At 35.2% G+C, this 72,089-nt stretch overlaps 1 pseudogene; it reads right to left on the reverse strand.

Moving 5' to 3' along the window:
* Positions 1–16,247: 16,247 nt before the first annotated feature.
* On the reverse strand, positions 16,248–19,594 carry LOC107941354 (5' exonuclease Apollo-like; annotated as a pseudogene).
* Positions 19,595–72,089: the final 52,495 nt, after the last annotated feature.

A 72,089-nucleotide genomic window follows, 5' to 3' on the forward strand; every position in this document is an offset into this window, starting at 1 on the left:
CATCCATCACATAGAATCCTAAATCAAAATATAGATTTTCATGTATTCACATCACAATTATCCAAATATACTTCACATACCACATATACTTTCACGTGTACACACTATCTTGGCTGAATCTACATCTATCATTTTCCAATATCACAATTTAGAATTCACGTATGGGTTTAATCAATAGCTTATGAGCAACTAAAACAAGTTTATCAAGGTTTACAACACAATCTCAAATTCAGCACAAGCTGTTTTTCCTGAGCAATAGTCACTAAATTATTTATAACTGGAGCTACAAAACTCCAAATCACTTTCCGTTAATTTTTCCTGAATATAGACTCGTATATCTTCCATCCATAAAATTTCCAGAATTTTAGGTTTGGCCAATCAATACCAGATTTTTCTTAAAGTTTCCCCTGTTTCACTGTTTGACTAATCTGACCACTCTTTACTACGAATCAAATTTCTCATTTTACAGAATTCAAAATATGTTTTATTTGATTTCATTTGAAACTAGACTCATTAAGGAGTCTAAGCATATAAATTTTATCTTATAACCATTTTTGTACAATTTATAATGATTTTCTAAAAACAGAACAGAGGATTACAGTGTCATTCTGCGCTGTCTCACACAACTTTAAGTATCTCATTATCGGAAATTCCTTTGCTTACACGGTTTCTTTTATAAGAAACTAGACTCATTAAGCTTTAATTTAATGTCTCATTCAGCCTCTAATTCAAATCCATAAATTTATGGTGATTTTCTAAAGTCACATTACTGCTGCTGTCCTAAGCAGACTATTTCAAATTACCCTTAAATTCCCAAGCTCAAACACTTAAGAACTTACCATTTGAGCTTAGACCATATCATGGCCACATCATATCTTATTAAATCGACTCATTATGTCCTATTATGATTGAATTTACTCAACGTTTAATCACTTAAAACTTACCTCGGATGTTGTTGAACGATTTCGGCGGCTATTCGATCACTTTTTCCTTTCCTTTATCCAACTTTGGTCCTCTAAGCTCTTGAGCTAATTCAAACAAATTTAACTTATTAAAGTCTCATTATGCTAGCTTATGGCTGAATATGAAAATTAATTTGATAGGTCATATGGCCACCTTTAGCTCAAATACAAAATGGTCATACGCATTTTTAATCACATTAAGCAATTTAGTACAATTAATCAAACATTTCCTCATTTGCACCTTTATGACCAAATACACACATCATTAACCTAATATCAATTAACTAAGCACTTAACAAATTCTCCTTGAGCCGATTGTCTAAGTCAAGATAGGATCATCATTATGCTTTCCTATAGCCGAATGTACAACATCAATCTATGCATTCATTCGTGTGGCCGAACATGCATGTCTATGTTGAGGCCGATTGCATACTTAATACATTCTACAAGTATGGTCACTTGTATTGACCAAATACCATTTTGTTTCAAGTTCAAAACTTGGCTAATACACATATATGCACTATTAAAACATCCTATCCATTCCATCAATTCAACACATGCATCACTCATTAATATACAAAATTATATTCGGCCTTAGCACACCTCTTGCTGGCCGAATTTTTTTCTCCATCTAGCAACATTTTATGTACTATGCCGAACCAAAAAGATCAAACACCTAGCTTAATCATTTCCAAAACACTTAACCGGCCTTTGACCAAGACTTTAAACAAAGTCTATGTTCGGCTATCACACATATGGGCATTATTAGTTCAAAGTTTTAACAAGATTAATTTCTTTGATCTTAACCTAAATGACAACCCCCATTGTTCATCTAGATTTAGCATGAAACAAACACCAACCAAGAAAACAACACCCATGGCCGAGTATCATCTTCATCACATAGCAAGATTTAAACCATAGGCTAGGTAGAACTCAAACTAACATCAAAAATATGCATGAATCTCATGGAACAACATCAAACTTACCTTAACCTAGCTACAAGCATGGCCGAATCTCTTCAACATTTCCTCCTCCTAAACACCAACCAACCGAACATGAAGCAAGAAAATCCTCTTCTTCTTCCTTCCTCCTTAGAATTTTCGGCCAAAAGAAATGTTAAAGGATGGACACTTTTTTTTCTTTGTTTTCATCACGGCAATGGGGGGGACAATCACACACATCCTTTCTTTTCTTTTTTTGTTTCTCATCCTACTAACACTAATATTTTATTGCCCATGCCCTTTATTTTATTAATCCTTACATAATGCACTACCCCAACATGTTTATGACATGTTTTTAACCATAACATCTTGTCCACCCATGCTCTTTATTTTATTAATCCTTACATAATGCACTACCCCAACATGTTTATGACATGTTTTTAGCCATAACATCTTGTCCACCCATGCTCATGGCCGACCACTACATATTAGGGGGGAAAATTGACATGCAAGTCCTCCCTTTTGATTACATGCACTATTAGGTCCTTGTAGATTAGCCTATCACATTTCAAAAATGTCACCCATAAGTCCTTTTGACTAAATTCACATGCAAATTTACTAAATCGAAGCCTAAAACTTTCACACCTTCATAATCACATATTTTAGACAATAAATATCACATTCAAATAATTTGGTGACTCGGTTTAGCGGTCCTGAAACCGCTTTCCGACTAGGGTCACTTTAGGGGTGTCACACATTGGGTCATCCTAGTCCTAAGTAAGGTAAGAAGTTTTGGTTAATTTTTGAAATATTAGTTAAATCCTAGTAAATTTCTAAGTTCCTTATTGGACCCATGTTAAATTTTTGATATTTGGTGAATGAATATGGGTTTCGGTCATGGTAGATAACAAGGAATGTGGTTGTTGTTCTTGTTAATTTGGATGAATTTTTGGTGGATAGGTGTTTAAATCAAACAAATGATCATGTGTGTACACTAGGTGCTAGTTGAGAAGAATCGGTCACTATATTGGAGGCCATTGCCGAATATGAATTTAGTTATTGTGAGTGATGAATGTGTTTTGAGTTGATGGAATAAAAGAATGCTTAAAGATGTGTTACAACAAATTATATGTTAAGCTAAGGTTGTTAAATTATCAATCTTTCTTCCTAGCCGAATATGTGTTTATAAGGTTGAGTTGTGTTGAATGTTTTAAATAATTTAAATGCAAACTAATGGAAGAATGGAATTTAGCTTTGCCGTACCTGTGTTAAAATGATGGAATTAGTAGGAAATGGGTATGAGCTTGTCAAATTTTTTGAAATTAGGACCTTGTGAACTAAATGATATTCGGCAATGGTACTTTTTACATGAGGAATTCGGTGTTAATTGTATTAAATAAGGTTGAGGTAGTTGCCGAATGTGTTTATAATTAAGTAAGGTTAATAATAGAGCAATGAGTGGCTAGTAGAATCTAGTTAGTCTACTTGTTGTATTCGGCCATGAGTTTGTATAATTGGTTTGTAATAGATTAAATTTGTTTATTCAAGCTCAAGAGCTTAGGGAGTTTAATTCGGATAAGAGAAAAAGCTACCTAACCGAATAGTCGATCTGTAATCGTTCGACAACTTCCGAGGTAAGTTCTTAAGCATTTGAGTTTGATTCCTTTGTAAGTTTTAAGTTTTTAAATGGGATGAATATGAATTAAGTATATACGTTAAGGTCAATAACTTTTCTAAATGATGGCATATATGATATTATGTTTTAAATATGTGAATGAGAACTTTACAGAGTAAATTTGTATAAATCTGCTCGGGACAGCAGCAGTAGCGTGTTTTGGAAAAATTACCATAAATTGTGGGAATTGAGTTAAAGGCTGAATAGATTATGTAATTAAAGCTTGATGCGTCTAGTTTCGTATAAAAGAAATCGTTAAGTAAAGGGGTTGCCGATAATGAGATTTTTTTTGTTGTGTGAGACAGAGTCAGAATGGTTCCGAAATCTCCTGTTCAGTATTTGGAAAATCATTATAAATCGTACAAAAATGATTATAAGATAAGATTTATATGCTTAGACTCCTTATTGAGTCTAGTTTCAAACAAAATAAATGAAAACATATTTTGAATTCTGTACAATGAGAAATTCAGTTCTTAGTGAAGAGTAGTCAGAATAGTCAAGCAGTAAAATAGGGGAAACTTCAAGAAAAATCTGGTATTGATTACCCAAACCAAAAATTCTGAAAATTTTTTGGATAGAAGATATACGAGTCTATTTTCATTGAAAATTAATGGAACATCATTTGGAGTTTCGTAGCTCTAGTTACAAATAATTTAACGACTGTTGCTCAGGAAAACAGCTTGTAGAGAATTTGTGATTATGTTGTAAACATTGATAAAACTTGTTTTAGTTGCTCATAAGCTATTGATTAAACCCATACGTGAATTCTAATTTGTGACATTATAAAATGATATATGAGTGTTAGATGGATCTTTGATATTAAAAATTGTGAAATTGTAAGTTTATAAATATTGGAATATGAAATGATAGTATGGCTTGAAATTGAATTATTCATTGGAAAATGATAGATGTAGATTCAGCCAAGACAAAGTGTATACATGAAAGTATATGTGGGATATGAAGTATATTTGGATAATTGTGATGTGAATATATGAAAATTTATATATTGATTCAGGATTTTATGTGATGAATGTGAATGTGTATATATGAGATAAGGCCGAATGGCCAATGTGATGAACGTGAAAGTGTATATATATATATTGTGGCCAAATGACAAATTGTGGAAGGTGTGTTTTATTAGATATTTGATGAGGCAAATGAATTACAAATATGATGGTCGATGTGAATGCTGTAACATGTGAATTAAATATGTATGAAACTCTGTGATGTAAATCCGGGATTTAAGACCCGATGACTATATGTGGTGACTATGTTCGGGTTAAGACCCGCTGATTTCGTGTGGAGATTTCATCTGAGCTAAAGGTCTCGCCGATAATCCGAGTAGAGTTTAAAGCTATAAGACTTCGCAATAAGAATTGCTTATAAATATATTCAATGCGAAAGGTTAAACAGGTATGTACTCCGAGTCTATATGTGAGCTTGATTTGATCTAAATCATAAGGTAGTTATGTGACGCATACGTGAGCAATCTATGAGACTATTCCTATGATTATGTGGCATCGGATCAGTGTGAAAGGTTATGTGAAATTATACAATATATCTATGTTACACGAGCTCACTTTTAGGTGAAAGTTTGTCTGCCTATTGTATATGATGAGATGTGCATATTCGGTAAAGGGATGATATACCCAAAGGAAGAGTGAAAAAAAAATACGAACAACCATATATAATTTGATTGTTATCTGTTGACGCTACTTAAAACTTACTAAGCATTGTAATGCTTACTCCGTTTACTTTGTTTCCTTTGTTTTATAGATCTCATTTGGAAGCTACAGACTCAGGAATCGTCAGCAACTTGTTACACTATCACTATCCACTGCTTGGTACTGTTATGTTTTGGGTTATTTTATGGCATGTGTATAATAGACTAGTGGCAGAAGAATATTTTGGTTAATGTATATAAGCAATGCGAAAATGGCATCTTTTGGATGTGTACTTATAGAAGTTTAAATTGTATCCCAGGCTGTCTTTAGTATTTATCTAAAGGAAGTTTAAATTCACAATTTTTAATATCAAAGATCCATCTAACACTCATATATCATTTTATAATGTCACAAATTAGAATTCACGTATGGGTTTAATCAATAGCTTATGAGCAACTAAAACAAGTTTTATCAATGTTTACAACATAATCACAAATTCTCTACAAGTTGTTTTCCTGAGCAACAGTCGTTAAATTATTTGTAACTGGAGCTATGAAACTCCAAATGATGTGCCGTTAATTTTCCATGAAAATAGACTCGTATATCTTCCATCCAAAAAATTTTCAGAATTTTTGGTTTGGCTAATTAATACCAGATTTTTCTTGAAGTTTCCCCTATTTTACTGCTTGACTATTCTGACTACTCTTCACTAAGAACTGAATTTCACATTGTACAGAATTCAAAATATGTTTTCGTTTATTTTTTTTGAAACTAGACTCATTAAAGAGTCTAAGCATATAAATCTTATCTTATAATCATTTTTGTACGATTTATAATGATTTCCAAATACTAAACAGGGGATTTCGGAACCATTCTGACTCTGTCTCACACAACAAAAAAATCTCATTATCGGCAACCCCTTTACTTACACGATTTCTTTTATACGAAACTAGACGCATCAAGCTTTAATTACATAATCTATTCAGCCTTTAACTCAATTCCCACAATTTATGGTAATTTTTCTAAAACACGCTACTGCTGCTGTCCCGAGCAGATTTATACAAATTTACTCTGTAAAGTTCTCATTCACATATTTAAAACATAATATCATATATGTCATCATTTAGAAAAGTTATTGACCTTAACGTATATACTTAATTCATATTCATCCCATTTAAAAACTTAAAACTTACAAAGGAATCAAACTCAAATGCTTAAGAACTTACCTCGGAAGTTGTCGAACGATTACAGATCGATTATTCGGTTAGGTAGCTTTTTCTCTTATCCGAATTAAACTCCCTAAGCTCTTGAGCTTGAATAAACAAATTTAATCTATTACAAACCAATTATACAAACTCATGGCCGAATACAACAAGAAGACTAACTAGATTCTACTAGCCACTCATTGCTCTATTATTAACCTTACTTAATTATAAACACATTCGGCAACTACCTCAACCTTATTTAATACAATTAACACCGAATTCCTCATGTAAAAAGTACCATTGCCGAATATCATTTAGTTCACAAGGTCCTAATTTCAAAAAATTTGACAAGCTCATACCCATTTCCTACTAATTCCATCATTTTAACACAGGTACTTCAAAGCTAAATTCCATTCTTCCATTAGTTTGCATTTAAATTATTTAAAACATTCAACACAACTCAACCTTATAAACACATATTCGGCTAGGAAGAAAGATTGATAATTTAACAACCTTAGCTTAACATATAATTTGTTGTAACACATCTTTAAGCATTCTTTTATTCCATCAACTCAAAACACATTCATCACTCACAATAACTAAATTCATATTCGGCAATGGCCTCCAATATAGTGACCGATTCTTCTCAACTAGCACCTAGTGTACACACATGATCATTTGTTTGATTCAAACACCTATCCACCAAAAATTCATCCAAATTAACAAGAACAACAACCACATTCCTTGTTATCTACCATGACCGAAACCCATATTCATTCACCAAATATCAAACATTTAACATGGGTCCAATAAGGAACTTAGAAATTTACTAGGATTTAACTAATATTTCAAAAATTAACCAAAACTTCTTACCTTAATTAGGACTAGGATGACCGAATGATGTTCTCCCCTAAACTTCTTTCACATTCGGTTCTTCAAGAAACAAAGATGAATACTTTGTTTTTATCACCCATGTTCTCTTTATTATATTATTACTATTAAATAAATAAAAGCCATTTAGTTAACATATTGATAATATAAAATTTATATGTTATTTATTAACTAGCAACATGGCCGGCCACCAATAATAAAGTGGGCAATTTGACATGCAAGCCCCATATTTTAGCCATGTTAACAATTGGCCACTTTAAGAAAAAGACTTCTAAAATTTTCCTTTATACAATCAAATCCCAACTAAATAATTTAGCATCCAATTAACTAAATTAGACCACCCAACTTTCACAATAGGTAATTCACATAACAAAAACACTGAAATTAATATTTTACAAAATTTTTGACTAGGTTTTGTGGTCCCGAAACCACTTCCCGACTAGGGTCAATTTAGGACTGTCACAGAAATTATAAGAATGGTAGTTAATAGGACATGTTTAAGTCATCTAGCACCCAAGTGGAGGTAACGACCAGTAATTAGAACACCTAAAGAACATTGTAGAATGTGATTAATTAGGGGAAGCATGTGAAAATGATTACTGATTAGAGTTAACCCTGTGTAGGATTTGGATGTGAGTTATCTATAAATAGGATAACCTAGTAATAGAAGAAAGACTTTTTTTTTATCTTCTCTACTAGTCTTTGTTATCATCGAAGAAAATATGAGAGTTCTTCATCGTTAATGAAGGTGCTATTTGTTAAGCTTAAGAGAGCTTCTGTCCTAAGTTCTCTGCTGGTAAACTCTCAAATCTTCCTTTAAGCTTTACCAAATAGAAATTAGTTACTATAAGAGAAGCTTAGTATGATTTTCATTTAAATACTGGATAGGAAGGAAACTTCTATCCAAAAATAGTTTGAATGTCTACAAATTCATGTTATTTTATAAATTTTTGGTTGTTTTTTATGTTTAAAGAAGACATTTTATTGTTTTAGCCAAAGAAATAGGAGAAGGTCCCAGTGCCAAAAGGAAAAAACCTATAAAGTAGATAACTCTCTAAGGAAAGAATTATAGTGAGTTCTTTTGTACATTAAGTCTGATATCTACGTTATTCGTTTAAACTTTATCACTGTAAAGCCAGGTAAGTAGTTTTGTCCTTTGGTTCTGATGCTCGTGTCTAAGGAAACGAGTTTAAGAGGTCAGTGCATGCAAGGGTATAAACTATTAACAGACCTAAAAATCTAGTATATGCATGGTGTGAATACTCATTCCTTAGTGCACAAGCTCCATATTCAGACTGGTATAAAGAGGCAACAGAGGGATGTTGCGTATGACGATGAAAAAAAGACGCAAGATAATATGTTTAGCCTCCAATATGGCATTCTGGTGCAAACCGTGACTAGTGAAAATTCGGCCTTAAGGAAGAACACATGTGTGTTTAAAAACAAGGAAGCATGTTAACGGGCATGTAATAGCCCGTTTTTAGTCAAATCGAAATTGGTTTTGAAACCACAAATTCAAGGTCAAAATATTTATTTTATAATTGTTTTAATGTTTACAGCATGATTGAGTGATTGTGTGAAAATTTTGTTAAGAAATTTTATCGTTTGAATGATCAATTTGATAAAAAGGACTAAATCGCGTAAAGCGTAAAACTTGAATTCTAATGGCTAAAGGTGTCTAATAGCTATAGAACCTTAAAGTTAAAGTCCTTATGTTGTAATTATACCATTAATGGTATGAGTGGACTTATATGGACACATTATTGGGTGTTGAAATGGTTTATTAATAAAGTTATTTAGGTAATTTGGAAATTTAAAGGTTAATTATAATAAAACAAAATTTTGTATCATCTTTTGTTATCCTTCAACCACCGAAATTTAACATAAGGAAGCCATTAATAAAGCTTCAAGCTTTCGGCCTTGTCTTATTGAGCATGTAAGTCCATTTTTGTTCGGTTTTTAATGATTTCTATGTTTTTGAAATCGCTGCAACTAGTACTAGCTAGCCCAAGAACTATTTTGCAAAACTGTTAAAGATTTTGAGTGATACCATTGATGAATACATGTGTATTTTGAAGTTTCTTGATAGATTATAAATGCTTATTGATATATATATACAAGTCTTGTTAAGTGATTTTTAGTGAAAATGAAAAATTGAGAAAACTTTGTGGCTGAAATGTGAAATAAATGAAAAATATGGGCTGCTAGGGGTATAATGGTAATTCGATTAAGCATAGGTGTTTTGAAATTTGCATGAATTTGTGATTTTGTGATTTTGTGTAATAAGGACTAAATTGTAAAAAATGTGAAATGTGGGACAAATGTTTAAATGTGTTTTAAAGTGTGATTTGGACTAAATTGAATGAATAGATGATTGAATAAGTCAATTTTGAATATATTTAGATCAAGAAAAGAGAAATACGGACTTAGATCGAGGAAAGAATAAAGTTATGGAATAGTTGACTCGATTCGCTGTTTTAGCATCCTAGATAAGTTTGTATATTATAATTTCATTTCAAATGCATTTTATATGCTTTGATATAACATAAATTGTGATTATGTGACTTCGGACAAGTTTGGGAATGATTCGGTAGTTGGAAGCCTGGTTGAACCTTAGGAATAGTTTAGGATGCTAGTGACATGTCATTAGGGATACTTTAAGTTGGCTTTGAGCCATGATATGGTACTTCGGGTGTGTGATAAACCGATTTGGCTTCGGGCCATGCATATCGGCTAATTTGGCTTTAGGCCATGATATCAGTATTTCAGAAATAAGTTACCTTGATTTGGCTACAGGTCATGGTATAGGTGCTTATCGTGTGAGACCCTTGAGTATCCGACTTCTATTCTGAATGGTTCAACATGTAAATGAGAAACGAGAATTACATGAGGTTGGTACAAGATGTTACAAGTATGTGTATAAACTATTTTAATGTTGAATCAAAGAAATGAGAATGGAAGTATATAGTTTTGTGAATGAGCTTTTGAAAGGTTTGATAGCTAAGGAAAGTAACATATTGATGTATTCAAACTATTGATTTATGTTATGTGATTGCATTAAGTTTATTTCATACGAGCTTACTAAGTTTTATAGCTTACATTGTTTAATTTTCTATATTTTATAGCGACGACAAAGCTAGCTCAAATTCGAGAATCGTTAGAGATTGCTTCATACTATCCACCTATCTTTCAGTATCTATGAACTTGATATTTTAAGTATATGGCATGTATAGAGATTTTGTGTCATTTTGGTTATGTTTTGTTAATGAATTTGGCCATATGAATTGGCATTGTAAATGTTTATGTTTGGTTTGTAAATATAGCCATGAGATTTGCTTAATTTGGTGTATTTTGGTTATGTGCATATATGTGTATATATGGTTGTTATGGTGAGCTCATGAATGGAGATGTGAATAGATTATATTATGAGTCTTATGAATATTGATTTGGTAAATGTTAAATGGATGATATTATATATGAATTGTGTGCATGAATTGGTGCAAAATGATATATGTTTGAGAAAGGTTTAGCTAGTTGAATTGTATATGTAATTTTAGTACAAATGGTATAATGTATTTGGAGAATTTGTGTTTTAGATAATGGTTTAAATCATGCATGAACTAGGCTTGAATTAAATGTTTTAAAATGTCTATTAATGCTATATATTGATGTAATTGAATTGACGTAAGTGAACATAAATTTTGGTGGCAAATTGGCTTAGTAAATAGCCTACTTTTGTCCACACGGGCAGAGACACGGGCGTGTGTCTCAACTGTGTGTGACACACGATCAAGTACACATCCGTGTGTCCATGGTGTTAATTTTAAAATTAAGTCAGTATGCTTCACACGGCCTCACACACGGGCGTGTGTCTTGGCCGTGTGGCATAAGTCAGTATACCCTACAGGTTTGGCACGATCTAGCACACGGCCTAATACACGGGCTTATAGGGCCATTTTTAGGGCACACGGGCATGTGTGTTGGCCGTGTGACTCAAGTCAGAGAGTTACACGAGTTAGGGCACGAGCTGGGACATGCCATGTGCTCCTATTTCGAATGTCCACACGGCTTGTGACACAAGCGTGTTTGGTGGCAGTGTGAGACACACGACCTGGTCACACGGGCTTGTGTCCCCTGTTTTGAGAAAAAAAATTCAAAGTTTCGTGAAAGTTTCTTAAGTTATCAGTTTAGTCCCAAATCACTCCCAAAGCATGTTTATGGCCTAGTAGGCTCATATTAGAGACAAATTGATTGAGATTGAATGATGATTGTATGAATTGATTAAATGTATGTGAATAGTATGTATAAATGTATTGTAAGTCCGATAATACTCCGAACCCTATTCCGGCATTAAATACGAGTGAGGGGTGTTACAAGGTACAAAAGTGATGGCTGGTAAATAGCTCTAATGAAGGGTATGAAGATACAAGAAAAATAGTTTTTCGAAACTAGAATCAGAAGCTAGCACAAAGAAAAGAGTATGTGAGAAAAATAAGATGCATATATGTAAAGTAAGGAGTACGCGTTGCATGAAATGTTTAAACAATAAGTCTGACAATTATAACAGGATGGTTCGCGAAAGTGACGTACATATAGAGCAGTTGTGTCGTGTTTGTCATATGCAAGTTTCCAAAAATAGTTAGTGTCCACTAGTAGGCTGAGTCTGATCGTGGTAGTATCCAGCAATGGACATTTCGAATCAGACAGAGTTTAACCTCTTAATGTTTGATGATAAATATTGTGGGATTTGTCCCAAGAAATCATTAAGTTCTCATGAACTTACCTAGTTCTTATTTTTAGGTTGTTAGATTGAACATCGTTATAGCAAGGGATCTGCCAAATTAACGTCCCATTTGTGAGCCTTCCTTGTTTTTCTTTGTATGGCATGTATTTGTTAAGGGTATTAAGATGATTGTTAGATGGTGTCATTTAAAAATGATGAAACTATACTTTGAAAACAATATTTTATACTTCTGAATGTTTATTGTTAGCCTTGTTGGCTTATTATTAAACATGGTTTATGGTGTTATCAGATTAAATTGAGTTTTAAATTATAGCTCGAGTAGTAACTTGAAAGGAGAATTTCATTCGAACTTTTGAATATTTTCTAAGCTTCCGTCAAAGGCTATTTATTTGTATATTTAACTTTTAAAGTAGTGTGGTACCATTTTAATTTTGCTTTCAATTATATACATATTTTCAAATTAACAAAACAACACTTTGGTAAGTGGGTACCTGTCAAATCGAAAAGTTGAATTTTAAAAAAAGTTTAGTGCTTTTAACAATTTTGACTCATGACGCTCCATACACGGATCTAACAACCAGGTCAAGTGTGAGGTGTTACAAACCCACTCTCATCTAAAGGGGACACAAAAAATACTAACACTCAATTTTTCATTCAATTCAATCTAACGCTCTAACATTTTCTATACTATAAACATTTCTATCTCCTTCCGGCCCTAGAGGGAAACATTTAATATTTAACATCTAACACTAACCAAAATGGCCAAGGGAAACATAAATGTTCAACAGTTAAGGCTTATTCTATATACTTTTACCTATTTTGAGCAGCACAGCAATGTTTATGTACGTGGCTGAAGGCATCTCCACTAGACCATCACCTGAAAAACCAAGAAAGTCAAAAGACATTTAACACCTAAGAAGGTATTCATTGATTCAGTCAGTATATGTGTAACACCCCGAACTCATGGCCGTTACCGGAAATCGAACACGAGGTGTTACCGGCTTACTTCATTTATTTCCCCCTATATTTTTTTTTTGTTCCAGGCAAGCTGGCTACTGTATCGTGGTCGGTTTAAAAATCATATTTTGAGTTCTGAAACTCGAAATCCAATTCCGTAAATTTTCCCCGAAACTAGACTCATATATCTATTAGTACAATTCATTAGTTAAAGTTTTCCCTGTTTCAAGGTTCGACTACACTGACCTCTGTACCTTACGATTTAAATATCTCCCTGTAAAGGGCTTCAATGCCTATGTCGTTTGTCTCTAATGAAACTAGACTCGATAACGAATCTGTACATATAAGGCACGACCTCTAATTATCTCGATAAAATTTACGGTGAATTTTCTAAGTCATAAGAGGGGATCTAGAAATCGCTCTGGCACTATTTCACAAGAATTTAATTATCTCCTAACATAAAGTTCATATGGTCGTTTCGTTTCTTCCATATGAAAATAGACTCATCAAGCTTCGATTACCTAATTTATTCATTATTTAATTCTATTTCTACTATTTTTAGTGATTTTTCAATCTCGCAACACTGCTGCTGTCAGCATCTGTTACTAAAGCAGACTATGCCTATTTCGTGATTTTTCCTTGATCTAACTAATAATTCATCATACATGTCACAATTTATGACCATGACTAGCCATGCCAAAGACGAATCATCACCGAGCATCTCCCCACTACACTATTACCAAATCATGAATTTAACACCGAAAATAAATTAGCCATGACATATGATGTAATAATCGAGTAGACCTCAACCAATACTCAACCACAACCGAATTACCAAGACTTGTGACCAAGCATCATAGAACCAAATCCAAACGAACATTTATGCCATTTTCGCATGGCTAAAAGTTTACATACCAAATTTCAAACAAAACATAATAGCTTATACATGCCGAAATGTTCTCCTAGACCAACTAAGAAGAAAGTACCAAAAGTTGCTAGCCGGTGTGATGACTTCGATGACGGTCCCGAGCACGACAAAAAGACGAGTCCAAGAAACCTAAAATAGGTGACAAGCAAACACCGAATGAGTATATAACTCAGTAAGCCATAAGCATTCCACAACCATCCATTAATAAAATTATCACAACAGGAAACAATGAAATGAGGCTAAGTACTCCATCCATACCGAACTATACCATAGTTCCTTAAACCTTACGGTTCAATCTCATACCAAGTCCTACATTGACATTTCATACATCATTTTATTTTCATTACAATCATACGATTAAACGACCTTTCACCTATTCCACGATGAACCTTATGTACGTGACTTCAACTATAATCATCACATAGGTTCAAAACTTACCAAGCTCAACTCCAAATATAAACATAGCGCCTATTAGCCATGAACTCAAGGTACTTACCTTTTCCGCTGTCCAAAATTGACTCGGTAAAGTCGCACCCTTAATGTAAATAATTTATAGAAAATATATAGTGGGTTCGCACACATAGTGCTTAATAATCAATTGCGCACACTTAGTGCCATGTACTTTAAACTCGCACACTTAGTGCCATGCATTTCAAGTTCGCACACCTAGTGCCAATCTCACAACCATAAACACTTATTGCCCGCACACTTAGTGCCGAAAACCAGCCACTCTATATGCTTCACTTCCTTTTTACATTCGACAATTTCATCTCTACATACATATACATTTATATACATTTCATCTCATTAAACACAATTGCATAGGTATTACGATCATTTAAATCAATACCAAAGATATGCTTAATGACTTACCTTGTGTTAGGTAAAATAGTTCCAAGTCGGCTACTCGATGACCTTCGATTTCCCTTGTTGGATGCCTCTCCTTTAGGATCTTGAGCTTAAACAAATAAATTAACTCATTTAACCGCTTTGCTACATATATTGGTATCCACATTTTAATGATTTTATGACATACGAAACGACATGGTAAAATTTCATCTTGCTACCTTATGTTCTTAGCTATTCGGCTAATAACCTTATGCAATTACCATACTATCAATAATCTAATCACGCATGCATATGCATACTTGGACATTCAGTAATCACCTTTGCTAATTTTAAACTCAACATCACATAAGCTCCCAAGTGATGGCCGAATATGTATATCTATACTATCACTTATAATTCATCTAATCACAAAATTTCATCTCATGAACACTTGACCCATTTTTTTTACCCCATATGGCCGAATGCTTCATTTGTTACCCAACTAACCATTCAACAACTTCAACCTCATTACCACCCTTTTATGCCTAATTATCTAAGTCAAGATAAAATCATCAACATGCCTAACTATAGCCGAATGTGCAACATTAATCTATCATTTCCATTTCATTTAACACTTAACATTTACCACATATCGATTCACCAAACTCTTCATCTATTCATGCTCTCATATTCGGTCACCCATACCTATACTAACCATATAACTAATTAATCCTAGGGTTAAACACAAGTACAATATTTAAGCACCATGGCCGAACCTTCATGAAGTTGCTAAGACCCATCATTTCTACTCTTCACACACTCTCACATCCAATCCTTTTTATTAAACACTCAAGCTCAATCATCTTCATGCCTCATCACCACAACATCAACACCAACCAAGAAAGACAACACCCATGGCCGAATATCATCTCCATCAATAGCAAAAATTTAAACCATGAGCTAAGTAGAACTTAAACTAACAATTAAAAACATGCATGAATTTCAAAAAAAATAACATCAAACATACCTCAACCTAGGTACAAGTATGGCCGAACTTCTTTACCTTTCTTTCCCTCACTCACAGCAATTGTAACAAGGAAAAGGATGAACACTCCTTCTTCCTCCCTTATTTTATTCATCTTTTTCCTTTTTAATTCCTTTCTTTAATTTATTTATCTCCAATAACCCAATTTCTTATTATAATATCTAATTCAAACAAATATATTGCCCATCATCAATCTATCTTGGCCGGCCACTATAAGGGAATTGGGCAATTTGACATGCAAGTCCACCCTTGTGTTGACATGCACTAATAAGCCCTTTAAAATTAGCCTATCATATTTCACCATGTCTCATGTTGATCCCTATTTAATAATTCCTCATGCAATTGGCAAAATTAGGGAATGAAACTTCCACATATGCATGTACACACATAATAAGCATAGAATATAACAATTAATTATTTTTATGACTCGATTTTGTGGTCCCGAAACCACTTTCCGACTAGGGTCACATTAGGGCTGTCACAATATGATTTCTATATTACGTATAAACACTAGGATGACTAATCCATTAGATATTTCATAATGTATCTAAAGTACCTACTATAGTTTTCAATCAACATACAGCCACGTATCTAGAGTTCTATTTACCAAAACCCACAAATTTAGACAGCCAATAAAGAGAATAACCAGGCTTACATTTCTCAGTTAGTAGTAACAAGTCCCACATCATTTACAACATTGCCAACTTAGTAGATGCCGAAGTCAACTCTCGCCTTTAGTCAATCAAAACACTAATTTTCATCAAGCTTTATACCTTTCCGACCTTGTCTCATCACAGTCACCCTGCTCAAATAAAATCCTAAACGACCAACCCTTTTTCTTTTCTTTTCTATCCCAGTATAACCACCTCTTCCAAACGTTTGATGTTCATTGTCCAACTTTGGGGAAGGTTGGTTTATTCCACAAATGCGACCAAAGTAATAAAAAGGATCAACATTACAAGATGATGAAGATACGATGCCTTTCATGCTAGTTGGCTGCACAAGTTTTATAAACTCTTCTATCTCCAGATAGCTTGAGTGACCAGAATATTGGACTGAATATACGTACTTGTGAAATCTTTTTACAGATTCTAAATTACCATTGCTTTTATCATTCTGCTTCCCACCTTCTTAACTCACTTTGCTTCTGTTGTAACCAGAAGTTAAAAGAGAATCAAAAAGCTTGCCATTTCCTTCAAAGGGCTTAACCACCCACGGAAGACCAAACGGTATGATTCCTATAGTTGGGTGCATCCTATTTAATCCTTCTGAAGTGTTGATGCTAAAACTGTAATGAGGGATAGCTCGCACCCTTGTAAGAGATGTGTCGGTTGTGAAAATGTCATGGAACCCAAGGATATGCATGGTTTGGAGGCGCTCTGGTCAGACCCAAATCTACAGGATTGCAAACAAGAAATGAATTGCTGATAGAAAATGCTAAAATGTTACAAATAAATCATCATTAATCTTCAAATATAACACTCTATGGAGTGACAATGAAGAAAACCTGAAAAAGTACTTTAACCAATCATCTCTTGCTAGTAAGATCTTTTCATCAAACAGTGATACATTTGAGAGAAAAGCCAATGCAAACACACTTAATACATGAGGTCAAATAGTGAGACTGATTTGTCATAAAGCATTGCAAAAATACTTGTAGATTTGAAGCAGTTAATTAAGATACTTCCCCCGTCGTAAAGTGTAAAACTGATATGTTACGGATCAAAGAAAATAAATTAAAAAAAGAATAACCTCTCAAGTACCTGCCACAGTGATTTCTCAAGACAGAATAAATCTCATTCAACCTAACACTTCCAACTACTGGAGTAGGTTATGTGGTTTTTTGCTCATTTACTGGAGTAGGTTATACTATGAAGAGAAACCAATTATAAAATCAACGCCCACAAGTAGAAAGGCGAAACCTTTTTTACCTTTACATTAAGTGCATTTGAGATGTGAAGCAAAAGATCTTCCTTGCCCAAGGTGTCAATCCCAACGACAATGTCATGGTCTGGATGGGAAGAAATGATGTCAGCATCCTGCTATCAGCAAAACTAAAGCAGTAAGAAAATCAAATCTGATCTTCAGCTCCGAAGTTACTCCGATAAATAAATAACCCATCTCTACAAACCCATACTTCGATTGTCTTCAACAGAAAGACTCAAAATTGAACTTTTTCAAAGACTCAAAATTGAACTTTTTCAAAGACTCAAAATTTAACTTTTTCTGCAAATATTGAAGAAGACATTGTAACCAGTGTTGTGCATTAAGAAGAAACAATTAAGCAATATTTCAGACTACTGTTGGTAATTGTAGTTTAAATTTTCCCTCCTTGTCATCCACATAAATGCTTTATGTATGCTTAATGATGATAAATTTCCTAGCACGAAAAATCAATAGCATCTTAATGTCTGAAGTGAAGTTTTCACATAACTCAAAATAGAGACTAACAATCAATTAATAATCTACAACTGATCTCCATTACAAGATTACAAACAAGCCAAGTTGATAAACCAAACGCAACCCCTGGTTGAGCTTGGTTGCCGAGATTCTACATAGTCGAGCTTGATTAAACATTCATTTTCAAACCCAAACTTGATCTCAAGTAAAAATCATCATGATTAAATCCCAACTTTCTACGAGTAAACTTTGAAAATAATTTCTCTCCTATTTAATAAATTAATAATCGTCCAAAAACCAAAAGTGTAAGCGCAATCTAACAATTGCCAGAACATTTCACTGAGAAACTGTATATTAAACGAAAAATCCCGATTGGGAATTTTGAAAAGCACCTGCTTGGCGGCAACTTCCCTGGTAGGAAATTGAAAAGTAGGATTACAATACGTGTTGTCCAAGTAAAGAACATCAACCGCATCGTCCTTAAGAGCATTCAGCAGCATTTCCTTTGCTAACTTCGCTCTCTCACAGTTTTTCTCCCATCGGAAATCTCCAGTGTTGAGCATGCATCCAAACTCTCCACGAAACAAGAACATAACCGCACCTACCACCACATAATTAAACAATTAGGAAAAAAAAAGGTTGGAAATTGATTTTTTTTTTGTGAAATGCTAAACGCTTTGCGAACCGGGGCAATGGTAAGCGTCAATGGCCATGACTTGGACTGTAACTTTTGAACCAGTTGAAGGCGAAATGAGGGAGAGAGAGTGCCAGGATCCAAGATCAAGGACGCGAAGAAGAGAGAGATTGAAATTAGGGAATTTGAAAGGGAAGAGCTTGGCGGTGACGCGGGAGCAGAAGATGGGAGCCATAGCCCAGGTGGAAGACAGACCTTGGGTGTGATCGGTGTGCAGGTTTGTTAAGAAGTAAGCTTGGCTGCCCTCTGCCCATCGATCTACCGAGATTAACCCTTTCTCCATATCAATTCTTTCTTCTAAAAACACTTTCGCAGCTATAAATGACGCACGCCGCTATGACTCAGAAATTAATTTATACTTGATATATTCAAGGTTTTGCAGAGTCGTTTGGCGGGAAACTGAAATTCCACTTCCGAAATTTTGAAGAGATTTGGTGACACAAAAATCACTTGGAAAAGGAATTAGGGGAGAGGCGAAAAGAAAAATAATAGTGGAGGGCTTTTAGATAAATGGTAAATTTATGAATCATTTAACCAAATAGTAGGAAATAAACCATGTCAGTTCAGTCTGAAGGGTAAACCGCCCCATTTTTAACCTTATAACTTTTTCGCCGATCAGTGGCAAGAGTCTCGTTAGTGGCGGACTCTTTGTCTACGCTATAACAAGATTTAAATTTATTAATAAATGGATATTTATGTAATTCTCATAGGAAATAAACCAGGTCAGTTCAGTCTGAAGGGTAAACCGCCCCATTTTTAACCTTACAACTTTTTCGCCGATCAGTGGCAAGAGTCTCGTTAGTGGCGGACTCTTGGTCTACGTTATAACAAGGTTTAAATTTATTAATAAATGGATGTTTATGTAATTCTTATAATTCTAAAAAAAAATTATAATTATTGTAACATTTAAAAATTTATAAGGTATCTTAATTATTTTTGTTATATTGTTATAATTTATAGCGATAGAGACCCTCTCAATAAAAGATTTGTAAAATTTTTTAACATTTAAGTGAGAGTTGAATCATTCTTTCATTTATCTATTATTCATTCTATAATTCTTTTAATTTATAATACAACACAAATTTATTTAAATTTCTTAATTAGACTTTTAATTCAATATAGTCTTAGATTATATATCACAAATTATTTTATTCTATTTTCTATGTTCATTCTCAAAGGAATAATTATAATTAGAACATGCATTGGTAAATTTCCAATCTTATTTTTCCTTCCTTTATTTTCAGTCTTGTTATAATCTTTTATGTTTTAGTAATTGTTTAAAAAGGCGTCATTTTGATTAAATTGAATTTAGTTAAGGTGTAATATATTTATTTTAAAGTTATCAATATTGCGTTATATATGTTCTTGAATGCGTATATTGATTTCTTAATTTTGTATTTACGTATTAGATGAAATTAAAATAACAATCCACACATATTGATTCTTTTATAATAAGTATGATACATATATTTTTAATCTTTGTACATAAAATCTCTTAAAAGGTGTTTGGTTCGTCGAATATTAAATTACGGTCTATAATAGGATTATATGTGGAATATGAGGTTACCTTATTTGATTCATTTGACTGGAATGTAAAGTGTTTAGTTGATTGAATATAGGATTACTTAAATGCAATTTTTTTCTATGTTATTCTTGTTATAAAATATGGATCCATTAATCAAATAATTAAGTCAGCTATTAAGAGAATGCTAAAGAGCAAGTTAGTCCATCAAATTGCCAATCATTCTATAATCTTAATAATTGGAAGGAAAAAAAATCCAAAATTCTATAAAGAAAAAAATTTGATTGAGAGTTATGAACTCAGTGAATTTTTTTATCGAAATGACAATTTAAATCACAAATAATAAAGAAAATAAGCTTCAAACTTCAATCTATAATAATAATATTGATTAATCGAATAAGTGATAGCAATTATTCTTGATAAAATAAATTAAAATCATAAAAAAAAGAAATTTGGGATTTTAAAATTGAAAGTTAATTAAAACTTAAAAACAATAAAACACATAAGAATAGATAACAAGGTGGCAATTGTACAAGGTCTCTTCTTTCTAATTAATTAATTAATTAATTAATTAATTAATTAATTAAGGACTCATATTAATTGAGAGAAACTTTTGTAAAAAGCCAAATGAGAGAATCTGTAATAGTAAAAAAACACAAGAACTCAACAAACATGAAGCTTAAAACATAAATTGAAAAAATCTACAACAATAGACAAACACAAAGCTTACAACAGATGTTGAAAAAAATTAAAAAAAATCTCCCATAACAATCAACAACATAAGAACTCAACAAACATGAAGCCTACAACATAAACTGAAAAAAAAATACTACAACCAACAAACATGAAGCTTGGAACAGATATTGAAAAAAAGAAAATAAAAAAAATATCGCAATGCAATAAACCACAAAGCAATATGAAGACACAACTCAAAATTAAAAATATTAAACTTAACTAATCCCGGAGAGTGTGGAGTTAAAGTTGGGAGGAAAATGCTAGGGATTTTCGTATTCAAACTTACAAGAGAAAAAGAGACGAAAAAAAATATTTAGTTTTGTCTATGTACACTTGTATTTTTTGAACAAATTGATTTAATAATAATATTCATTAATTACATTAATGGTGTTTTCAAAGGTTTTTGCATGCAAATAAAATGGAAGCAAATATTGACTCAAAGGTTATCTAATGTTTAACTAATACTAAGCAGTATTACGTCGTCGGATCGTAATAAAAAAGACAACTTGTATTAGTAGATGAATCTAAACATGTCCTTAGTTTAATCGAAAATGAACAAACCAATCAAAAGACTAATATATGGTCTACATAACCCGATCGTTGGGCCTAAGTTACTAAGTGCCCAACAATTACCAGAACAATTACAATCAAAATATTGACATGATTCATTTAAACATTTACATGTCTCATAAATACAACCATTATATACTAAAATAAACTTTTTCCGAAACTCAATTGAGCTTACGAAAGCTCACACGTTAAATCGAACATGAAATAGGACCAAATTGTAAAGTTCTCAAATTTTCCAAAATAAGTATTGAGACCCCCTAAAAAGGTACTGATACCATTTTTAGTTTTGGTGTTTAGAAAAGAATGTTATTCGTTGGTACACCCCGTGGCGCAATAGAAAAAAAAATATCCCAACAATCACTAGCCATGGATCTAAGTACGAGAAACGAATCGAGTTAAAACATGGTTAAAAATATACCTTTTTTGTAACACCCTATACCCGTAACCCACGCCGAGGTGAAGTACAAGGCATTACCTAACTTGATCTCATGCATACAACCAATCTCAAGTCACCGAGACTTGATCCAAACTTAAAAATTTTTCAATATCTACTTTAAACTTCTTATTATGGGCCTACGAGCCCCAAATCGATCATTGAAAACTATTCGGAACCATTCCGGGTCCTTAAACCAACCTTATGAAATTTTCGTTTAAAATAAGGCACACGCTCGTGTGGAAGAGTAACACGCTCGTGTGACCATTTCGACATGGTTGTGTTGATGGCCCATGTGACTCACACGGCCTAAGCACCCTAGGGCACGCCCGTGTAGAATTAAATTCTAATTTACACCTACAGGGGTTTTCACACGGCCAGACACACGCCTGTGTCAATGGCCCGTGTCGCTCACACGGCCATGACACGCCCGTGTCCTAGCCCTTGTGTAAAAACATGGACATTCTGTTTCTGACGTTAGCATGCTCATGATGTCACATGGCCAAGGTACATGCCTGTGTGCGAGATCGTGCCTGCCCTCCACACGTCTGAGACACATGGCTGTGTCTCTGCCCGTGTGTTTATTACCATGCATACTGACTTGAAATTTTTATGCAAGGGACACACGACAGAACTACACGCCCATGAGGCAGACCGTGTGTCACACACGTCCTAGACATACGCCCGTGTGGTGTGGACAATATAAGGCTATTTACCAAGCCTCATTGCCACCCTTACTTGCCTATTTCCATACAAATTCCAACCAATACTAAAACAAGCACAATTTCTAAAATCAAATCAGCCACAATAGACATTCATTACACCATGATAATGCATCTTTTATAAATTCAAAATGAATGTTAACCATCATTCAAGGCATAATACAAATTGAAGGGCTTCTAACCCAAGCCAACATATTTGGCCCATTCTCAAAACACAAAATAATAAAGTCTAAGTCCTATACATGCCATAATAAAAAATATAAATCCAACTATACCGAATGCTTCGGTTGATAGTGTGATCGATGTCTCTGACTTCCGGTGATCCTTGAGCTAGATAGGCGGCACTGTAAGGAAATGGAAAGGAAAGGGAGTAAACATAAAAGCTTAGTAAGTTGCATATAAGTAAGTGTACAGCAACAATTTATCAATAATCAACATGCTCATAATACCAAAGTAGGCGTAAACATAACTTACTCATTACCATACCAGTCACATATTATACAATGAGCTTATATCTCATACATACCAATTAGGTGCCTGTACCACTCACAACATAGTTATACTTTCCTCATTAGCTTAAGAACATAACGTTCACCGTTGAACCATTTGGAACACTACTGGATATTCATTAAGCCTCAAACGTGGGTAAGGTGCCGATGCCATGTCCCAAACATGGTCTTACACTGGCTCACATCTCAAGTCGATGCCATGTCCCAGACATGGTCTTACACTGGCTCACATCTCAAGTCGATGCCATCTCCCAGACATGGTCTTACACTGACTATCATCTCGTAGCCTATGCATGTCCCAAACATGTCTTACACTGGCTTTCGTCTCGAGGCCGATGCATGTCCTAGACATGTCTTACACTAGCTCTCGTCTCAATGCCGATGCCATTTCCCAAACATGGTCTTACACTGGCTCTCATAATGTGGCCGATGCATGTCCCAGACATGTCTTACACTAGCCAAAAATAACCCGTATGTCATGGCATGAATATTCGATTTATTTCCTAGGTTCAAACGGGAACTCTACTATCTCTATTATCATCATACCTTCTCAATTCCACAATCAAGCAATTCATGCTATATTATTTCAAATACAATTCAACACATACATTAACAATGTAGTTGTACTATTTTACATGCAACTTACTTCTAATTATAAAATGTGGCAACTAGTTGGTTTAGTCAATTTGCTTGGCTTTCCCCCGATCTAGGTTTGGATTTGGAAATTCTTGCTCCAAAATAGAAAAATGCATTCATTTAATCACTAAATAAAATTAAGCAATTAAAAATTCAAATCTTTGGTAAAATGACCGTTTTGCCCCTAAACTTTGGCAAAATGACCATTTTACCACTATGCTCAAAAATTGATTTTTATCGAATTTCTTCGCATCTTAAGCTTAGTTGAACTCTTTTTACTCTTATAGAAACCCCAAATTCTCTCTATTTCACACATTTATCAATTATATTACAACTTGTGCAAAATAGTCCCTTTAGGTGTTTTTATGGTAACACCTTTCACAAAAGTTGTCTATTACACAACTAAGACTCATATTCTTCCATAAAATTTCAGAAAACACCCTAAATGCTCTCATGGAAAAACTCTAGACCTTCAACCATTTTGCAAGATAGTACCCTCATTTGAAAGCTCATGCTTTAAGGGTCTCAAAAATGCAAAAATCATCAACAAAGGGTATGGAAATCACTTACTTGTGAGTGCTTCAAGTTACTAAAAATTTTTAAGCTCTCAAACCCCCTTCCATGGCTAATTTTCGATGGAGAAAAGAGATGAGTAAGGGATGATATCATCCTTCTTTTATTTATTTCTATTTTAGTCAAACTTGGTCACCTAACCCAACAAATTTCAAAAATTTTGACCACATATGTCTCCAATGGCCGGCCACTCTATTTCTAGGGATCTAATTGCCCTTTAAAATCCCCCAGCTTTTGCTTCTCTAATAAAATAACACCTTTAGCTATCAAAATAGAACTTTTGCACTTTATGCAATTTAGTCTTTTTTTTGCAGTTGGGCTTACAAACATCAAAATTAACTCACCAAATTTTTCATGTACTAATATAAACATACTATGACTCCAAAATAATAATAAAATAATTTCTCTGACTTCGAATTTGTGGTCCTGAGACCACTATTCTGACTAGCACCAAAATTGGGCATTACATTTCTCTCACCTTAGGGATTTTCGTCCTCGAAAATCTTATCGATGAATAAGTTCGGGTACTGATCTCTCATAGTCTCCTCAGGTTCCTATGTGGCTTCCTCGACTCCTTGTCTATGCCACAAAACTTTCACAAATGTTATACTCTTATTTCTCAATTGTTTGACTTCCCGACCTAAAATATTGACTGGCTCTTCACCATAAGTCATGTCCGAATGAATCTCAACCTCTGACGGTGTAATCACATGCGAAGGGTCTAATCTGTAACACCCCTTACCCGTATCCAAGGCCAGAACAGGGTACGAGGCATTACCAGACTTAACCATACACATAGACGAAAACTGGGCCATAAAATTTCATTTCATTCAAAACTTTTCGAACACATGCATAGACTCATATTTAAAGACATATAACGTGGCATAAATAAGCACATACACATCCATAATCATGCAATAACAAACAAAGCTAACTATATCATCACATCAAAACATAGGACATGGCATGATTAATTAAACTTACAAACCATAATGGATAAGGACCACATCTCATGATCATATACGATAACTCAATGCAGACCGATACGTATGGTCAAAGTCATAATAATACATATCACAAACCAACTTCCTATACATGCCACTCACTTGATATTTCTAATATTTGAATTAATTTTCCCAAAAATCATAGCTTAATAGTGTGATTTTGCCTCCGATGGTCTCCAACCCCGAGCCGACTTGCCAAAACTGAAGAAGTAGAGAGGAGGGGTAAGCTTTACTCTTAGTAAGTCCATATGAAGTTAATAAGCAATTACCCACATGTTTTTTGTTTTTTTAAGGTAAAACATCATAATTGTACAATTTACTCTTGCTCAGGTTAAGTTGTTTTACCGAGTTACGGTTACTAATTCATTTATATATGGAGCTACGAGACTCCAAATTAAGTTTCGTTAATTTTCCTTAAAACTAGACTTATATACCTTTCTCCTATAAAATTTCTAGAATTTTGGGTTTAGCCAATTAGTACAGTTTATTCATTAAAGTTTCCCTTGTTTTGCTGTCCAACAGTTTTAACCTCTCTTCACTAAAAATTATTCTTCTCATAATACAGAATTCGGATAGTGCTCTCATCTATATTTCTAGAGAATAGACTCATTAAGGATTTTAATAATATAAATTACAACCCATAATTAATTTTATACAATTTTTAATGATTTTCTCACATCGAAACAGGGGATTATGAATTCATTCAGACCTTGTCTCTATAACACCCCTCACCCGTATCCAACACCGAGACAGGGCTCGAGGCATTACCGAAACTTTATCATTCATAAAGATACAAAACCAAGTCACCAAATTTCACCCAAATTTAAAAATTCTAGAACATAAGCATATCGTCCCTTATACAGGCCATCGAGGCCTATAACCTACATTAAGGCGGTTCGGTACAAAACCGAAATCATTCGGTAAACTTTGGGCGACTTAATAAATTTCTAGCTTTGGAGTGTTACACGTCCGTGTAGGTGGGCCGTGTGGACTCACACGCTCATGTGGCCTAGGGCATGTCCATGCCTTTAACCCGTGGGCAACACTGACTTTTGGGCACGGCCAAGACACACGCCCGTGGACTCACCCCGTGTCCAAAACTTGAGCATTCTGTTAAAATAACACGGCTCAGATACACGCTCGTGTGTCCTACCCGTGTGCTAATTTGACTTAAAATTTTAGGTGCAGGGGACACACGGCCATACCACACGCCCATGGGGATGGACCATGTGTCACACACGGCCTAGACACACGCCCGTGTGTCTAACCATGTGGACCTTAATAGTCTATTTTCCAAGCCTTTAGTCATCCCTTTCTGCTACTTGTGCCTAATGGTTACCAAGTTTAAGAGACAGCATGATTATACACTTGTAAATAATCTTAATGAAAATAGTTGTATGGAAACCTCATATCATTGGTTTCATACATAAATGGTTATTTCCTATTTAGTGTCATGGGTTCCCATATTACATTAATCCATCTGAAATTGGCTCATTCATGTGATTCATTTCCAATTGATAGCAACCCATCATTTGTAATTAAAACCATGCATAAAATCGTAGGTTATAGCCTACTTAAATTAAGCCAATTTTCATGGCCATATGCAAAGAGATAAACATATTTTTACATGCCTTTACTGGGCAAATCAAATGACACATATAACAAAATACTCAAAAATACTATACATGTTATTGAACAAAATAAATAGAGTCTTTATACCAAAGCTTGTTTAGTTAATAGTGTGTTGCTTCTCCAACCGTCTTCCAATCCTTATGAGTCCTCGAGCTCTGTAAAACAGGGAAAAGAGAGGGGTAAGCATTTTCATGCTTAGTAAGCTCGAATAATTGAAGAGTAAACTTACCGAGTAATTAGCATACATCTATACTTAAATCATGAAATCATCCAATATGAAATGATTTCCAATCACATGCACTCAATCAATGAGTTAGCCACATAATCATGTATCATGTAATTTAACTATATGAGCTCATCATTCAACATTTCATTTATACATGTATCCTATGTTAATCTCGCTGATTTTCTAGGAAATCTTGATGGAATACCCATTATCCGTCAATTCATTCAAATGATCTTTCCATATATGCACTCCTGCGAACCTCTCACTTCATATGGCGGGATTACCAGTCCAGGCTAAATCCCCCATTATATGAACTCATAAGGTGATGTCGGGATTGCCAGTCCAGGCTAAATCCCTTATAATGACAAACACCCTTAATGAGCTAGGATCTGAGTTACCAGTCCAGGCTAAATTCAGATCCTAATCGGATTACCCGTCCGGGCTAAATCCACAATGGACTTATATTCTTCGGAAGGCTTGATCATTCAAGGAACACCCGTCCAGGTTAGATTCCTTTACATACTCGAGATCACGGATTACCCGTCCAAGCTAAATCCTTACTGCAACACATGCATGATCTCTTTTCACATGTAAAACATGGTTTATCCATCGAATTCCCTTTTTAACCTCAACCGAGACGGTTATCAACAAGTCATTATCAAAGATGCATTTCATGCATTTCCATTCCATTAATAATACAATCATCATGCATTCCTCAATCATACAATCATGCATATTAGGGGTTTACTTTAAGTTATCTGAACTTACCTGGTAACAGTTTTAGAGTTATGTTTCGGTTATTCCGAAACCTTGCGTTTACCTCGATCGGCCTCCGGAATTTGTTCCTCGGGGTCTATAACAACAAAATTAGCTCATTAATACCCCACGTTATACATTTCAAGTTTAATATCTACCCCTGGTCCAAATGACCGTTTTGCCCCTAACCTTTGACATTTTTACAATTTAGTCCTTAGGCTCGTATACTGAAACACATGCAATTTCTATCTTACCCAAGCCTAACCGAACATTTTTATCTCTTATGGCAACCCACATTTTTCATTATTTACCTCATTTCTACCACACATTTACATCTTTTGCAAAATAGTCCCTTTAAGGGTTTCTCATGAAAACCAACTTGGAAAGATGTTTAACACACATGTATTTTTAATATTCCTCCATAATCCATCAAAATACCAATATTCCTCCATAATCCATCAAAATACCAATAACTCATGCATGGGTAAATTTTTGAACATGAACCCTAACATGAAATATGGGTAGAAATGGAAAGAGTAAGCTATCGGGATTTCAAAAATACCAAGAACATGAAAAACGGGGCTTGGGAGCACTTACTATTGAGCTTGAAAATTGAAGAAACCCTAGTTATGGTGTCCTCCAAATTTCGGCAGCTATGGGAAGAAGATGAGCATATTTTTCTCCATTTTTCACTTTTTATTTCATTAAAATAACAAATGACCAAAATGCCCTTATGCCATTTCTTTAAAATTTCATCCATGCAAGCCCATTTTTGTCCAAAAATTTAGAGTTTAGGAAAATTGATCTCCAAGACCTTCTAATTCATTATCTAAAGCAATTTCATACAAATTGCTTCTAGAATCCAAGTTTTGCAATTTATTCAATTTAGTCCCTAATTTCCAATTGGACACCTTATACTTAGAATTTCTTTATAAAACTTTAACACATGCATATAGTCATATTCTAGGCCTCATAATAATCATAAAATAAATATTTTTGATGTTGAATTTGTGGTCCCGAAACCACTATTCCGAGTAGGCCCTATTTTGGGATGTTACAGTCTCACAACAATTTAAATATCTCATAATATAAATTTCGATTGCATATACCATTTCTTCTATGTGAAACTAGACTCACTGGGCTTTAACCTCATATTTTATTCTGCCCCTAATTCAATTTCCACAATCTATGGTGAATTTCCAAAGTTGCACCACTACAGTAACCCAAAACTGCTAAGGGTAAATTTACTCATTCAGTACTATTTTCACAAAATCCATACAATATCATTTCATTCATAATGGTAAGAACACATATTTATGCTTTATAAACATAAATCCATAATCTAAATGTCATCAAGTATTAAGGACTTATTCCAAATCATGTCATTTTCATAATATGCACCAAATACTATATACATCATAGATCATCACATGTCAAGGCATCACGCATAAGTTTAGTGTACATACCTGTACAACTTGTAATATAACTCAAAGACATACTCACCAAAGGCTTATCTTATTGGGATCATCAATGAATACTTTGCCAAATTACCCATTGAACACTCGGAATATAATCGGATACACGGAATGAATGCACATAAGTGCCATGCCCACACCTAGACAAACTCAATAGCCTGCGGAATATATGTATAGCCAAGCTACCATGTAACCCACCCATAAGTGAACTCAGACTCAACGCAATGAGCTCGGGTGTGCGCATCCATAAGTGAACTCGGACTCAACTCAAGGAGTTTGGATGCCTAGTTACATCTCACGAACTCGGACTCAACTCAATGAGTTCGGATGCCTAGTTACATCTCACGAACTCGGACTCAACTCAAGGAGTTCGGATGCTTAGTTACATCTCACAAACTTAGACTCATCTCAATGAGTTCGGAACTCAAATATCCTAGTGACATGTCACTTGTATCCTAATCTATTCCCAAGGTTCAAACGAGATTTTCCTCAATCACACATCTTTGCTGTCTTCCACGAAAAGTCGAAAGTGATACTTGATAGCATTTCATATTTATCAAATAGCTCACATAATTTGCATATTAGTAAATAATAATCCACAAAGCATAATATTTCATGATAATAATCATCATATCATATAAATAACATTAAATTACTTAAAATGACAATTATGTTACCATATTTACACATGAACTTACATCTCATTCAATATCAGGGTAATAACATTAAATTACACATTGCATTATTAAAAATCATATGAACTTACCTCGTATACGAAAATGGCCATTTTTACCATTTTGTCCACAACCTGATATTTTCTGATTTTAGCCCGAATTTTGATTTTTCCTTGATCTATCATTTCAAATATAGCCTAATTAGGACTCAAATTATTCAAATTAACCAAAAATCATATTTTGGAAAAATTACAATTTTTCCTTTAAACTTTGTCAAAATTACATTTTTTACCCCTAGGCTCGTAAATTAAACTGCATCCTATTTCCTTATGTTTTATGACATGCTGATCATTTTTCCCTTCTATAGCAACCTCAAATTCGCACTCTAACATGTACTTATGAACATTAGGTATTTTTACCGATTATGTCGTTTTACTCGTTTTCACGTAAAATTGATTATGTAACATCCTGATTTTCGAGTTTTTTGCGATTCTGAATATTTTAGTGAAGTTTTTTAAAAAAATTTGGTATGTGGTTGTGAAATTCATAATTTGGGTAGGTAAATGGGCTTATGGAAGGCCCATGTGTTGCCCAAAACCCAGTACAATTTTTGAATTTAGGACTTAAGAGTTAGGGGTACTGGCTAGATGACCTTCTGTCAAGTTGTGAGTAAAATGTATGACAAAAAGAGCTTTGGTAAAGTGGCAAGGGTGATGCCACTAAGCTCCTAAAAAGGTGGCGTGTGGAGCATAGAGGAAGACTTGGGTTCGATTCCCTATGTTGGCAAATAAGGTTATTTATTTTTATGTGCAGGAAGGGTAGGCGTTGGAACCCAAGTGGACTCTGTTGGAGGATTTTGAATTAATCAAGTGCATGGATTAAGGAGTGATAAGGAGAGAGAATTTAGGAATGATGGAGAGATAAGGGGGAGTGTGTCTAGGAGAGATTTTAGGAGATTTGAAATGGGAGAAGTGGTGGCCGGTTAAGGGGAAGGTTTAGAGCAAATTCGGCTATTGGGGTTTTAGGGTGGCATTTTTCTCTTTTTTCTTTCTTTTCACTTGTGCCGATTGTTCTTAAGCAAATCCCTCTCATTTCTCTTGCATTATTTCTTCCACAAACTCTTTTCCTCTCATTCTTCCTCTCTTTCATTCATAGTAAAAGCCGGTTCTTGTTCTTTTTCTTTTTAGCCGATTCTTGTTATTTCAAAAGCCTTTCAACTCTTTTGTCAACACCCTTTTTTTTTGGTCCATAACCACTTTTTCTTCAGTGACCCAAAAGCCGAAAGCACAGCACCCTTGGGTGATTTGGTGGCCGATTCTTAGGATCCTTGTGGTGCGATTTCTGCTAGTGTTTTGGAGCTGGGACTGCATTAAATCAGAGTTAGCACAGGATTGGAATCGTTTGGGTAGGTGAACCTTGGTAAGTGCTCGTGGCCTTAATCAATTCGATATTATGGAGGTTAAGAAAAGCCAAAACCCCTATAGTTTAGGGAGGTGGCCGAATGTGGGTATAGGCCTTATTGGCTTCTTCTTTTAATCTTTTTATGGTTTGTATAGTGGAGGAGCAGCAAGGCATAGTGTCGACTTGGATTAGCTCGACTCATCGAAGTGACTAGATCTAGTCATCAACTTCGGCAAAGGTATGGATTCTAAGGCCATTATGGAGGGTGGCCGAATGTGTAAGTATTGTTAATAGATAGTTCTCGATTTGTTCTATTATTGTGAGCTGATCTATTAATGGTTGATTATAGGAGAAATCGTGTAGGAGATCTCGTCGAGGAATATCGCAAAACATGTGTGTAACGAACCCTTTTTCATAGCTTGAAACGATAAATGCCGAAAAGCCGAAATGCCAAAATTCTGGCATTTCGAGGACTTGTGAACAAGCGAATGCTCATTGGTTAGTTAGATTCACTAGGTTGATGATCGGGAACATTGGAAAAGGTAAGGGCATGATTTTTGCCATTACGGTAAGTTGGGCCTCGAGGGGCTGAAGTTGGGCCCAATGGGCTTTCGGGCCCATTTGGGTAAAATTGGTAGAAAATGAAAACCTGTTAAATTGTGCATTAAGACTAGTAACACCATTATGGAAAATAGGCTAAATGGGCCTAGATGACTAAATCGGCTATGTAGGGCCCATTAGGGGTTTCTGGCCCAATAACTCAGTATCACGAAAAATGGGCCAGGATCGCTGTTTAAAAGATAAGAATGGTTAGTAACTAATAATGAACATGGAAAACCCTAATATTTGGTAAATTTATGAAATTACCTTTATAATATGAAAATGACTGTTTTGTCCCTAGGTAAAAATGGCCATTATACCCCTAGGATTTAATTATAAATTTGATATGTGGGATATGATATACATGAATGATATGATATGCACATGATATGTATGATATGCACATGATATGTATTAAATGCACATGATGTAATCATAAATGCATTGGGTTGGGTTTTTATATGGATGGAGGAAGTGCAAAAGGGCTATGCCCCAGTTTATTGAAAAGGGCTTATGCCCTAGTTTACCGAAAAGGGCTTTGCCCCAGTTATTAAAAGAGGCTAGGCCTCCAGATATATGAAAAAGCAGCGACGCTGCCAGTGGTGTGTTGGTTGGGTGGGTTGAGTTATTCCCCACATAGTGTGTTGGTTGGTACGGGTGGAGTGTAGCGGATGGTGGGTCAAGTAGTCTCCCCAATTGGGCTTGCATTCATTCTTTCATTGGCATTACTCGTGATAATGAAATGGGCCTACGGGCCATTAACTGTTAAACGAAAGGCTTCGGCCCAGTGATATGAGATATGAAAAGGCTTCAGCCCAGTATATGTTGAGATTGGATTTGGGCTTAGGCCCAGCAAGCTGATATTGTTTTGGTCTCTGAAAAGGGCTTGTTGCACACTGAGTTTCCAAACTCACCCCCTTTCCTTAACCTTGCAGGTGAGCCTTGATTTGGGGACTTGGAGCCGGAGAGGATTTAGAGTGGCCATGGTGATCGCCTTTGGGCTTTTGAATAAGGTTTGGTTTTCATAAAGTTTGCTTTATTTATTATTTATTTTTGGGTTGTAATAAGGCCATTTTGACTTGATTTTCTTTCTTTTCTGGGATTATTTTATTTTTAATAACTTTAATCTGTTTGTTAATAAATGGGCTAGACTTAGGAAGTGTTTTCAAAATGATAATTGTTTTCAAAATAACACCACGCCACGATTATCCGATTTATCAAAGATTTCAACTTAAATAAATTACAACTCGATTTAACCAAGTGTGGCAATGTTGTGGGCATGTCTAGGATTGGATCCATTCGAAGAGCTTGGTACTTAAGCAGCCTTCATGGCTCACCTCCTCTGTTACGGATTCCTACCTGGTGCCCAGCTTCCATTCACTTTGTTAGCTTAACAAAAGTCGGTTTTTAAAGCACTAAAACGAAACATGGATTTTTAACTTCAATGTGGCACGTCAGATTCGGCCATAACGTCTGGGTCAGGTTTAGGGTGCTGCAGCTTAGTAAAAGTTGTTTAACACAATTTCAAGCTTCATATTCTACCATAAAACATCAAAATAAACACATTTCACCTATGGGTATTTTTCCAAATATAAACCCTAGGTTAAATTATTGCTAGAATAAGCTTAACCAAGTTACTAGGATTTCAAAAATGTAAAAAACTTTAAAAACGGGGCTAGGTAGCACTTACAATCCAGCTTTGGAGTTTGAACAAACCTTAACCATGGCTACTACTGGTAGAAACGGTTGAATGAAGAAGATGATAGCTAATTTGGCTTATTTCCCTTTTTAATTCTTTTAATTATTAGTTTACCAAAATACCTTTAACTTAAAAATATTTTATTACACCCATTTCATGTCTATTTTTGTCCAAAAATTAACCAATGGTCTAATTATGATTTAAGGACCCTCAATTTAAAATTTCATAACAATTGGACACCTCTAGTATGTAGAACTCAACTTTTTCACTTTTTGCGATTTAGTCCTTTTGACTAAATTAAGTGCCTGAACGTCAAAATTTTCGAACAAAATTTTCACGAAATTATTCTGTGAAATCGTAGACCATAAAAATATAATAAAAAATAAAATTTTCATCATAGGATTTGTGGTCCCGAAACCACTGTTCTGACTAGGCCCAAAATCAGGGTGTTACAACTCCCCAATTTAGGTATTTTCGTCCCCGAAAATCATACCGGAAAAGTGGTCTTCACTTAGATTCCTCAATCTCATACTCGATACCAAATTACCTTCACTCAGGCGGTGCCTCCAATACATCTCTTTAATTTCTCATATGATTTGAAAGCTTATGGACCCAACTCCCAATTGTTCTTAAATTTTCAAAGACTTCTCAGTTTCCCATGATATCATGACATAAAACCTGGATCTCAATTTGGTTTATGGAGACTAGAATTCCAAGAAATCAAACCATCAAAGGGACCTGCACTCTTCCGAAATAATCATACATATTTTCATCATCGATAAATCACAATCCAATAACATCTGAATCAAATTATAGTACACGTCATTACTCTCTGAATGAATAGGCAAATTTTCACTCTGAGCTTCGTACAGTTCTTTCTGTATAAGCCTCGGAATAATAATACCATGAATCAGATCAAATCTAAAATTCAACATCAGAAGTCGATCCTTACTATACTCTTTTAGTTTACTACTCACTATCACATTTTCCTCTTTCAGCTACGAAAATAATTCTGATATAGCTTCGAAAATAATCCTTCTCATTCTCATCCTAATATTAATATTGGCAGAGATAATTCTGGTAGATCTTGATGCTCGGCTTTAACCCCATCAACAACTCAAATTTTCTGTGACATCAAATGCTCCAAACTATCACATTACCTTATTTTCTTGAAACACATTACCCTTCATACAACAGTGCATTACTGAAAATTAGGAAATCTTTACTCAATGCAAACTAGTCCAGTTCAGATGCTTTGGTTAGCAAAATTCTCATCTGTCCAAACCTTGCTTACATGTAATAAACTTTTCAGCTTTCGCAAATGAAAACTTTATCATTCTCGGTAGCTTTAACTCATATCAAAATTTTCTAAGAGATATACACTTCTCATTCAGACTATTTGCCTTTTACCCGTAAAGAAATGAAATTCTATTATCAGACTTGGGAAAAATGATCCTGACATATTGTCATATGAAATCTTTCAAATAAATAATTCACAAAGATTAAACACTCGAGCTGATTTAAACATCGTTGAATGACATTTCAAGTAATCCTTTCTTCTAGTTACTAAACAATTCCTCATGCAATCCTTTACTATTCAATCCTTACGCTAATCAAAACCATCTCAATTGTATTAGCTCAAGTAACCAAAATATCTCAATTGAAGTCATTAATTATAATTGACTTACTTGAGAGAAGTAATCCACCATACCGATTGAAACCTGCGCTTTTATCACTTATGTCTTTACTGTTGTCAAATCCTTACACGGAAATTTGAGAAATTTCAATACTAAAATCACCATATTACCAAGATCAAATCGGAAGTAAAATCATGCTTGTCATGATTATCACGAGCTGAAGAACGCACTTCGAACATAAGTCATAATTGACAAATTATGGAATAAAGATAATAAGAAAACCAAATAAAGAAATCCAAGATACGATACTATGCCGGAAAATCGAAAACCAAACTCATAGGAAAATATGAAAGATCTCAAAAATTCCTCAGAGAAAAGACGTCCAGAAGAAAACATCATTTAATCCCACTGGAATCAAGTATAACAAGAACAATGAATCTTCCCATACATATATATCAAATGGAGCATAAAGTAGAAGAAACAGTATCATAATATCATACATATCCTCTCATCAATTCTTATCAGACGAAATGTAATAAAATGCTCGAGGAAATACAGCAATACAAATTATAAATCAGTCAGACTATCAATGCTTCTATCTAATACCAGGATTAGAAAACATTCCCATATAACAAGAATTTCTTCAAAAGATTAACATCCATAGAAATTTTTCTGAGAACAGTTAAATACATAGAACATTTCAGAAGAAACTGTTAAATCTGTTCAGCCATAACTGTCACACTCAAATATTACACATTTCAAATATCATTTCCCACAACTAGTTCTGCCATCACAAATTTCATGTTAGACCTTTCCTTAAATAAGACCAGTTCTGAATAAATTTTGATTTACACTTTTCTCGACCTTGTACCTAAGTAATTCAATTTACCAAAGTAAATTCATTCTCTAACTGGAACAGTGCATAGCTCCAATAATCTTTATGTCAACCTGATACTTTTCTAGCTCTGACTTTACTTATCAACTCATTCTCAATCTCTAATCATACTTATAATTATTCTATCATTAAACTCTTTGGTTTTTCAACCGGGAACTTATTCAGTACAAATCTCATGAAATTCTATTAGAAGCACCACTTCGATAAGGGGGAGGGGTTGTAAGGCCTCTGACTCAACTTTCTTATACATATACATATGACACAACTTTCATCATCATAGCAACATCGTCAAAATCATGTCATTTATTTCAGGCAACGCAACATTCATGTTAGTTTACACCAATTTTCCAATTATCCCATTTAGACAAGTATACTTATGCATGCATCTTATGTTTTCTGGATAGTTTTACTTATCCATTCATTTAATCAAATAAGTCATGCTCATGACATCACATAAGGGCAAACAAACATGAATATTTGCATCACAATCGCAACTTTCACTTTGTGTATCATCATATACAAATCATTACAATCGTATAATTCAGTCCAAACAATTTAACATACGAAACTTAACATTTTAAATACATTTCCAATCATGTGATCATTTCATGTATTTATAACATTCATATAAAGCACATAAACATATACCACATTCAAATCATATGCAACATTCAATTGAAACATATTAACATGCATAATTGAGTTACACGAACTTACCTCGATAATAGTTCGTATAAGAAAAAATTACTAATCTGTACCTTGATAGTAGTTCATATGAGAAAAATTTACTGATCCTAAACCTTCTCTTTTCCTCGATCTAGCTTCGAATTTGAGTTATCCGGATCTATATAAATGAATTTATTCATCAATTTAATACAATTCATATTCAATTAAATTCAATTTACAACCTAGGAAAAATTACCATTTTGCCCTTAAACTTTCCATAAATTCTAATTTCGTCCTTAGGCTCGGAAAATGAAATTCATGCAATTTAATCCTTATTCCAAGCCTAACCAAAATTTTAGTATAACTTTTACAGTACATGTATTTCATAAAATTCAGAAATTTTCTTCAATTTTATTACAACTATACAATTTAGTCCCTAAATCACAATTTCATCAAAATTCACTTTGTAAAAGTTGTTTATCTATCAACAACCTTTCATTTTCTACCATAAATTTCAAATTTTCAGCATATTCATCCATGGAAAAATTTCTATACTATGATAACTTTTCAAATTGATGCCCAATCTAGATAGATTAGGTTATCCCGATCTCAAAAATATAAAAATTACTAAAAACGGGACAAGAATACTTAACCAATTAAACTTGATTAGTTTCTTTTCTCTCTCCTAGGGTTTCCATGCAAATATTGGGGAAGATAATGAAAATAAGATGATATTTTCTATTACCATCTTTTAATTGTTTCAATTTCCAATTTAGTCCTTGTCCTTGATATTTTCTATTACCATCTTTTAATTATTTCAATTTCCAATTTAGTCATTGTCCTTCTTTAAATTTCCATGGATGAATCATCCTAAAATATCTACTAACTTTTTATTAATGGTCTAATTACCAAATAAGGACATCAAGTTTTGAATTCCATAACTATTTGATTCTTCTAGCTACTAGAATTTAACTTTTACATTTTATGCAATTTAGTCCTTTCCATAATTAAGACATAATCAGTAATATTTTCTTATCAGAATTTTTATATGACATTCCTATCTCAATGTAGATTATGCAATAATATTAAAATAAATTTCTTTCTAGCTCGGATTTGTGGTCCCAAAAACACTGTTTCAATTTCACTGAAAATGGGCTGTTACAACTCTCCCCCCTTAAAAATTTTCGTCCTCGAAAATCTTACCAGTAAAAAGATTGGGATATTGCTTCCTCATGGTATCTTCCGATTCCCAGGTAGCCTCTTCTATACCATGTCTTTGCCAGAGAACTTTTACCAATACTACCTTTTTATTTCTTAACTCTTTTGTTTTACGTGTCAGAATTTTGATTGGTTCTTCACTGTAAGTCATATTAGGCTAAGTCTTTACCTCTGACAGAGAAATAACATGTGAAGGATCTGATTGATACCGTCGTAACATAGATGCATGAAAAACATTATGAATCCGATTAAGTTCTAGTGGTAAGGCTAACCGATATGCAACAAGTCTAATTCTTTCTGTGATTTCATATGGCCCAATGAACCGTGGACTCAATTTTCCTTTAGGCCAAACTGGAGAACTTTTTTCCAAGGTGGTACTTTCAAGAATACCTTGTCACTGACCCGAAATTCTGTTTCTTTTCGTTTAAGATCAGTATAGGACTTTTGACGATCAGAGACTGCTTTCAAACTATCCTGAATTACTTTCACCTTTTCTTCAATTTCACGGACTAAGTTAACTCCATGTTACATTTTCTCCCTGAGTTCTGTCCAATACAATGGAGTTCTACATTTGCGACCATACAGAGCTTCATACGGTGCCATTTTGATACTGGACTGATAACTATTATTGTAAGCAAATTCAACTAAAGGCAGATATTTTTCCCAATTACCTTCAAATTCCAAAATACAACACCGAAGCATATCTTCTGAAACCTGTATTATTGATTTCGATTGACCATCAGTCTGGGGATGGAATGCAGTGTTGAAATGTAACTGTGTACCCAAAGCTTCTTGCAATTTGCTCTAGAATCGAGATGTAAATTGAGGATCTCTATCTGAAATAATGGAGACAGGTACTCCATACAATCTGACAATATCAGAAACATATAATTCAACCAATCTATCCAAGGAAAAATCCATACGTATCAAAATAAAGTGTGCAAACTTTGTCAACCGATTGATAATTACTGAAATGACATCTTTCTTCTTTGGAGACAGGTAATCCTGATACAAAGTCCATAGTAATTCTTTCCTATTTCCATTCTGGTATTGTAACTGGCTATAATATTCCCAAACGCACCTGATGTTCAGCTTTTACTTGCTGACATATCAAACATTTAGATACATATTCAGAAATATCCCGTTTCATACCCGACCACCAGTACATCTTTTTCAGATCATTATACATTTTATTACTACCAGGATGAATTGACATGTTACCATTATGGGCTTCATGTAAAATTTTATATACTAGTTCCGAGTTATTCGGAATACATATTTTTCCTTTGAATAATAAAAATCATCAGACTCAAGCTAAAATTCTGAATCAGAAGTCGATTCACACTGTATCCATTTTGCTTGTAACTTACTATCATCTTTCCGAGCTTTAGAAATCTACTGCAAAAATGTTGGTCTAGCTTTTAACTCAGCTATGATTGAACCATCATTAGATAATGACAATCGGGTATTCATTGCTCGCAAGGAAAATAGAGATTTTTTGCTCAGAGCATCTGCAACCAAATTGGCTTTTCCCGGATGGTAGCCAATAACCAAATCATAATCTTTCAATAACTAAAGCCACCTGTGCTTTCTCAAATTCAAATCTTTCTGTGACATCAAATACTTCAAACTTTTATGATTAGTGAATATGTGACATTTTTCACCAAACAGATAATGTCGCCATATTTTTAATGCAGAAACAATTGCTGCCAATTCAAGATCATGTATCGGGTAATTTCTTTTATGTGGTTTTAGCTATCTTGAAGCATAGGCTATTACTTTACCTTCTTGCATCAAAATGCAACCTAAACAAATTTAACGATGCATCACTATAAATTACAAATTCTTTACCCGTTTCAGTCTGAACTAATACAGGTGCTTTTGTCAATAAGGCTTTCAACCTATCAAAACATTACTGACATTTATCAGACCACTCGAATTTCACATCTTTCTTCAACAAATGAGTCATTGGAAAAGCTATCATCGAGAACCGTTTAACAAATCTTCAATAATATCCAGCTAGTCCCAGGAAACTTCTAACTTCAAACACATTATTTGGTGGCTTCCAATTAAAAATGGATGAAATTTTGTTCATATCTACTCGAATACCTTCTGCAGATACTATATGTATAAGAAATCCAACTTCTCATAGCCAAAATTCACATTTACTGAATTTTGCATATAATTGTTTCTCTTACAGTGTTTGTATCACAATTCTCTAATGATCTGCATGTTCATTTTCATCTCAAGAGTAAAGCAGAATATCATCTATAAATACCACTACAAACTTGTCTAGATATGGTTTAAAAATTTTGTTCATCAGATCCATAAACACTGCAGGTGCATTTGTCAAACCAAACGGCATCAAAAGAAACTCATATGCCCATATCTGGTTCTAAAAGTTATTTTTGGAACATCTGATTCCTTCACTCGTAGCTGTTAATAACTAGAACTAAGATCAATCTTTGAAAATACAGTGGCACTTTTCAATTGGTTAAACAGATCATCAATATGAGGTAATGGATGCTTGTTCTTTATTGTAATCTTTTGAGCTGTCTGTAATCAATGCATAGCCTCAATGATCCATCTTTCTTCTTTACAAACAGAACCGGTGCACCCCAAGGTGAGAAACTGGGTTGAGCAAAGCCTTTATCAATTAACTCTTACAACTGTTCTTTCAACTCTTTTAATTCGGTAAGAGCCATTCTGTAAGGTGTTATGGATATGGGTGTTGTCCTCAGAACAAGATCTCTAGAGAATTCCACTTCTCTGACCAGTGATAAACCAGGTAATTCTTCCAGAAATACATCAGGAAATTCACATACAATCGGGACTAACTAAATCTTTGACTCAAATGCTTTAGTGTCCAACACATATGCAAGATAAGCATCATAACCCTTTCTGACATATTTCTGTGCTGATATTGCTGAAACCATATTAGATAACCCATCTAATTTATCAGATTCAACATGGACTAACTCACCACTTTGACATTTTAACACAATATATTTCTGTTTACAATTCACCACTGCATCATGTTAGGTTAAATAGTCCATTCCCAAGATCACATCAAATTCATCAAATGGCAATAACATCGAATTAGTTGAAAAGCAATAACCTTTTACCATCAACGAACAATTTTTACAGGCTTTATCCACCATAACATACTGGCCCAGGGGGTTTAAAACTTTAACCACAAATTTAGTGAATTCAATAGGTAAATTTTTAACAGACACTAAATTTGTGCATATGTATGAATGTGTGGAACCAGGATCAATAAAAGCAGTAATATTAGTATCAAGTAGAGAAAATATACCAGTAATGACGTCTGGTGCAGAAGCATCCTCTCTTGCACGTATAACATATATTCTTATCGGTGCTCGTGCCTCAGATTTAACTGTTGAATGTTTGTAGGACCTCGGCTACCACTGATATTGCCGGGAGACGGGGTGGTTTACCTCTCGAAATGGGATTACTCAGCTTTGGAGTCTGTTTAGTATCTTTTTCAATTCGCTCTAGACAATCCTTAATAAAATGGTCGAGAGAATCACATCGGTAACATGCTTCACTTCTCAAACGACATTCCCTAAAGTGAAATTTGTTGCAATATTTACATTTTAGTTTGGGATTACCGACACTTTCAACACTGGTTACAGAGAGAGATGAAGACCTTGGGTTAAAGCGTTGAGAGTCTAGCTCTTTTCCGGAATACCTCGTAAAGGTGGTAGAATGATCATGGTACTTTTTTAATTTCTTTGAAGTAGATGATTGTGATTTACTCATAAATATTTTACCAGAAACCCGAGCTTCTCTTTCAACTTGTTTCTTTTCTTTACTCAATTCCTCAGCTTTGTGTGCTCGATCGGCCAGTACCACAAATTCCCTTAATTCAAGAATTTCGATCAATAACTTAATATCTTCATTTAACCCTTCTTCAAATCGTTTACACATATCAGCCTCGGTTGGAACCTATTCTCTGGCATACTTGCTCAATTGAAAAAATTCTCACTCATACTCAGATACAGTCATGTTTCCTTGTTTGAGATCTAGAAATTCTTTCTTTTTTTGATATAGAAATCTCTGACTAACATACTTCTTTCTAAATTCAGTCTGGAAAAATTCCCATGTAATGTTTTCTCTTGGTACAACAGATGTTATAGTATTCCACCAATGATAAACTGTGTCTTTTAATAAAGAAATTGCACATTTCAAACATTCAGCTAGTGTGCAAGATAATTCATCTAAAACCCTAATGGTATTTTCTAAGCAAAATTCAACCCTCTTCAGATCATCGTCAGTAGTAGCCCTAAATTCCTCTACTCCATACTTATGAATTTTATCTACTAGAGGCTTACCAGTTCTAACAGGTTGAGCACCTTGTGGCATCCTACGAACCAGTTGAGAAGCATGTGGGGGAGGTTGTTGTACAGCAGGATTTGTTCTCAAATACTTAGAAAACCATTCATTTATCATTTGAAAGAAGGCTTATTTTGCCTCCTCACTTCGGCCCTCAGATACGATCCTTCCACTACTAGATGCAGCTCTTTGAACTGAAGCTGAAGCATTACTCTCAGTGTAACACCCCTTACCCGTGTCCAATGCCGAGACAAGATACTAGGCGTTACTGGACTTAAACGCAAACAATCAAGCAATTCGAGCTATAAAATTTTGTTCAAATTTAACACTTTTGAATTTCTATCTTAAAGTCCCTTATTTGGGCCTACGAGGACTTAAACGTGCTATGAAAGTAATTAGGGACTAAACTGAAAACTTTAGAAAGTTCGGGAAAATTTATGAAATTTTTTCCATGAAACGGAGCCACACGCCCGTGTGGACATAGGGATACGCCCGTGTGTCTTCAACATGCCTATGTCCTCAGGCCGTGTAATTCTCTGACTATAATGTCATCACGCAAAATGAACCACACGGCCAAGCCACACGCCCGTGTGCTAGGCCGTGTCCTCCACACGGCTGAGACACATGGCCGTGTCTCTGCTCGTGTAACTAACACTTAGGCTATTTTCCAAGCCTTTGTGTTACCCTTAATTTCCACAATTCATTATATATATGTTAAGAACACATATCATGGCATCATTTCAATGATTTAACCTCCTTCATTAAGATATATTCTTAACATTAACAAGTAATTATTCACGTATTTCGCATATTCTATATCGTAAAACATAAAATAAAGTTAACATATGTGTTATTCTTATTGTTCTTGCCAAAACCAAATAAAATAAAAAGAAACAAGGGTTCGATTGCTTTCAAGCTCAATCAAGGTATGTGTTTAGCTCGATTTTTGATAATTTTTATGTTTTTGAGATCATTGCTTCGAGTACTACAAAACCCATGCTTAAATTTTTTATTTTGGTGAATATTTTGAGTTGTTGAGAGCTTGTGCTTTTTGTTGTTTGATGATGGAATATGAAAGATATGTTTTAGATTAACATGTTTTGTATTGGAGTTTTTGATGACTTTGAGTAATTAGGACTAAATTAAAAAAATAATAATTTGAGGGACTAAAATGTGAAATAAATGATGTATATAGTTTTGTATGAGTATAGGTAAAATTCGGCCCAACATAGGTATGTTGAAATTTTGTATATTTTGTTTTTTGTGCAATAGGGACTAAATTGTAAAAAGTGTAAATGTTAGGGGTAAAGTGGTAATTTTCCCATTTATGTGTTTTTGGACTAAATTGAATGAAAATATGTTTGAATAATCTTAATTTGAATATGTTTAGATCAAGAACCAAAGAAATTGGATTTGCATCGAGGGAAAACAAAGTTATCGACTGGTTGCCCTGTTCCGTTCTATATCGTCCGAGGTAAGTTAATAAGAAAATAGGTGTACTATACTTAAATTAAATGCTAAGTATACATGCTAGATTGAAATATATGAAATTATGTATGCTATGGTCGAATGTGAATAAGTTGGCTACTATATTTCCGAATTCGTTTTGACCGAGTTTCGATGTCTGAAAGCCCCGTATGAACCTTAGAAATAGTTAGGATACATATGTCATGACATAGGATTCTGATATATGTGTGCGAGTAAGACCATAGCATTGATATATGACTCCGATTTATGTGTGCGAGTAAGACCCTGTCTGGGACTGTGGCATCGATTTGTGATTACATGTAAGACCACATCTGGGACGTTGGAATTGTACGATAAATATGTGATTATCCGAGTGTCCTATCAAATTCTGAATGGTTCATCGGGCATAGATAAATTATGCTTGAATGTGTAAAACGAGGTAAATGGCCAGGTATGAATTAGCTTGTTATTACCTAAAATAAGGTAAGTGTATTCGGCCTTGAGATTATTATTGGAATGAGCCTTAAAATTATGCATGCATGATTATGTGTATTCGATTACATAATTTACATATGTATATGAAATTATATTATGACTCATGCGTTTGTTTGTTTGTGTGTATGTGAACTAGGTTGATAATGATTATTTGGCTTTGGAAATTAAATGGTAAAATGTTAATTTGGAGATATGAGCATTCGATCAATGTGAATTTTATGAATGAATATTTATATTTATAATGTGAACTTTATATGTTGGGATTTAATTGTGTTAAGATGATATACTTTGGCCTAATTTAATTAAGTTGATGACATTATTAAGTTACTCATTTTCTTATGACTTCTAAGCTATAAAAAGCTTACTCTGTGTATATTTGTGTCTCTGTTTATAGATCTTGGAGTCAAGCTACGAGCTCGGGGACTGTCAGTAAAGTTCATCACATTATCAGCTATTTTGGTACCTTTATAAGTTAAACTTGAATTATGGCATGTATAGGCTGGAATGTGTTTTGAAAAGTAGAACTTTGTTTTGTATAAAGGCCATGCGAAAATGGCTTATTTTTTATGCCTGGATTCAGTTTTGGTATAATTGTTGTTTAAGTCCATTTTGATTAATATGCTATGTGCCATGAATGATTATAATTTGTGTTATGAGTTTGTATATTGAAGTTGGTTAATGATTTTGGATGAGGTAAGAAGAAATTGGTCGTAAGTATGTTTGGTTGCTTTGGATGTGTTTCATACTAATATATATATATGTGAATTTGATTACTATGTTTAGTCTTAGTCTTATATGTTTTTTTTAGTTGTAATGTTTAAAGAACTTAGTTTTGGTAATTCATTGGTGAAATCTTTTGGATGTGTTCGTGGTTTTTAGTAATGTAATTCGATTATGAAAGGTGATATGTAATAAAAATGTCCCATGAATGTTTTAGTCAATTGTTTTGTATGCAATTAAATGTTAAGTGTGTTTTTCAAATTTAGGGTAAATGTAACACCCCAAACCTGGCCTAGAAGTTAGGCCCGAATCTGACGTGTCACATTGAAGTGTTTTTCAAAAACCATGTTTTCATTGAAATCCTTCTTATTTGAAAACTTGAGTAAAATTCCAGTTAGGTTAGTTTATTTTATAAAGTGGTACATTGAAAAGTTATTAATTCTATTCCCAAAATTTCTTTTAAGTTACGGAAGCAAATTTTAAAAGTAACTGATTTACGAAAATGTGATGTTAAAAACTAAGTTGCGAAACCATTTCAAGAATGTTGTGAAAACGTAGTGTTGTTTAAAAACAGTTATAAATCAAAGTAAATAAACTCGAAGTTAAAATCCAAAAAAACTTTAAGAGGCTTTATTACAAAATTCGAAAACCCAAAACAGAATCTAAAACATAAATAAAGTGGCCATCTCCGAGTCCCTCGTAGCACCGATCCTCCTAATGTTGGGGATCACTTGCATAGTTAACAAGCAGGGTGAGTTTATGAAAACTCAGTGTGTAATCCCCTTACTAGAGTAACAATCAGTGTACCAAAGCAGAAATAGAAACAGTCTAGGCCAGAGCCCTTTAACAGTAACAGTACAGTCCAGTTTAGAGCATACGTGGACCAAAGCCCATTACAATATCATTTCGATCACAGCCCATAATAGAATCAATTGGGCCTAGCCCAAACCAATAGCAGAACAAGTGGGCCTAAGCCCAATACAGTGACAGATCTCATAAACAGATATGCAACAGTATAAGGATGCATCCCACTCCGATCCAGCCAACACACCACTCGTACCAACTCTACACTTACGTGGGGATAAAATCGACCCATCCAGCCAGCACACTAATGTTAGCACCGGTTGCGGCACTAATTGAAATCGCAGCAAAGCTGCTAGTATATATACGGCTTAAAGACTTCAATAGCGGTATTATAATTGGCACAAAGCCATCGGTAACTGTAATAAGTCTGGCACGTAGCCATCAGCGACGGTAATATAATCGGCACACAGCCATGGGTAAATATGATTGACACAGAGTCATCAATAGATATGATAGGCACATAGCCACAGGTAAATACAATTGGCACAAAGCCATAATCAAGATAGCACAGAGCTATATTTAGGCTGGCACAGAGCCATAAACAGATTAAGCGGCATTAAGCCGTCCGCCGGCCCACAGTCATCTTGTACGACCCGTGCGACCTTAATAGATCAATACTGGATCCACAGTTGTCTCGTCCGACCCATAAGACCCTATTAGAACAGTACTTCCTTCATATCAATGTCCCAACCCCAAGCAATATGTCGTGTATGTCATGCTCAATCATCACACGTGCATGTAGAATGGCCATGCTCAATAACAGTCATTTAAACATATATTAAAAGCATATCAATTTTACAACCACAATCAAGTCAGTTAAAACACAGTCATACAATCACATTCAAATCAGTCAAATTTCTTGTCTAAGACGGTCATTTACCCATAAGGGCAAAACAGTCATTTTGCCCTACAAGGATATTTCGGTAATTTTATACTATAAGGGAATTTCGGTAATTTTACACTACAGGGGTATTTTGATAATTTTACAAATTGAGATTATTTTGGTAATTTTACAAATCGGGGGTATTTTGGTAATTTTACAAACTGGGGCTATTTTTGTAATTTTACAAATCGGGGGTATTTTAGTAATTTTACAAACTGGGGGTATTTTAGTAATTTTACAAACTAAGGTCTTAACGACCCAACCGAAGGTCAATCGTCGCCTCGAGTGACTTAAGTAACCTAAACAGACATAACGGTGCAAATGGCCCTAAGGCCCATACTCGGCCCAAGTGGGCCCACACACTCGTGTGGCCCATTTAGCCCAGAAATAGCCACAGCTATGCAAACGTCACAGTCCAAACAATACTTACCGCATCACATACATTTTATCCGTGTGGGCTCACAAGCCCATTGGGCCTACACGGACAATTTAGCCCAATGAGGCCCAAAATAGCCCAAGACCACGAGAGCGCTCGTGGTGGCCTTTACAGTTTAACGCCCATGTTCGTGGGCTCGGCTCACCACACATGCGATTGCACGCTCGTGTGGCATCATATGCCATATTTCTGGCTTTTCGGTATTTTGCCGATCTATAGTCATAGTAGTGTAAACAACACATACTTTTGAATTTTAAACGATTATCGAAAACCGTATACAAATACACACACTTTCAGCTTTTCAGCCGATCATCAAACATAGCATACGGTTACACACATATTTATGGCCTTTACGCCTATTACCGCTTACAAAGTACGGATACACACCTATTTGTGATAAGTGAGCAAATCCCACGATGCTAAACCTAGATTCAATCATAACCCCATGTTAGTCCTTTAATCGTTAAAATTAACACCCTTACATAGCACCTAATTCCAAAATGGTACTGACTGCCTACCTTGAATAGCAACCGATTCCTCTCTTTAACCACATATCAAAGTTGCCTTGACAAAATCTGTATAGCATTACTACCTTGTTAACTAAGTCCATGAATGACAAAGATTAGAAACAAAAGAACAACAACTTACAACTACTTAAGAGTGTTCGGCCTCCTAAGGTACACTCTAGGATTTGAGTCCCACGAAAAATAGTCACTGTGACAGCCCTAAATTGACCCTAGTCGGGAAGTGGTTTCGGGACCGCTAAACCGAGTCACCGAAGTATTTGAATGTGATAATTATTGTCTAGAATATGTGAATATGAATGTGTGAAAGTTTTAAGCTTCGATTTAGTCGATTGCATGTGAATTTAGTTAATAGGACTTATGTGTGACACTTTTGAAATGTGATAGGTTAATCTATAAGGACCTATTAAAGCATGTAGTGAAAATAATGGTTTTGCATGTCAAATACTCCTTTTTTATACATAGTGGCCAGCCATGATGGAGCATATATTAGAATATGTGGTAAATTTCCATGAAGTGGTCATTATTTTATGTAAAAGAAAGGAAATAATAAAAGAAAAAAAAAAGAATGAAAATGTGATGAAAACAAAAGAAGAAATCGGTTCTTCTTGGCCGAAGGAAGAGATGAAGAAATAAGGGGAACTTACCAAAAGAAATTCGGCATTCTTCTTTAGCTAGTAAGAGGTAAGTTTTGAATTGTTGATTTAGTTTTATGATAGGTTAGTTAGTAATTGGATGCACTCTTGGTAATGTTAAGAAAGTTGGAGCTTTTATGGTGGTTTGGGCATCATGCCGTGAATCTAAGTGTTAACATTGGAGGTCATTTTCATGTTGTATGTGATAAAAGGGGGATGATAGTATGGAATGAAGATTTTTGAATAAGTAGGTTAGTAGCACTTGGTACATTCGGTTCCATTGAGTCTAATTAGAATGTTAATTTCTTTCTCTATGATTATTTTCCTTGTATGTTAAAGGGGTCCTTTGATGGGGCCGAATGAATTATGAAAGTTATAAAAAAAATGTATGAAGTTAAGGTGCGAATTTTAGTTCGGGTGATAGAGATAATTCGGTTGAAATGTTGAGTATGGGAGTTGTCATTTTAGGTTAAGATCAAAAGAATGGTTAATAGGCATTAAAAGGTTAAATGTATGAAATTTGATGTATAATAACTTATAGGTAATTACATAAGTAAGGTTAAATTTAATTTGGTATATTTGGCCATATAGGTGTGTATGTTTGTGATAATATTTTTTGTTAACTCTCTATAATCGATTGAAGGAGTAATATTGGCTTATAAGGTTGAGTTGATTCATGATGTTGTGCATTAGAATTAAAAATACTTGAGAGTAGGTTACCTTAATAGTATAATACATTCGGCCTTGAAGCATTAATCGAATATTGGTTAAGGTTTTGATATTTTGAACAAGGATAGTTGTGAAATGGAGTGAAAACCATTAAATTATACACATAAGTATCCAGCAAGAAAATTAAACTACTAAATGTATTTATTCTATATCAAGACATCAAAGGGGGAGAATCAAACAAAGGCAAAGCAAAGATAATCGAGTAGTCGATTGGGAATCATTTCATCCAATATAAGGTAAGTCCTTAAGCACTCTTGTCAGGTTGATTAGCTTGTATATAAATAATATTAGTGAATCATAAAAGGGATTCCTTTCGTTAGGAGTTCTCTTGGAATAATTTTCCTATTTATTAATATGACCATATGTGCTATTTAAATTAAGTAAATTTCCTTATCAAAATGAGTTAACATATGGCACTATGTGTGCGGAATTAAGTAGCACTATGTGTGCCGATTTGGGTGTTGAGGTATAAGAGAAAATCCAATGCACTGAGTGTGCGGTGTACTATGGCACTATGTGTGCGAGTGTGACGAGCACTATGTGTGGAAATTCGATTAATAATATAAAATGAGCGTGAAAGAACGAAGTGGTAGAACTAGTAACTAAAGTATCGAACTTGAGGCATGTACTGAGTAGGTACAAATTTATCTAGTGCATCAAAATTCCATGCTTTGAGGGATCAGGTCTAAATCAATTGGGTTGTTTTGGTGTTTGATTTGATTGTAGGACTTGGCATGAGATTGAATCGAAATTCTAAGAAATGATAGCATAGCTCGGTATAGTTGGAGTAACTGATTTTTTTTTGCATTATTTGCTTCTCTTATGATCTCTTATAATTATACGGTATGTAATGCTTATGACTTACTGAGTTATATACTCATTGGTGTGTTTATTTGTCACTTATTTAGGTTCCTTTGATCCATTTTTGTGTGCTCGGGATCACCGTCGAAGTCATCGCACCAGCTTGCAACTTTTTGGTATCTTCTTCTTAGTTGGTCTAAGAGAACATTTCGGCATGTATAGGCTATTATGTTTTGTTTGAACTTTGGTATGTATACTTTTAGCCATTCGAAAATGGCATAAATGTTAAGTTGAATTGGGTCTTATGATACTTAGTTATAAGTAACAGTTAAAGTCTATTTAATTATTATGCCGTTTGTCATGGCTAATCATTTCTGGTGTTACACTCATGATATGGTTATTGAGTAGTAAGGAAATGCTTGGTAATGATTAGCCTTGGGTATGGCTAGTCATGATCATACTTGGTGATATGCATGCTAAATTACTCTAATAGAAAAAAAATTTACTCTAATAGTAGAGGCAGACAGCAGTGGTGTTGTGAAATTGAAAAATCACTAAAAATAGTAAAAATGGAATTAAATAATGGATAAATTATGGAATCGAAGCTTGATGAGTCTATTTTTACATGGAAGAAGTAAAACAAGTATGCGAGCTATACTGTATGAGATATTTAAAATCTTGTGAAATAGGACCAGAACAATTTCTGGATCCCCTGTCCCGAATTTAGAAATTCACCATAAATTCTACAAAGATAATTAGAAGTCATACTTTATATGTACAGATTCCTTATTGAGTATAATTTTATTAGGAACAAACGGCATAGTCATTGAATCTCTGTACAGAGAGATATCTGGTTCGTAATACACAGAGGTCAGAGTAGTCAAACCCTGAAATAGGGGGGACTTTAACTAATTAATTGTACTAATTGGCTTGACCAAAAATTCTAGAAAACAATTTGTAGATGGAAACATGAGTCTAGTTTCAGGTAAAATTTACGGAACTGGTTTTCGAGTTTTGTAACTCGAGATATGATTTTTAAGGTGGAAGTGACGCAGTTGGCCAGCTTGTCTGGAAATGGTAAAATGAACTGTATAAATAAATGAGTTAAGTTCGTTCACACTTCGTGTCCGACTCCGGCAACGGTCTCGGGTACGGGGTGTTACAGTCACACTCCTATCGGAAACGATGGATGAAGATAGTGTTAAGGAGGAAACTTTACATCGAAAAAGTGAGAAAGAGGGAGAAGAGTAGCCGTGAACCCAAACAAAATCCCTTACTCAAGTGTAGAGGGATTCGGCTCTAAATAGAAAGACAATTGACTAGCCAAGAAAAACTGAATGAGTGGCGAGGGAGAGGAGGCAAGTGCTATTCGGCTAAACCACATAGAAGGAAAATGCAATTGAGAGATGGAAGAAAAGAGGAGAAGAGACCAAAAGCTATTCGGTCACACAAAACAAATGAGAGAGGGAGAGGGTGGAAAAGTTCGGATCAGAAATGAAAGAAAAGAATAGCCACAAACATGTAAGAATAACTCCTATATTCGGCCTTTCAATTGTATACTAAAACGGCAACGAGGTAGAAAGGTTGCACGAACGGTAAAATTCCAAAATATACACGGCAATACAAAGAAAAGAGGAAAAAACTGAAAACAAAGGAAACCCGATATGGCACAAAAGAATGCGACACTCTAGGAAAAAAAAGTCCTATGACCGAATTTGCACAATGGGGAGTTCAAACTTCAGCATCCAACCCTTCCCATTTCAAATTCCTTGATTTTCTCCTTGAATTAAGCCACCAACCGAGTTTGAACTACAAACAGACTCTTTCATCCATATCTTTTTCCCTTGAAACACTCCCCTAAATCACTCAACCTTCAATTCAAATTTCCTTGAAACACTCATGACCAAGTCATCCACAGAGTCTTATTCCAACTCCACCTCTTTCCATGGCCATTAGTAAAAATAATCTCTATTTGTACAAGTGGGAATTTGAACCTCAGACCACTAGCTCACTTGTAATGCCACTTCCACTAGACCACATTACTCCTTGTGATATAAATTCATGAAAAATATTCTTAAAGCCTACCCACTAACATCAAGGCTCCTTTAAGAGAAAAACATAAATTTTTGCTAAAGACTAAGTTTGAACCCAAGACTTCTCCAACACTCCCAAACACTCTTAATCACTTAACCGCTGCAGTAGACAATCAGTTGTGATATTTCTCCCATACATAAACTTTTATGTGCAGTCTTCTAGCGGCTCCCACGCACAAGGCCTAATTCTTCCAGGCCCAAAAATTCAGGGCGTTACAACTCTACCCCCTTAAAGAAATTTCGTCTTTAAAATTTTCAACCATCAGAATAGTCGTACATCCTAGCCTACCACACTACGCTCTCGCTGTGCACTATAATCCTAATAATACAAGCACGTACCAAACTATCTATCCATCGGAGCGGATAGATATCACATGCATACCTTTTCCAGAACACACACAGAATAAATACAAACTCTAACTTTAAGTGTAACAATACAGTCTAATATCTAAGAAATCACAGTATTTCTATCTATTGCTTTTCAATGAGAACAAACATCAGTTTCAAAAACTTATGGATTCGGCGCCGGAGACTCAGTGTGCCACACTTTTCATAAGAAGTATCTCAAACATATCACATATGTGGAAATAAATTTTTGAAATTCAAATTTTAAAAACCCATTCCATGGCCGAGTTTTGCAACTTGACTCTGATACCACTAAATGTAACACCCCAAACCCGGCCTAGAAGTTAGGCCCGAATCTGATGTGTCATATTGAAGTGTTTTTCAAAAACCATGTTTTCATTGAAACTCTTCTTATTTGAAAACTTGAGTAAAATCCCAGTTACGTTAGTTTATTTTATAAAGTGGTTGTAACACCTTTAACCCGTAACCGTCGCCGGAAAGGGTTACGAAGTATTACTAACTAAACACAACTTTTGGATAATTATAAATACACATAGAAATTATTCATCTTAAATTATCACAACCGGACATATATTAAATCAAACCAAATTTACAGGTTACACATAAATTAGATAACATACAACTATAATCATTATCAAATGGCCGGATATAGGCACATAGAAATAAACATCATTATTAATTACTTAGATCAGACATACATGCAACTTTATTAAAAATGAAGTTACTATTCATATGGTCATTTGTTAAATCTTTAACCAAACATATATATAACAAGCAAACACATATGCCTTGTTTGTTGTCTACTTCTATTATGCTTTATCACTTTATACATATGAAACATTTGCCAAATTACCTAATTGAATAATCAAACATTTTATATTATCCTTCACACCATCACATTATTTTATATATATAATATTAATTATTCATCCAACATATATATAGCATACCAACTCAAATTTTGACATGCTACTAGCACATAGCAATTAAATTAACAAATGTCATACTCAAACTAATTTAATAGCCATATTTTCGGCTAAGTTTATATATAAATCCAGATAACCAAAGCAATCCAACTTTTCATCAAATACTTGATACCTCAATTATTATACAACCACCGAAAGTTAATTCACCTTGTTTGTCAAATCTAAACATAGTCATTTCACAAATTATTCATTATGCTTAACATCTTACTTATAAACAATGATTAAAGGTAATAAACTTATATTTATTTCTATTCCATTACACAGCCGAACATCCACTATTCAAAAATATACATTCATAATTTCATTCAAACCGAATATACCATTTACATATTCTTTGGCATAACCTCACCCCATTACTATATGTATCAATCATATTTCACATATATATATTATTCTATATTATAGCATCCACACGGCATGTTAAATATACATTCATATTTATATCAAATAACAAGAAATATATTAAAATCAAATATTCCTTTTTACTTATCACAAATCTATACTCATATAATTATATTAATTTAAATCATACTCGAACAAACATATTAAATCTCACCATACATACTTAACACAACATTTCACCTATTGAATCATATTAAATTATATGACTATATCATCATCATTATGTCAAATATATCATTCACATATAGCATGCTCGATGTTTTCAAAATAGATTTAAACCAAAACCATACTTAGACAACCCTTACCAAAAGTGCCAGCCACTTCACACATATATATCAAAACCGAAACTTGCTTATACTTAAACATCATACCTATCCATATTTATCAACCCTATTAACCTCACTTAAGCCAAAATTTTTAATCAATCACCTTACAAAATATACCACAAATCATATATCCAAAATGAGATACTTTCATGGCCGATTATGATTCATCATTAACACATTTCTTTTTCAATCTTACAATCAACATCACAAACATATCACCAAAACACAAATCATACATATCATAAAATATGCATACCAAAATAAACTCCAACCATATCAATTATAACCAAAATTTGATCAAACCTTAAAATCGAACCAAATAAATTAAACAAGCCATATTCGTATGGCTTAATACATATTCAAATTCAAACTTAACTAAATATAATCTAGCCTATACATGCCATATATTCAAGTTTAAACTTATAAAATACAAAAAATGGTCGATAGTGTGATGGACTTTGTTGACGATCCTCGAGCTCGTAATTAGATTCCAAAATCTATAAAACAAAGACAAACATAAACACACAGAGTCAGCTTTCATAGCTCAGTAAGTTATAAGCAATTAAGTAACTCAATAACATTTATATTTCATTATAACAAAATGGAATCATTATATTATATTCGTATACATTTTCAAACTTGTAAAAATATGCATTTATCAAACATATAATTATGCATCAAATCTAAATAGAATAAATACCCGTGTAGTTAAAATCATAATTATTTTTCACTTCTAAGGTCACATATAAACCCTTGGCCGAATATACTCATTAATATACGAATATACATAAATCACATTTACAAGATCGCATATACTAAACATTTAACCAATTTTGTGACAGCCCAAAATTGACCCTAGTCGGGAAGTGGTTTCGGGACCGCTAAACCGAGTCACCGAAAGGTTTGAATGTGATGTTTATTGTCTAGAATATGTAATCATGAATGTGTGAAAATTTCAAGCTTCGATTTAGTCGATTGCATGTGAATTTAGTCAATAGGACTTATATGAGAAAATTTTAAAATGTGATAGGTCAATGCATGAGGACCTATTAGTGCATGTGGAAGAAAAAGGGGACTTGCATGTCAAAGTGCCCAATTCTTGATAAGTGGCCGGCCAAGCATGACTCCATTCCTCCAAGTTTATGTTGTTTATTATTTAATATTGGTAAGTAAATTAAAATAAATTAAAGAAAGGAATTAAAAGGAAGAGATGAATAAAATAAGGAGGGAAGAGGGAGTGTTCATCTTTTTTTTCTTTGGCTATTGCCGTGAGTGAGGAGAAGGAAGGGAGATTTGGTTATTGGATTTTGGCTTGGAAGATGGCTAGAATGAGGTATGTATTGAATGATTCTTGAAAATCTATGCATGTTTGAGATGGTTAGTTCAAATTCTACTCATCCTATAGATTAGACTTAGGATTTTGAGGTTGAAATTCGGCCATGAAGCTTGAAACTCTTAGTAGATGTGTTAATGTCATTAAAATGGATAGTAATGTAGGATATGGTGAGTGGTTAATTGCTTTTAACTTGAAAGTTGAGGTTAAAGGGGTTAAGTGATTGCCGAATCTAATTTAGGGGTGGAGGATTGTGTTCATGTTATATTGGATAGGTAGAGGTTGTAATGAGGTTGAAATTGTTGAATTGTTAGCTTGGTAACTAATGAAGTAATCGGCCATATGGGGTAAAAATGGGATGTTCATTTTAGTTGTTGTTTCATTTTTGTGAGAAATGGGTCAAGTATTCATGAGATGAAATTGTGTGATTAGATAAATTAAAGGTAATAGTATAGTTGATGAATATATATAGATATACATATTCGGCCATCACTTAGGAGCTTATGTGATGTTGAGTTAAGCTTTGCATATTCGGCTATATATATATATACATATATATGTAAGCCCATTCGTGATACTACCTTAGGACTATGTATATATAACCGACAAAAGAATGGGAAAAACTAGTAAGGGTGAAGGCCGAATGAGCTATAGGTGGTGTGGATGACTTTTATACATGTGGGTGTGTGTGTATGCCATTTAGTTGGTGACATTCGGCATTTCTTAATTAACATTAGAGATGAGTGAATGAAATCGGCATGTGTGTTTGTGGAAATGCCGAATGTGAATTTGGATAATATTGAGTAATGTATGTGCTTTAAAATGATGGAATGGAGTGGATGCTTTAAATGTGTTACGAACAATTATAAGTTAAATTAAGGGTTGCTAAGTTACCATTGTCATTGCCGAATATACAAACATACATATGCATGTGCAATTGAAGAATGAATGCAAGATGGTTAAACTAGTTAAATTATTGATTTAGCTCAAGGAGTTAAAGGAGGTGAATCGAGCAAAGGCAAAGAAAAGGTTATCGAGTAGCCGAGTTGGAACCATCTTACCCAACACGAGGTAAGTCATTAAGCATGTAGTTGGTATTATTTCAAATGGTCATAATGTTTATGTATTGATGCTGAATGGAATGAATAAATATACATATATATATGCATGTACGTATGTGATGATGAAATTGTTGAATGAAAAGAAAAGAGGTAAGATGTACTGAGTTGTTGATCTCGGCACTAAACGTGCGGGTATAACCATTTATGACCATGAGATTTGGCGCTAAGTGCGCGGGATTAAATTGTACAGCACTAAGTGTGCGATTTGACTATGTTGCACTAAGTGTGCGAAATGAATATGATGCACTAAGTGTGCGAATTGACCATGCGGCACTAAGTGTGCGAGTTTGACTATGTAGCACTAAGTGTGCGATTTGATTACGTAGCACTAAGTGTGCGAGTTGATTATATAGCACTGAGTGTGCGGACTCAATATACATTCGTGAATCATTATGGACACTATGTGTGCGACACTATTGAGTCGATCGCGGACAGCGGATCGGGTAAGTGTCTTGAGTACATGGCTAATAGGTGCTATGCTTATACTTGGTGTTGAGCTCGGTAAGTTTGAACCTATGTGACAAATATACTTGAAGTCACGTACATAAAATTTATCGTAGGATGGGTGAAAGGCCGTTTAGTCGTTGATTGTAACGAAAATAAATTGATTTATGAAAATGCTTCAATGTCCTATTGATGAGTATATGGAATGTGAATGCATGAATTGATATGAAATTGAATCGATAGGTTGGAGGAACTATGGTATGGTTCAGTATGGATGGAGTAAATTGTCTCGTTCCATTTTGTTTCCTCTTGTGATAATGTTATTGATGGATGGTAGTGCATTGCTTATGACTTACTGAGTTATAAACTCACTCGGTGTTTCCTTGTCACCCATTATAGGTTGCTTGGACTCATCTATTTTTGCGGGGTCAGGCCGTCATCGAAGTCATCACACCGGATAGCAAGTTTTGGTACTTTCTTCTTAGTTGGCTTAGAAGAACATTTTGGCATGTATAAGCTATTACGTTGTGTTTGAACTTTGGCATGTAAACTTTAAGCCATGCGAAAATGGCACGAATGTTCGATTGAGTTGGATCAAGGGTAGGCATGAAATGGACCTAGTTACTTTCGTAACAGATGCTGGCAGCAGCAGTGTCATGAGATTGAAAAATCACTAAAAATAGTAGGAGTGGAATTAATTGATGAATAAATTACGTAATCGAAGCTCGATGAGTCTGTTTTCATGAGGAAGTAACGAAAAGATCATATGGGCAGTATATTAAGAGATAATCAGATTTTTGTGGGACAGGGCCAGAACGGTTTCTGGATTCCCTGCTCCGACTTTGGAAATTCATTATAAATTAACCAGAGATAATTAGGGGTCGTACCATATATGTACAGATTCCTCTCTGAGTCCAGTTTTCATAGAAACAAACGGCATCAGTATTGAAGCCCCGTGCAGGGAGATATCCAAGTCGTAATGGGAAAAGGTCAGTGTAGTCGACCCCTGCAACTTGGGAGACTTTGACTAATAAACTGTACTAATTGGCCCGACCAAAAATTCTAGAAAAAAATACATAGATGGGCACATGAGTCTAGTTTCTGGGAAAAATTACGAAACTGATTTTCGAGTTATGAAACTCAAGATATGATTTTTAAAACGACTAGTACACAGATTGGTCAGTGTCTTGGAAATAAATTTTATAAGGGGTTAAAGTCAGTTAACACCTCGTGTTCGACTCCGGTGTCGGTTTCGGGTTCGGGGTGTTACATTTGATTGGTATCAGAGCTATGGTTTAGTCGGTTCTAGGACTACCATAGCGCGTATGAGTCTAGCTATACATGCCGAATGTTAATGTTTAAATGTGTGATGACTTCTGACGGTTGAGATGTTTTTGTTTTGATTAGTAAATGGACCCCGGTGAGGAAAGAACCCTAGCGGATGACGTTGAGAGCGTAGCGGCTGCTCCTGCACAAGGGACGCCGCCTGTTGAACCTCAGTCATCTGCGAATAATCAAGGTGAGGGGGCTAAACAAGCCTTCTTTACCATGATGAATGAGTGGGTCGCGCAATATGCCCGAACCAACCCGGCTGTCCAACAATTCCCAAATTTGAATAATCCACCCCAAGAGCCTGTAATGCCATCAGTCGTTGATCCTGTGAGGCTGAGTAAGCCACCTGTAGACTTGATTAGGAAGCGTGGGGCCGAGGAGTTCAAGGCCATAGTAACTGATGATACCGAAAGGGCCGAGTTCTGGCTTGATAACACCATTCGGGTGTTCGATGAATTGTCATGCACACCTGACGAATGTCTAAAATGTGCTGTATCTTTGTTGCGAGACTCAGCCTACTATTGGTGGAGGACCTTGATTTCCATAGTCCCGAACGAGCGAGTAACTTGGGACTTCTTTCAAACGGAATTCCGAAAGAAATTTATTAGCCAACGGTTCATTGATCAGAAGCGTAAGGAGTTCTTGGAACTCAAGCAAGGCCGTATGACTGTATCTGAATACGAACATGAATTCGTAAGACTCAGTAGGTATGCCCGGGAGTGTGTAGCTGATGAGGTTGCTATGTGCAAAAGATTCGAGGAAGGATTGAATGAAGATTTAAAGCTACTAATGGGTATTTTGGAAATAAAAGAATTCGTAACACTAGTCGAACGAGCCTGCAAGGCGGAAGAACTTGGAAAGGAGAAGAGGAAGGCTGAATTTGAAGCTAGAGATTATCGTAAAAGATCGATGGGTAAAGCTCCGTTCTCAGCTGTAAAGAAGTTCAGGGAGGACATTAATAAGTCGAGGGCGACTGCGGGAATTTCCATCAGGGCAAGACCATCGATGGGCTCCCGAGCTACTTCGGTAGCTAGTGTGGGCAATAATCGTCACGAGAAACCTGAATGTCCCCAATGTGGAAGACGACACCTAGGTGAATGTTGGGGCAAGTCTACTAGCAGGGCCTGTTACGGATGCGGTTTGAAGGACCACTTCATTAGAGATTGCACGGAGCTGGATGAGAAGAATAAGATTCAAGGTGCAAGACCTAGTGGAGTGACATCTAGAGGTAGACCACCGAGAATTTTAGGAGGCAGGGGTGGTAGTCAGAGGGGGGCCTCTGATACGGCCGATCGAGCCGAGAACCGTACTCCTGCTAAAGCATATGCCATTCGCGCACGAGAGGAGGCATCCTCCCCCGACGTCATCACTGGTACCTTCACTCTCTTTGATACTAATGTGATTGCATTGATTGACCTTGGTTCTACTCATTCATATGTATGCGAAACCTTAGCAACCAGTAAGACTCTACCTGTTGAGTCTACTGAGCTCGTAATTCGAGTATCAAACCCTTTGGGTCAATGCGTACTTGTTGATAAAGTGTGTAAGAGATGCCCTCTAATAATCCGAGAATCCTGTTTTCCGGCCGATTTGATGCTTTTGCCATTCGACGAGTTTGATGTTATTCTTGGTTTGGATTGGTTAACCGCGCATGATGCGGTTGTGAATTGCAAAAGCAAGACTATCGATTTGAGGTGCGCAAATAACGAAATAATCCGAGTTGAGTCTGCGGACTTAAGGGGGTTGCCAACTGTAATATCAGCAATGTTGGCCCAGAAATATGTAAGGAAAGGGTGCGAAGCATACCTCGCGTATGTACTTGATGACAAGGAGTTAGAAAAGAAACCTGAATCGGTGCCGGTGGTCTGTGAATACCCGGATGTTTTTCCTGAAGAGTTACCGGGTTTGCCACCTGTTCGGGAGGTAGAGTTTGGCATTGAGCTTGTACCTGGAACTACGCCAATTTCGATCGCTCCGTATCGTATGGCACTAACCGAGTTAAAAGAGTTGAAAGCTCAGTTGCAAGAATTGACGGATAGAGGTTTCGCTCGACCGAGTTTCTCACCTTGGGGTGCACCAGTATTGTTCGTGAAAAAGAAGGACGGAACCATGAGGTTGTGCATTGACTATCGTCAACTGAATAAAGTGACGATAAAGAATAAGTATCCGTTACCGCGTATTGATGATCTGTTCGATCAATTAAAGGGAGCATCGGTGTTTTCAAAGATAGATTTGAGATCGGGTTATTATCAGTTGCAGATTCGAGATTCGGACGTACCCAAAACGGCTTTCAGAACGAGGTACGGTCACTACGAGTTCTTAGTGATGCCGTTCGGGCTCACTAATGCCCCTGCGGTGTTTATGGATTTGATGAATCGGATCTTCAGGCCGTATTTGGATCGGTTCGTAGTTGTGTTTATTGATGACATCTTGGTCTATTCAAGAGATGAGACCGAACATGCTGAGCATCTGAGGCAAGTGTTGCAAATTTTACGGGATAAGCAGTTATATGCTAAGTTCAGTAAGTGTGAGTTCTGGTTAAGAGAGGTTAGCTTCTTGGGTCATGTGGTATCCGCATCGGGTATTCGAGTTGACCCGAGCAAAATTTCAGCCATACTTAACTGGAAGCCTCCGAGAAATGTTACCGAAGTCCGGAGCTTTCTAAGGCTCGCCGGTTATTACCGACGATTTGTCAAAGGTTTCTCGATGATAGCCACACCAATGACGAAGCTACTTCAAAAGGATGTTAAGTTCGAATGGACGGAGAAATGTCAGAAAAGCTTCGATCAACTGAAAACTCATTTGACTGAAGCTCCAATTTTGGTGCAACCCGAATCGGGTAAAGAGTTTGCCATTTATAGTGACGCATCCCTACTTGGGTTGGGTTGCGTATTGATGCAAGAAGGTCGAGTTGTGGCCTATGCGTCGAGACAATTGAAGCCACACGAGAGAAATTATCCGACCCATGATCTCGAACTAGCCGCCATTGTGTTTGCATTGAAAATATGGCGACATTATTTGTTTGGTGAGAAGTGCCATGTGTTTTCGGATCACAAAAGTCTCAAATATTTGATGACTCAACGAGACTTGAATCTGCGACAAAGACGTTGGCTTGAGTTGTTGAAAGATTACGAGCTTGTCATTGATTACCACCCGGGAAAGGCTAATGTGGTTGCGGACGCCTTAAGCCGGAAATCATTGTTTGCTTTGCGAGCGATGAATGTACACTTGTCTGTTCTACCTGACAATGTGTTAGTAGCTGAATTAAAAGCCAAACCATTATTGACTTATCAAATTCGTGAAGCTCAGAAAGTCGATGATGAATTGGTTGCAAAACGAGCTGAGTGTGTTCCGAACAAGGAATCGGAGTTTCAGATTGATGATGATGGTTGTTTGAGGTTTAGAAGTCGTTTGTGTGTTCCAAGGAATTCGGAACTCATTCCGATGATTCTGAACGAAGCCCATTGTAGCCGAATGTCAATCCACCCGGGGAGCACGAAAATGTACAACGACTTGAAACGTCGGTATTGGTGGCATGGTATGAAACGAGACATCTCCGACTTTGTTTCGAGATGTTTAATATGTCAACAAGTGAAAGCGGAACATCAAGTGCCTTCAGGGTTACTTCAGCCGATCATGATACCCGAGTGGAAATGGGACCGAGTCACAATGGACTTTGTGTCCGGACTGCCATTGTCCGCAAGTAAGAAGGATGCGATTTGGGTTGTTGTTGATAGGCTGACTAAGTCGGCTCACTTTATCCCCGTGCGTACGGATCTTTCATTGGATAAACTAGCCGAACTGTATGTCTCTCAGATTGTGAGATTACATGGAGTACCTATTTCTATCGTGTCGGATAGAGATCCGAGATTCACCTCACGATTTTGGAAGAAATTGCAAGAAGCTTTGGGTACCAAGCTGCATTTTAGCACCGCTTTTCACCCCCAAACCGATGGTCAATCCGAGCGGATAATTCAGATACTCGAGGATATGCTGAGATGCTGCATCCTTGAGTTTAGTGGTTCATGGGAACGGTATGTACCTTTGATTGAATTCGCTTACAACAATAGTTTTCAATCAAGTATTAAGATGGCACCTTATGAGGCTTTGTACGGTCGTAAATGCCGTACGCCATTGTTTTGGACCGAGCTTGGTGAAAGTAAAATTTTCGGAGTTAATTTGATTAAAGATGCCGAACAGAAAGTAAAGGTAATCCGTGAAAGTCTGAAGGCAGCCACAGATCGTCAGAAATCGTATGCGGACTTGAAACGAAAGGACATTGAATATCAGGTGGGAGATAAAGTGTTTCTTAAAGTGTCACCTTGGAAAAAGGTACTTAGGTTTGGCCGTAAGGGCAAGTTGAGCCCGAGATTCATTGGGCCGTACGAAATCTCCGAACGAGTGGGGCCAGTTGCGTATAGATTGATTTTGCCCCCTGAGCTTGAAAAGATCCATGACGTCTTTCATGTTTCGATGCTTCGACGCTATAGATCTGATCCATCGCACATAATTAGCCCATCAGAGGTTGAAATTCAAGCCGATATGAGTTATGAAGAAGAACCGATGCGTATCCTAGCTCGTGAAGTGAAGGAGTTACGAAACAAAAGAGTTCCGCTAGTAAAGGTGTTATGGCTCAAACACGGGATCGAGGAAGCTACTTGGGAAACCGAGAGCTCGATGAAAGAACGATATCCAAACCTATTTACCGGTAAGATTTTCGGGGACGAAAATTTCTTAAGTGGGGGAGAGTTGTGACAGCCCAAAATTGACCCTAGTCGGGAAGTGGTTTCGGGACCACTAAACCGAGTCACCGAAAGGTTTGAATGTGATGTTTATTGTCTAGAATATGTAATCATGAATGTGTGAAAATTTCAAGCTTCGATTTAGTCGATTGCATGTGAATTTAGTCAATAGGACTTATATGAGAAAATTTTAAAATGTGATAGGTCAATGCATGAGGACCTATTAGTGCATGTGGAAGAAAAAGGGGACTTGCATGTCAAAGTGCCCAATTCTTGATAAGTGGCCGGCCAAGCATGGCTCCATTCCTCCAAGTTTATGTTGTTTATTATTTAATATTGGTAAGTAAATTAAAATAAATTAAAGAAAGGAATTAAAAAGGAAGAGATGAATAAAATAAGGAGGGAAGAGGGAGTGTTCATCTTTTTTTTTCTTTGGCTATTGCCGTGAGTGAGGAGAAGGAAGGGAGATTTGGTTATTGGATTTTGGCTTGGAAGATGGCTAGAATGAGGTATGTATTGAATGATTCTTGAAAATCTATGCATGTTTGAGATGGTTAGTTCAAATTCTACTCATCCTATAGATTAGACTTAGGATTTTGAGGTTGAAATTCGGCCATGAAGCTTGAAACTCTTAGTAGATGTGTTAATGTCATTAAAATGGATAGTAATGTAGGATATGGTGAGTGGTTAATTGCTTTTAACTTGAAAGTTGAGGTTAAAGGGGTTAAGTGATTGCCGAATCTAATTTAGGGGTGGAGGATTGTGTTCATGTTATATTGGATAGGTAGAGGTTGTAATGAGGTTGAAATTGTTGAATTGTTAGCTTGGTAACTAATGAAGTAATCGACCATATGGGGTAAAAATGGGATGTTCATTTTAGTTGTTGTTTCATTTTTGTGAGAAATGGGTCAAGTATTCATGAGATGAAATTGTGTGATTAGATAAATTAAAGGTAATAGTATAGTTGATGAATATATATAGATATACATATTCGGCCATCACTTAGGAGCTTATGTGATGTTGAGTTAAGCTTTGCATATTCGGCTATATATATATATATACATATATATGTAAGCCCATTCGTGATACTACCTTAGGACTATGTATATATAACCGACAAAAGAATGGGAAAAACTAGTAAGGGTGAAGGCCGAATGAGCTATAGGTGGTGTGGATGACTTTTTTACATGTGGGTGTGTGTGTATGCCATTTAGTTGGTGACATTTGGCATTTCTTAATTAACATTAGAGATGAGTGAATGAAATCGGCATGTGTGTTTGTGGAAATGCCGAATGTGAATTTGGATAATATTGAGTAATGTATGTGCTTTAAAATGATGGAATGGAGTGGATGCTTTAAATGTGTTACGAACAATTATAAGTTAAATTAAGGGTTGCTAAGTTACCATTGTCATTGCCGAATATACAAACATACATATGCATGTGCAATTGAAGAATGAATGTTTAGCAAGATGGTTAAACTAGTTAAATTATTGATTTAGCTCAAGGAGTTAAAGGAGGTGAATCGAGCAAAGGCAAAGAAAAGGTTATCGAGTAGCCGAGTTGGAACCGTCTTACCCAACACGAGGTAAGTCATTAAGCATGTAGTTGGTATTATTTCAAATGGTCATAATGTTTATGTATTGATGCTGAATGGAATGAATAAATATACATATATATATATGCATGTACGTATGTGATGATGAAATTGTTGAATGAAAAGAAAAGAGGTAAGATGTACTGAGTTGTTGATCTCGGCACTAAACGTGCGGGTATAACCATTTATGACCATGAGATTTGGCGCTAAGTGCGCGGGATTAAATTGTACAGCACTAAGTGTGCGATTTGACTATGTTGCACTAAGTGTGCGAAATGAATATGATGCACTAAGTGTGCGAATTGACCATGCGGCACTAAGTGTGCGAGTTTGACTATGTAGCACTAAGTGTGCGATTTGATTACGTAGCACTAAGTGTGCGAGTTGATTATATAGCACTCAGTGTGCGGACTCAATATACATTCGTGAATCATTATGGACACTATGTGTGCGACACTATTGAGTCGATCGCGGACAGCGGATCGGGTAAGTGTCTTGAGTACATGGCTAATAGGTGCTATGCTTATACTTGGTGTTGAGCTCGGTAAGTTTGAACCTATGTGACAAATATACTTGAAGTCACGTACATAAAATTTATCGTAGGATGGGTGAAAGGCCGTTTAGTCGTTGATTGTAACGAAAATAAATTGATTTATGAAAATGCTTCAATGTCCTATTGATGAGTATATGGAATGTGAATGCATGAATTGATATGAAATTGAATCGATAGGTTGGAGGAACTATGGTATGGTTCGGTATGGATGGAGTAAATTGTCTCGTTCCATTTTGTTTCCTCTTGTGATAATGTTATTGATGGATGGTAGTGCATTGCTTATGACTTACTGAGTTATAAACTCACTCGGTGTTTCCTTGTCACCCATTATAGGTTGCTTGGACTCATCTATTTTTGCGGGGTCAGGCCGTCATCGAAGTCATCACACCGGATAGCAAGTTTTGGTACTTTCTTCTTAGTTGGCTTAGAAGAACATTTTGGCATGTATAAGCTATTACGTTGTGTTTGAACTTTGGCATGTAAACTTTAAGCCATGCGAAAATGGCACGAATGTTCGATTGAGTTGGATCAAGGGTAGGCATGAAATGGACCTAGTTACTTTCGTAACAGATGCTGGCAGCAGCAGTGTCATGAGATTGAAAAATCACTAAAAATAGTAGGAGTGGAATTAATTGATGAATAAATTACGTAATCGAAGCTCGATGAGTCTGTTTTCATGAGGAAGTAACGAAAAGATCATATGGGCAGTATATTAAGAGATAATCAGATTTTTGTGGGACAGGGCCAGAACGGTTTCTGGATTCCCTGCTCCGACTTTGGAAATTCATTATAAATTAACCAGAGATAATTAGGGGTCGTACCATATATGTACAGATTCCTCTCTGAGTCTAGTTTTCATAGAAACAAACGGCATCAGTATTGAAGCCCCGTGCAGGGAGATATCCAAGTCGTAATGGGAAAAGGTCAGTGTAGTCGACCCCTGCAACTTGGGAGACTTTGACTAATAAACTGTACTAATTGGCCCGACCAAAAATTCTAGAAAAAAATACATAGATGGGCACATGAGTCTAGTTTCTGGGAAAAATTACAAAACTGATTTTCGAGTTACGAAACTCAAGATATGATTTTTAAAACGACTAGTACACAGATTGGGCAGTGTCTGGAAAATAAATTTTATAAGGGGTTAAAGTCAGTTAACACCTCGTGTTCGACTCCGGTGTCGGTTTCGGGTTCGGGGTGTTACAAATTTTAATTTTCATATACACATATACTTTTATTTGCATCATGAATACATTGTTATACCGAATGTATACTTTTACACATGCATATACGTAATTCACAATGACAAATAACATTTATATCACTGATTCAAGTATCTAACTTACCATAATTTCATAACTTAGTATGAATACATACTTGAACCTTTTAACTCGATTTTTCATTCGATCTTAACTTAGTATTGCCCATTGAACCATTTAGAATTGGATAGGACACTCGAATAATCACATATACCTACATTGCCAACGTCCCAGACGTGGTCTTACATGTAATCACATATCAATGCCACTACCTCAGACAAGGTCTTACTCGTACACAAATATCGGAGTCATATATCGATGCCAACGTATTAAACGTGGTCTTACTCGCACATATATATCGGAGTCACATATTGATGCCAACGTATTAAACATGGTCTTACTCGCACACATATATCAGAGTCACATATCGATGCCAATGTATTAAATGTGGACTTACTCGCACATATATATCGGAGTCACATATCGATGCCAACGTATTAAACGTGGACTTACTCGCACATATATATCAAAGTCACATATCGATGCCACATATACTTCCAGGTATCAACTTTAAAATTGACAAAATTGTACATAAGTTCATTAGCAAAATTATCATTCATAGCCAAAATCACTTTATCATTAAATAATCGAATATATATATATATATATATATATACATTTAACCATGTTTCACATTTAAATGTCACTTACATATTTCATTTAGCCAAATATAGACTTGTAATTTAATATACAAATAACCAACATTTTAACATATATAATTCATGTCGTCACCTTTAATACTAAACTTATTCATCACTTATTATCAAACATAGATTATTTCCATTTTCAATATTGATTTGTAATTTACCTTTAATAAATATAACTGTCTATTAATCACGTATATTGAAATTTAACAACTTCTATTTACTTATAAACTTACCTCGGACGATATAAAACGGAACGGGACAGCTAGTCGACGACTTTCGTTTCCCCCCGATCCAAATCTGATTTCTTTGATTCTTGATCTAAAAATATTCAAATTAAGCTCACTCAAATATATTTTCATTCAATTTAGTCTAAAAACACATAAATAGGAAAATTACCATTTTATCTCTAACATTTACACTTTTTACAATTTAGTCCCTATTGCACAAAACACAAAATATTCAAAATTTCAAGATACCCATGTTTGGCTGAATACTCCTAGTGTTCATACAAGCCCATATTTTTCATTTATTTCACATTTTAGTTCCAAAAATTATTATTTTTGCGATTTAGTCCTAATTACTCAAAATCATCAAAAACTCCAATACAAAATATGTTAATCTAAAACATATCTTTCATATTTCATCATCAAACAACAAAAACCACAAGCTCTCAACAATGGCACAACTCAAAATATTCATCAAAATCAAAAATTAAAGCATGGGTCTTGAAGATTACTAAGAAACTATCTAAAAAACGTAGAAATTATCAAAACTCGAGCTAAGCACGTACCTTGATCGAGCTTGAGAATGGTTGAACTAGTTTTTCTTTTCTTTTTTTCTTTCTTATTTTGGTTTCGATCAAAGAACATAATATGAATTTGGCTTCTTATTTTACTTTTATGATAGATATTATATTATAATAGTTTATAATATTAATTTATTAAAGTAACCTTACTTAATATATATCAAAACCTTATAATATAACCTATTGCCGTCCACTTAATAATTTATGGGCTAATTGCAACATCAAGGCTTCCATTTTAAAAGCCAATAGCATTTTGGTCCTTATAGATTAAACTACCCAATTTTTTAATTTACGCGATTAAGTCCTTTTATTTCATTAGACACTCAAATGACAAAATTAAATCACGAAAATTTCACAGATATAAATTCACACAAAATAAACACAGAAAATAATTTTTAAATATTTTTTGGACTCAGATTCGTGGTCTCGAAACCATCGATTCGATTATGGTCTAAATCGGGCTGTTACAGTGGTGCATTGAAAAGTTATTAATTCTATTCCCAAAATTTCTTTTAAGTTGCGAAAGCTAATTTTAAAAGTAATTGATTTACGAAAACGTGATGTTAAAAACTAAGTTGCGAAACCGTTCCAAGAATGTTACGAAAATGTAGTGTTGTTTAAAAACAGTTATAAATCGAAGTAAATAAAACCCAAAGTTAAAATCCAGAAAAAATTTAACAGGCCTTAGTACAAAAGTTGAAACCCAAAACATAATTTAAAACATAAAGTCCAAAGGTAGTCGTGTGGCCATCTCCGAGTCCATCACAGCACCGATCCTCCTAATGCTGGGGATCACCTGCACAGTTAACAAACAGGGTGAGTTTATGAAAACTCAGTGGGTAATCCCCTTACTAGAGTAATAGTCAGTGTACCAAAATAGAGACAGAAACATTTTGGGTTAGAGCCCTTTAACAGAATAGTACAGTCCAGTTTAGAGCATACGAGGGCCAAAGTCTATTACAATATCATTTGGGTCACAGCCCATAACAAAATCAATTGGGCCTAGCCCAAACCAATAACAGAACAAGTGGGCCTGAGCCCAATACAGTGACAGATCTCATAAAAGATAAAGCCAACACACCACCCGTACCAACCCTACACTTACATGGGGATAAAATCGACCCACCTAACCAGCACACCAATGTTAGCACCGGTTGCGGCACTAACCAAAATCGCAACAAAGCTGCTAGTATGTATACGACTTAAAGACTTCAGTAGTGATATTATAATTGCCACAAAGCCATCGGTAACTATAATAAGTTCGACACGTAGCCATAAGCGATGGTAATATAATCGGCACACAACCATGGGTAAATATGATCTACACAGATCATCAATAAATATGATAGACACGTAGCCACAGGTAAATACAATTGGCACAAAGCCATAATCAAGATAGCACATAGCCATATTTAGGCGGGCACAGTGCCATATACAGATTAAGCAGTATTAAGCCGTCCACTGGTCCACAGTCGTCCCGTGTGACCCGTGTGACCTTAACAAATCAATAATGGATCTACAGTAGTCTCGTGTGACCTGTGCGACACTATCAAAATAGTACTTCCTCCATATCAATGTTACAACCCCATGCAATTTGTCATGTATGTCATGCTCAATCATCACACGTGTATGCAGAATGGCCATGCTCAGTAACAGTCATTTAAACATATATTTAAAGCATATTAGTTTTACAACCATAGTCAAGTCAGTTAAAACATAGTCATACAGTCACAGTGAAATTAGTCAAATTCATAGTCTAAGATGGTCATTTACCCACAAGGGTAAAATAGTCATTTTGCGCTACAGGGGTATTTCTGTAATTTTACACTATAAGGGTATTTCGATAATTTTACACTATAGGGGTATTTTGATAATTTTACAAACTAAGGATATTTCGATAATTTTACAAACTGGGGGTATTTCGATAATTTTACAAATCAATGGTGTTTCAGTAATTTTACAAATCGGGGGTATTTCGGTAATTTTACAAACTGGAGGTATTTTAGTAATTTTACAAACTGGGGGTATTTCATTATTTTTACAAATTGAGGTCTTAACAACCTAATCGAAAGTCCATCATCCCCTCGAGCAACTTAAATAACCTAAACAGACATAACAGTGCAAATGGCCCTAAGGCCCATACTCGACCCAAGTGGGCCCATACACTCGTGTGGCCCATTTAGCCCAGAAACAGCCACAACTATGCAAACGTCAAAGTCTAAACAACACTTACCGCATCGCATACATTTTATCTGTGTGGGGCCACAAGCCCACTGGGCTCACACGGCCCATTTAGCCTAACGAGGCCCAGAATAGCCCAAGACCACGAGAGCGCTCGTGGTGGGCTCTACAGTCTAATGCCCATGTTCGTGGGCTCGGCTCACTACACGTGCGATCGCACACTCGTGTGGCATCATATGCCATATTTCTGGCTTTTCGGCATTTTGCCGATCTACAGTCATAGCAGTGTAAACAACACATACTTTTGGATTTTAAACGATTATCAAAAACCGCATACAAATACACACACTTTCAGATTTTTAGCTGATCATCAAACATAGTATACGGTTACACACATATTTACGGCCTTTACACCTATTACTGCTTACAGAGTATGTATACACACCTGTTTGTGATAAGTGAGCAAATCCCACGACGCTAAACCTAGATTCAATCATAACCCCACGTTAGTCCTTTAATCGTTAAAATTAACACCCTTACATAGCACCTAATTCCAAAATGGTACTGATTGCCTACCTTGAATAGCAACTGATTCCTCTCTTTAACCACCGATCAAAGCTGCCTTGACAAAATCTGTATATCATTACCACCTTGTTAATTAAGACCGTGAATGAGAAAGATTAAAAACAAAAGAACAACAACTTACCACTACTTAGGAGTATTTGGCCTCCCAATGTACACTCTAGGATTTAAGTCCCACGAAAACCAGTCACACTCCTATCGAAAATGGTGGATGAAGATAGTGTAAAAGAGGAAACTTATATCAAAAAAGAGAGAAAGAGGGAGAAGAGTAGCCGTGAACCCAAACAAAATCAATTACCTTACTCAAGTGTAGAAGGATTCGGCTCTAAATAGAAAGACAATCAGCTAACCAAGAAAAACTGAATAAGTGGCGAGGGAGAGAGGCAAGTGCTATTCGGCTAAACCACAAAGAAGGAAAACACAATTGAAAGAAGGAAGAAAAGAGGAGAAGAGACCAAAAGCTATTCGGTCACGCAAAACAAATGAGAGAGGGAGAGGGTGGAGAAGTTTGGTTCAGAATTGAAAGAAAAGAATAACCACAAACACATAAGAACAACTCCTATATTCAGCCCTTCAAGTCTATACTAAAATGGCAAAAAGGTAGAAAGGTTGCACGAACGGTAAAATTCTAAAATATGCACAGCAATATAGAGAAAAGAGGAAAAAAACTAAAAACAAAGAAAACCCGAAATGGCACAAAAGAATTTGACACTCTAGGAAAAAAAAGTCCTATGACCAAATTTGCACAATGGGGAGTTCAAATTTCGGCATTCAACCCTTCCCATTTCAAATTCCCTGATTTTCTCCTTGAATTAAGCCACCAACCAAGTTTGA

Source organism: Gossypium hirsutum, chromosome A11 (genome assembly GCF_007990345.1).
Source record: "Gossypium hirsutum isolate 1008001.06 chromosome A11, Gossypium_hirsutum_v2.1, whole genome shotgun sequence".
NCBI classification, from domain to species: Eukaryota; Viridiplantae; Streptophyta; class Magnoliopsida; order Malvales; family Malvaceae; genus Gossypium; species Gossypium hirsutum.